This window comes from Cyprinus carpio, chromosome A19 (assembly GCF_018340385.1).
Source record: "Cyprinus carpio isolate SPL01 chromosome A19, ASM1834038v1, whole genome shotgun sequence".
In the NCBI taxonomy this organism is placed as follows: domain Eukaryota; kingdom Metazoa; phylum Chordata; class Actinopteri; order Cypriniformes; family Cyprinidae; genus Cyprinus; species Cyprinus carpio.
Window position 1 is genome coordinate 24,283,696 of NC_056590.1, and position 72,089 is coordinate 24,355,784.

General features: G+C 35.6%; 4 protein-coding genes, 1 non-coding gene and 2 pseudogenes across 7 annotated transcripts; 6 read left to right on the plus strand and 1 right to left on the minus strand.

Annotated features, from left to right (window-relative positions):
• The first annotated feature begins 476 nt into the window (after positions 1–476).
• LOC109111186 (shugoshin 1-like) lies at positions 477–7,207 on the plus strand. Of its 3 annotated transcripts, none has more exons than XM_042777159.1 (9): positions 477–903; positions 1,270–1,469; positions 1,702–1,757; positions 2,580–2,641; positions 2,729–3,601; positions 3,694–3,834; positions 6,191–6,355; positions 6,682–6,781; positions 6,889–7,207. In XM_042777159.1, exons 1-9 carry the CDS (start codon positions 756–758, stop codon positions 7,022–7,024), a joined length of 1,881 nt encoding a protein of 626 aa, XP_042633093.1. In that variant the 5' UTR covers positions 477–755; the 3' UTR covers positions 7,025–7,207. The 3 variants fall into 3 exon arrangements, with proteins under 3 accessions (XP_042633093.1, XP_042633091.1, XP_042633092.1); XM_042777157.1 differs by having other exon boundaries at positions 478–903; positions 6,616–6,781; XM_042777158.1 differs by having other exon boundaries at positions 478–903; positions 2,780–3,601; positions 6,616–6,781.
• A 1,058-nt stretch (positions 7,208–8,265) lies between these two features.
• On the minus strand, positions 8,266–10,830 carry LOC109110938 (60S ribosomal protein L14-like). Its single transcript, XM_042777160.1, has 6 exons — positions 10,756–10,830; positions 9,525–9,626; positions 9,283–9,377; positions 8,713–8,812; positions 8,473–8,526; positions 8,266–8,372 (listed from the first exon to the last, which is right to left on the minus strand). Exons 1-6 carry the CDS (start codon positions 10,756–10,758, stop codon positions 8,307–8,309), a joined length of 420 nt encoding a protein of 139 aa, XP_042633094.1. The 5' UTR covers positions 10,759–10,830; the 3' UTR covers positions 8,266–8,306.
• A 453-nt stretch (positions 10,831–11,283) lies between these two features.
• On the plus strand, positions 11,284–11,355 carry trnap-agg. Its single transcript has one exon. It is a non-coding gene; the product is annotated as a tRNA-Pro (tRNA).
• Positions 11,356–13,282: 1,927 nt separating this feature from the next.
• Positions 13,283–14,137, plus strand: LOC122148878 (annotated as a pseudogene).
• A 3,029-nt stretch (positions 14,138–17,166) lies between these two features.
• LOC122148857 lies at positions 17,167–24,574 on the plus strand (annotated as a pseudogene).
• Positions 24,575–27,000: 2,426 nt separating this feature from the next.
• Positions 27,001–28,946, plus strand: LOC109073156 (fucolectin-like). The gene is made up of 5 exons (XM_042777161.1): positions 27,001–27,137; positions 27,366–27,435; positions 27,635–27,914; positions 28,110–28,246; positions 28,347–28,946. Exons 1-5 carry the CDS (start codon positions 27,096–27,098, stop codon positions 28,349–28,351), a joined length of 534 nt encoding a protein of 177 aa, XP_042633095.1. The 5' UTR covers positions 27,001–27,095; the 3' UTR covers positions 28,352–28,946.
• Positions 28,947–62,994: 34,048 nt separating this feature from the next.
• Positions 62,995–65,307, plus strand: LOC109053209 (cholecystokinin-like). Its single transcript, XM_019070646.2, has 3 exons — positions 62,995–63,051; positions 63,586–63,836; positions 64,837–65,307. The coding sequence occupies exons 2-3, from the start codon at positions 63,587–63,589 to the stop codon at positions 64,965–64,967; spliced, it is 381 nt and encodes a 126-aa protein (XP_018926191.1). The 5' UTR covers positions 62,995–63,051; position 63,586; the 3' UTR covers positions 64,968–65,307.
• The last annotated feature ends 6,782 nt before the right edge of the window (positions 65,308–72,089 follow it).

The following is a 72,089-nucleotide window of genomic DNA, read 5'->3' on the forward strand; positions in this document are numbered from 1 at the left end:
AAAATTGTTTTATAATTGTTTTGACATGACATATATGAATGAATTGTGAAACTGAAATGTTTCATCTTGCCATGAATATAGCCACTGCTGCTGACATGGAGTTAAATCATAAATAAATAAATAAATAATTTGTTTGTTCGTTCATTCATTCATTTATTCATTAATCATTTCAGAGTCTCAGTATATTTTATTAGTTTAGTTTTAAACAGTATGATTTCGGTTTGTTGTTTGCCCATTTTTTTATTTTATTTTTTATTTTATTTTTTTGTAGCCTATATTGTATTTTCCACACATAATTAAAAATGAATCACCAATTTCCTTTCTAAACTCTTATTTCCATACGATAAAAAAAGTTAACCAGTTAAGCAAATTGTTAATTTTGTGTTAAAAATTTAGATGTAAAATTTAAGAAGTAGACTGCCTGCAGATGACATTTACAGAATGATGCCTGAACTACTCGCGGAAGTGACGTAAATCTTCGTTTGTTCCTCCAATCAGAGTTCGCAGCGCATGATTTCGAACGTCAACGTCCCCGACGGGAGATTCCAGAGAAGCGACTCAAACAAAATATAAAACTTACGCACTGTCCGCCCTAAAGTAGCTGCTCATTCATCTTATGATAGTTGCAAATAAGTGGGTAAGACGTACGCTGTGTTTTGGTGAAGCTCGGTGTAATATGGAGACAAACGTTAACCCTTAATCAGCTGATATACTTTACATTGGACGCTGTGTGACTGATCCTGCGCATCTCAACCATGGTTCGGGAGCGGGTGGTGCAGAAGAAGTCCTTCCAGCAGAGTCTGGACGACATCAAGGACAAAATGAAGGAAAAGAGAAACAAACGTCTCGCCAGCGCTTTAGCTGCCAGCCGCGGCCTGTCAAAACTGAAGAACAAAAACACAGGTGCGATTACATGAGGGTCTGGCTTTGTGTCGCGTTCCAGTGGCCGATATATTGGTATATTTGTGATTTTAGATGTACCTTTTTTATGTGTTTTTGTGTTTATAACTTAAAGCTTGATACCGTTAGTAGTGAATTGTGTCATTACGCACCCTCGCGTTGTTCCAAACCCATATGACTGGTTTCCTTCTGTGAAAAACATATTGTAATGTTATGGACTGACAGCCTCAGTCTCCATTCACTTTCATTGCATGTTTTTCCATTAACCTTAACATCTTATTTTGTGTTCCACAGAAGGTCATACAGGTTTGGAAGAAAATGAAGGGACTGTAAATCAAAACATTGTTTAATTTTTCCATCCTTCCACAGCTACAGTGAAGCCATTCGTGCTGAAGAGCGTACAGGTGAATAACAAAGCTCTTGCAGTTGCCCTGCAGACAGAGAGGGAGAAGGTACGGCAAGCACAAGGGGTCATCCTTCAGCTCAAGAAAGAACGGCAAGCTCTCATCTTTCACCTGCTGATGCTGAAAAGGACGCTTAAAGATCGGGGACCTGCTGAAAGTGCCCAGGTGAGAGGTGTACACAAGGTGTCATGCAGATGCTGAGTACTTATTTCGCATGGTGCTGATATGTAAAGTTTTCATGGATGGAGACATGGGATGAAGAAATGCAGTGCCGGATTTTGCATCCATGTACAGATTTTTCTTTGAATGGGTATTTGAACTGATGTGTATAAAGTTTGTATAGTTATTTCATTTATTCAAGGCTCTGCTGGTTTCATTTTCATGCTTGTTTTTGTAGGTTTCTTCTCCAGTTAAGACAAGTCCACCAAGTCCACCTCAGCCCATCAGTCCCAAGTAAGCAAGTGCAAATCTGTAGCTCTAAAGCTTTTAATAAAAAATATTCTAACATTTGGGGTCAGTAAGATTTTTTTATGTTTTTAAAAGAAGTCTGTTATGCTAACCAAGGCTTGATTTATTATTAAAAAACAGCAAAATTGTGAAATTTTATTACAATTAAAAATAATGCTTTTGCATTTTAATATATTATAAAATGTAATTTATTTCTGTGATGGCGAAGCTGTATTCTCAGAAGCCATTACTCCAGTCTTCAGAGTCTCGCGATCCTTCAAAAATCACTCTAATATGCTGTTCAAGAATCATTTCTAATTATCTGTTGAAAATAATTTTGCCGTTTAATATTTTTGTAGAAACCATATTTTTTAGGATTTGTTGATGAATAGAGATTTTGAAAAGACAGCATTTATTGGAAATAATTATTTTTATTAAACTATATATATATATATATATATATATATATATATATATATATATATATATATATATATATATATATATATATATATATATATATATATATGTACACACACGTATATATGTATGTAAAAATCTCACTGACCTTGTAATTGTAAGTGTTTGTGTCACACACACGTGTGTATATATATATATATATATATATATATATATATAATTTTATATGATTTGTCATTTCTCCCACCATTTGCCTTACCACACCACCCACTCTGTATACCACTCTGTTTATAAAAATATAAATAAATAAATGTATATTAGAGAACCAATTTTGATCAAAATACAGCTTTTTTTTCACGATTTGTTCAACTTACCGATGATAATATTGTCACTGTCATTGTGGCACAGACCAGTACATGTGGTTGAGACTATCCAGGATCATCACTCAGCGGAACCGCCTTTTACTGCAGGTACTGGACTGTATGTAGTTATCAACTGCTGAATACTACAAACACTCTGTATGTTTGTAGTTTTATTCGTTACTGCTTTGTTTGCAGAGGCTGTTTTGGGTTGTCGCAGTTACAGACAGGTTTCATTGCCCCCCACAGTAGGAACAAGGCAAAAGAGACACTCTGAGATTGAGAGGAGACGAAGCTCACGTTTTGTCTCTGGCACTGTCGAGAAATGTGACATATTGGATGTGAGAAGAGAAGAGACTATTGATAACAGACAAGAGGTGGGGCTAAACACACCGTTGGAGGAGGTGTGTAATGAACAGGAAGAGCTTAATGAGGATCAAGCTGGACAAAAAACAGGGCCGAACTGTAAGTTCAACCTAGAGATTTCTGAACTCCCAGCTGTTCAGCACTCGACGCCTGAGCCCCCCCAGCGGACCACCAGACAGCCCAAGAAGAAACCTACCCAAGCCGCTCCCCGCCCCAAACCAGAGCAGGGGCGCAAACCAGACCGAGCCCCGTTGAAGAAACCATGGGAAAACCCCAAACCCCGTGCTCGCTCCAAGAGCCGGGACCGATGTCGGAGTCGTGCAAGAGTGGCACTTCCACCTGCCGATCGCCTTAACTCCTCGCTGGGTGGCAATGACACCTTTGACTTTGACTGTGAAGAGGCCATCCATCTAACACCTTTCAGGGCAGGAACCAAAGCTGTGGAGAAACCATCACCTGATGCTCCGGATAAAGAGGACAAGGTCTTGCCCAGTCCTGTTGCCATGGAAACCAACAGCAGCCTCTCAGAAAATGAACAGGATGCAGATGATTCCCCTTATGTACCAAAGAGGAGATCCAAAAGAGCTCGTAGCCCACCACCCAGACGGGCTCGCTCTAAAAGGCGGTCTGTTCAAGAGGCCAGAGAAAACAGAGGAAAAGAAAATACTTCCCAAAAGCAGGACAATGTTGAAATACAGCACAGAGGTAAGTATACAATGATTTTTTTTTTTATATATGAAACTGTTACATTTTCTGTTGTCTAATTTAATTGTTTTAATCCATTTAATGTTCTACAGAAAAAAGTAGGCCTGAAACGAAAGAAATTGGCCTGCACCTCAGCGATGATCTCGACCCAGGCCTTCTGCTCCCATATTCACCAGTTTGTGTTCCTCCTGAAAGTCCTAGCCAATCAGAACCGAACCAAGAGATCTGCCTAGGTAACTTTGTGTGTGGAAACACTAAACCTTGTTTTTTTTTTTTATATATACATTTTTAATTGTAAATGGTATATAATGGTAAACTTATAAATCTAAAGATAAAAATTTAAAAAGAGAAAGCAGTAACTATAAAGAATTCTCATTTATTCAGTGAAGCATTTTTCAGGACTTCTACAGGTTTCAAAAAGGTCTCTCCTCTTGATTCTCCTTTCCACAAATTAAGGCTTTAAAAGGTCTTAAATCAGATCGGAAACTCCTAAATTTAGTCATGAATTAAATGTTGCATGCACTAAAAAAAAAAGTTATATATTCCTCAGTTTTTTTTGTCTTGTTTTCCGATGCAAGCATCTATGCAAATTGAAGATATCAAGTTTTTTTCTGAGAAACTGAATAAAATAAGTTTATGCTTAAACAAGAACAAATATCTGTCAATGTGGAATGAAAACTTGTTTTCCCTTTAAATTAACTTGATCTAGTTTTAATTCTAAACTCTTTATCTTATGTCATTTTGCCTCTCAAGTAAATGTATCTTGATTAGGGATGTAACGATTCGATTCACAATTTTTTTATAGCACTTGCATATTATTGCTCTTTTGTTGGTTTTGATTGCTTCTATTGTCCTCATTTGTAAGTCGCTTTTGATAAAGGCGTCTGCTAAATAACAAAATTTAAATGTAAATAACAAAACTAAATTGAAATTTTAAAACAAGCCCCAAATCAAATAAGTAACACAAATAAAAGAAATCTAAAAAGAAAAATAAGGTTTTGTCTGTGCTCTTTCCATTTTAAATTTGAGGCAACAACTGCATTTAAATCATGATCCAAACAAATATTTTGCATGCATGCAACATGAGCAGATTTTAATCTAAATTAGATTTTTTTTTTTTTTTTTTTTTTTTTTTTTTTTTTTTTTTGCTTCAAATTTCTTAATTTTACAATGTTTTGACTTCAGTTTTGTGAAACTATACTTAAAAATATCTGCATGAAACAGCGGATGAGCTGAAGGAGATGCAGATTCACTCACTGCCAGCAAGTGGCGCTTAAAGTGTTTCCTTGTTTCTGCTGTAAACGAAGCAGCGCTGCACTTATGAACTTTAATATGCATTTTACAGAGACATGATGAAAATAAAAAATACCATCTAAACTTTTCTAAAGACATTAAGTTCCCCTCAGACGTGCATTAATACAAACTCCTACCACTTATTGAATCGCAATGTTTAGCATCTCAACTGATTTGAATCGTCACATATTTGAATCGATTTTCAACCAGCTTGCAGTTTTTCGTTACATCCCTAATCTTGATTTAAGAATCTGTAGACAATTGAATTGCAATTGAAAACAAGACAAAAATACTGATGAAGAACATTTTTTGCATGTGATCAGAAGGCACAGTAAAAGTTATTTCCATATTCTAGTGGTTGAGAGCAAAAGTATTAATTGAAATCTTTTTTTGCAAAATGAATTAAAAACTAATGGAGATCTGTTCGTAATTGCATTTTCAAACTTTGAAGCATTGCTAATACAAGATATTTACATTTAGAGACCATATTGACTAGGGATGTAACGATTAACCGCAAACCGGTTAAAAATCAATTCAAATATGTGACGATTCAAATCGGTTGAGATGCCAAACAAATCGCGATACAATTGCAGTAGGAGTTTATATGAATGTATCTCTGAGGGGAACTGACTATCTTTAGAAAAGTTTACGTGGTATTTTCTTTTCATCTTGCCTCTGAACAATGCATATTAAAGTAGTGTTCATAAGCGCAGCGCTGCTTTGTTTACAGCAGTAACCCAGGAAACACTGTATCATTGCTGTTCATAAGCGCCACCTGCTGTCAGAGAGTGAATCTGTGTCTCATTCAGCTTGTCTGCTGTTTCGTTCAGATATGTAGTATAGTTTCACAAAACTAAAGTCAGACCATTTTGTTGTGCTTCAAATTTTTACTTCTAATTTAGATTAAAAACTCCATTTACATTTCATTTAGCAGATGCTTTTATCCAAAGCGACTTACAAATTAGGTGACTTACGTGACTTACAATATGATTACAGTATTTGTCTTCGATCTCATTTTGTTAAAAAAAAAAAAATCAAATCATGAAATCAAAATCGTGAATCGAATCGTGAGTTGAGTGTATGGTTACATCCCTAATATTGACATATTGTGGTCCATTCAAGGTGTTCCCTAAATTCTCTTTGTCTTACATTTATCTTTATGAACCCTGTTTTAACAATGAAAATATTTCTTTAAATTTTACTTGAATTTTCTTGACTTGGTCTTAAAAAGTATTAAATGTATCTTTATTAAATCTACAAAAACCCTGTTTTAACAATGGAAATATTTTCCCATAGCGCCACCTTCTGCTGTTTCAGTGGAGTCTCTGATCCCAATTACTCCTGGTGGAGAGGCAGAGCTTATGATGATTGACTGCCCAATATTTGAATTTCCAAAGCACCCTAGTAACTCATCCAACCAGGAAAATGAAATGTCTTTGGTGAATAGAGGCAGGAGAAAAGGTAAAATCCTTTACACTTGATTCTTGTTGCTTGTCTTTCTATTTGACTTCAGATTGTTACATCTGTTGATCTGGGCACATTACCACCAAATGTGCTGGAGGATCTCTTGTATCTTGTATCAGTCTCTTGTTTCTCACTGAATCTATGTGTATCTGTCTATAAGTATTCACTCACCATTGTCACATTTCTTGGGGTCACTTTTTCCAAGAGTGGTAGAAGGAAAATTAATGCCACACACGCATGCACTTGTGTTTCTGCAGGTGGGCTGGTTGTTCGCTCCTTTCTGGGCTTGGGTTTGAGTGATATGACAAATCTCTCCCCTGCAGCCTATCAGAAGCCCATGTCTGCTCAAAACAGCCCTCAAAGCTCCTCTCGTAAGCGCCGCTGTATGAGTACTGTCAACTACAAGGAGCCCTCAATCAACTCGTAAGTTCTTTGAAACTTTAAATAGTTTGAAGTGCCTGGTATTCTTCTTTTTAATATTCAAAAAGCTTATCGCATGATCTTTGTTTTCACTTTTTATTATTTTTTAGGAAACTTCGACGTGGTGACAAATTTACAGACACCCGTTTCCTACGTTCCCCGATCTTCAAACAGAAACCCACTTCCCGTCGAAGTTCACTTAAAAAGATGGAATTATATAATGAGTCCTTTGTGGGTTGTCTCTGAATAACTGATGTGACATATTAGGCTTTTGTAGCATGATTTCTGCCCAGCTTAATAGAATTACAGTGCTGTATGTCTTAACCTTTGCATTATTTTTTCCTTTAGATTTTTAACAGTTACATAATTGATTTTTAAATCTCATGATTTTAATTGTGAATATTAATAAAGTTTGCCTTTTAACTGTCAGAAGGATTGTTTTCATTTACAATTAGGAGCCCATTACACACACACACACAAATATAAATCATTTTTATTAGACTTACAACTAGAAGAATTTCAACAGATTAGTTTTCTTTTCAGAAAATGAGTTTAATTTCACTAAATTGTGTTAGTGTCAAGGTCATTTTGTGAGTTTCTAATGAGTTCCAAGATACTTAAGTCATAAAGTATAATAATTTTATATATAACGGTGACGTAGGCTATATAAAATATAGCAACTAAATAGCTGATTGTAGTCATGTCTGTTTAAGCTATGTGGTACCAACAAAGTAAAACAGCTGAAATTGTTTCTCGTGTGTCCAAATGCTTCACATTATGCTCAAGCTGAAGTTACAATTGTGATTAAGTTACTCTATATAGGCACGATCAAAAGAATTAAACTTTTGCAATGGAAGTATATAGCTGACATTAACTTGAATACTATAAAAATGCTGGTCTGATGAAAGTACTTAATTGTTTTAGCAATGCTTTATAATGAAGTATAATTGGTTAACATCAAGAAATCTTAATGTATTATTAGCAATGAACAGTTGTATTGCATTTTTGAATTATGAAAAGAACTTACATTAACCTAGACTGGATCGCTGTAAAAAAAAAAAAAATGTTAAGAATAATAACATTTAGATGTATAAGTAGCATTTACTGTTTGTCATGAACTAACAGTATTTCACTTATGAACTTTTATATTTACATTACCTTATTACTCAATGCACTGTGAACTAACATGAGCATCTATTATATTAGCATCAAGATTATTAATTGTATAAAAATACAGTTCATTGTTAGCTAATCCATTAAGTAATGTTAACAACTGAGACCTTAGTGTAAGGTATTCATTCCTAACTAACACATACATGTTACCATTATTCATGTTGCACAATCACATGTATTTTCCATTCCTGTCTTCACATGAAATCAAGAACTCATCAAAAATGTCCAAGTGTACACTAATTTTCCCTTTTTCCCACCAGCACAAACCCAGCTTCAAAATCATCCACAAAACAATGGACACAATACAACACACATTTACGAGTTTACAAATCAACCACATTTATTTAAGAATAGTTTATGCTTTCTTTTGTGATGCAGCTTTCTGCAGCTTCTTCAACTCATGCTTGATGATCTTGTTCCTCTGCGGAGAGAAAAAAAAAACAGGTTAATTTTGTAATCATATCTTCTGACACAGCAGCATCATTTACATTCTTTTTGTACTACAGTCCAACAAAACATACCATTTTCTTGGCCTTCATCACCTTGTAGCGATCAAAGTCAGACATTGTGGCTCTCTGTTAAGAGAAAATTAGCATGGTAAGGAAAAAAAAATTATGATGCATGCTACAAAAGTCCTAAGACACAACATCGAAATTGCTAGAGCAGGCTAAAAGATGCCTTTCTTTCACAACACCAACAATCTTCATCCAACTAACAACTGTGCACGAGTGCAAGAGATCTCAACCCGCTCAATTACATACCTTCTTTCTGGCCTCAATTTTCTTGGCCCAGCTGCTTTCTTCCCACTTCTTGTTGATCTCTGCCTTTTCCCAAGCGCGCCTCACGTACTTCTGACGGGCGCTGAAGCACACCAAAACAGATGATATGTGAAATGGGCACAAATTAACAAGGGTTCAGGCCAAACACACAACCAAAAGTGCCAAAAATGTGTCATTTAAAAAAAAAAACGTTCATCAAGTTAACAGATTGTTGAATGCAGAGGCATTGAAGTGATCTGAAGGCATTTTAAAACATAAATAGTAAAGTACAAATATATTTAAAGAGACTTTATACTAAAAGGCACCTCTAAGTGGAAAAAGTAATAAACCAAAGACAGCGCATTTCAATAAGTTTTAAAATAATTTCTGAAATTGGTGTAAAATGTTAGCACACAATGTATAGAAAACAAGAAATCAATTTTGACATTTGAAAGCAGAGCTAAATTTTGCAATACACAAGAACCACTGATAATCAAATACTACTACAATGAGACCAGCAAAATACATGTACTCCTAAAACATGAAGTAAACGCTACAGGCACATAAGCTCACCTGTGAGGTACTTTGATGACGTAGTCAGTGAGCTGCAAGCACTTGAAAGGCATCGCCTGTCTCTTCACGCCAGTGCATGGGCCATCTACCAGTGCCTACAGAGAATTTAAAACAACCTCAAGTTACAACTCTACAAATCTGCCACGAGTGATTTAACCATGACGTGCTTTCATGAAGCTTTTTAATGTGAAATGAAAGTTGTACTTTTCACATTATAAAGTATAGCAGTATTCAAAACTCACCCTGTTTTGGTCAATGACATCTACAATTGCCACCAGTTTGCCCTCGTGAGGACCGAAAGCAATGAAGGCAACGCGGCCGATCTCGACAAAGCGCTTAAACACCTGAAAATCAAAATACAGGAAACAAGAGAGGAGTAAACAAGCAAGCAAGTACAATTTTATATAGCACTTTTAAAGCTACAACGCACAAAGTGCTTTCTTTACACAATTTATGATAGAGCAAAAGAGATCAAACCCAAAAATACACAAACACATCACAAAATATGAAAAGCACATCTATACAGGTATGTTTTCAAGCGACATTTAAAAACAAACACACATTCAGATGATCTAATATCCACTGGCAAACTATTCCACAGTTTTGGAGCCCTCACTGGATCTAGTTCTTGGAACTGCAAGCAATTCATTTTCTCCCTGTTTCAGACGGTCTCAGAAGCTCAGCTAAATACCAAGCCGTTTAAAGCTTTACATGTCAATAAAAGAAACAGGTAGCCACAGTAAAGAAGAGAAAACAGGTGTAATATGATGAAATAACTTTGTTCGTGTCAATAATCTGGCTGCAGCAACTGCACACATTCTGATAAATTATGATTCACAGAAAACAAGGCATTACAATAGTCAAAACGGGAATAAATAAAAGTATGAATAAGCTTCTCTGTATCACTAAAAGAGTATTGATGCATTTTCAGTTCAAAGTTATCACAGAGACAAAACAGCAGAAGTAACGACTGGCATTACTTTGGGTGCATCCAATTATTTGTTTCCCGAACACATATCTGATTTAAAGTATATTTTAGCCAATTTCTCCCTTTCCAAAAGTCTCTCGCTTTATATCCACAGTACATCTGTCCTGATAAATGATCACACATGCCTCCAGAAGAATGAGACCGAATGCTGCACGTTATCCCCGTTTTAAAACTCATTCATTTTTGTGCTTTCGTAACTTTAGTATCATTTGGTGGTGATTAAATATTAAACACAAGCTTACAATCTGCTATATGCCTGTATCTGCGGTAACTCCGGCCTAACACACTCCACCACGTTGTTTCGAGACACGTCTGAAGTTCATTTTCTCACCGATAGCGCTAAAATGTTCACTTATACTACAGTCATATAATGTGTGGGCTCATTGTGTTATTAAAATACGTTTCCGACGTTTCCTCGGTCTGTAATGTTTCAAAAAACACCAGATTTGCTTGATTTTAGACTCCGCGCAAGTGAGTTCACTCACCATGATGGCAGACCGTGGTAGAAAAAGGACTAAAGCGCTTCCGCTCTGGAATGAAGAGCCTTCCGTTTGAGTACTGCGCATGCGCGGCGTCTGTAAACGGGTGGGGGGTAGTAGTTTATTTATTTATTTATTTATTTTTAAGTTTATCTAAATTGTTTAAGTAGTTATCTAAATTGTTTAAATATTTTGATACGAACTGTTCAAAAGAATCGAAATTTCCATATTTCATTATTTATAATATTGTCACGAACAAATCATACGAGTAAACACGGGCCTATTAATTTGGAAAATCCCGTGTACTTGTAAACAATGCACTGTATATTAACACAATTTGTTTTGTGCTTTGTGCCGGTCATAGCTGGAGGTGGTAGAAAAGCTTCCAGTGAACGCAGTTTAGTGTGTGACCGCTGGGTGGCAGTAACAAGCACCCGGTAGTCTAAGAGTCTCACAGTTACTCTTAAATACAGATTTTACTTTAAACGTGGCAGGTTTGCGCTGAAAGAAAATTGTTCCAGAGCTCAAATGGGAGGCTCGTTGGTCTAGGGGTATGATTCTCGCTTAGGGTGCGAGAGGTCCCGGGTTCAAATCCCGGACGAGCCCTTTCTTTTTCAGATGCTTCAAATGCTCATTGCTGTCACAACTTGGCAATTAAATAATAATTTATTAAAATTACCTTGTTAATTTATTAAATAATAAAATTTATGTTCTCAATAATACTTTTCTATATAGTAATGGAATTCATGTATTATTTGTTTCATGTTAGTTGGTTTTCAATGTAAAACATTCCATATAGGCCTATCTAAAAATAGAGTTAAAACAGTAATATTGTTAAATACTTTTAAATAACGGTTTTCAATTTTAATATACTTAAAAAATAGCCTATAATGTATTCCCCTTGGCCCTTGGGGATCTTCTTTGACCACTTCCCTATTTGCACTGCCTGTGTTTCAGTTCACATTCTCACAAAAATAATGTCAGCGATGACAATACAAGAGGAACCATGAGAACAGATCAACAGGAATTTGTACTTACGCAACGGAGGTAAGCTGTGCATGTATACCTCTCTATGTGTGTGTGTTTATGAAATAAAGAGATACAAGGCAAAAATGTTAGTTCATGCGAGTAGAACTTCTTTCCTTTATGCATTGAAAAAATCTATTTTATATTTCTTATATATTTTCTCATGATCTGCTTAACTTGCTTGTAGTTTGTATATATAAGAATATATATAAGAATATATAAGAATATATATATATACACACACACACTCACTGGCCACTTTATGAGGAACACCTTGCTAGTACCGGGTTGGACCCCCTTTTACCTTCAGAACTGCCTTAATATTTCATGGCATATTCAAGGTGTTGGAAACATTCGGCAGAGATTTTGGTCCATATTGACATGATAGCATCACGCAGTTGCTGCAGATTTGTCGGCTGCACATCCATGATGCGAATCTCCCGTTCCACCACATCCCAAAGCTGCTCTATTGGATTGAGATCTGGTGACTGTGGAGGCCATTTGAGTAAAGTGAACTCATTTTCATGTTCAAGAAACCAGTCTAAGATGATTTGAGCTTTGTGACATGGTGCATTATCCTGCTGGAAGTAGCCATCAGAAGATGGGTACACTGTAGTCATAAAGGGATGGACATGGTCAGCAACAATACTCAGGTAGGCTGTGCCATTTAAAATATGCTCAAATGGTACCAAGGGTCCCAAAGTGTGCCAAGAAAATATCCCCCACACCATTACACCACCACCAGTAGCCTGAACCGTTGAGACAAGGCAGGATGGATGCATCCTTTCATGTTCTTAACACCAAATTCTGACCCTACCATCTGAATGTCGCAGCAGAAATCAAGACTCATCAGACCAAGCAATGTTTTTCCAATCTTCTATTGTCCAATTTTGGTGAGCCTGTGTGAATTGTAGCTTCTGTTTCCTGTTCTTAGCTGACAGGAGTGGCACCCGGTGTGGTCTTCTGCAGCTGTAGCCCATCTGCTTCAAGGTTCACGTGTTGTGCGTTCAGAGATGGTATTCTGCATACCTTGGTTGTAACGAGTGGTTATTTGAGTTACTGCTGCCTTTCTATCATCTCTACCCACTCTGCCCATTCTCCTCTGACCTCTGACATCAACAAGGCATTTTCCTCCACACAACTGCCGCTCACTGGATATTTTCTCTTTTTCTGGCCATTCTCTGTAAACCCTAGAGATGGTTGTGTGTGAAAATCCCAGCAGTTTTTGAAATACTCAGAGCAGCCCGTCTGGCACCAACAACCATTCCACATTCAAAGTCACTTAAATCCCCTTTCTTCCCCATTCTGATGCTCGGTTTGAACTTCAGCAAGTCGTCTTCACATCTAGATACCTAAATGCATTGAGTTGCTGCCATGTGATTGGCTGATTAGCAATTTGTGTTACCAAGCAATTTAATAGGTGTACCTAATAAAGTGGCCAGTGAATGTGTGTATATATACATATATATAGACTCTTGGTTTTAATGAGAGAGAAAGTTCACCTGACCTCTCTGCTTCTGGAGTTCAACACGATCAGGCCTCACTGGTTCTACTACATGGTTTTGGGGGAGTGGGTCAGTGGGTAAAAAACCTACCTGCTCTTGCACAGGAAGGACGGGCCATGTGAATGCACAAACGGCCAGGTAAACCACCTGGCGGAATAGAAACTTTCTGACCTAACAGACAGAAAAAAAAGCAAACAAATTTGTCTTGTGATTGGGCAGCGGTGAGACAGCGTTTAAAAACATGACAGTCCCATGCTGGGTTTTGGACACAGCAGTCGACCAACCATCGGCAGAGATGCCAAGGATGCAGAGGAGTAGTTTGTTCAAGCGCTGGAGGACTGGAGAAAAGAGGAAGGGTTGGAACATATGATTGTTCTGGGCAATGATCTTGGAGGATATGTGTCTACCGCCTATGCCCTGAAATATCTTCACAGGTCTGTGTTTGTGTGTGTGTGTGTGTGTGTGTGTGTGTGTGTGTGTGTGTGTGTGTGTGTGTGTGTGTGTGTGTGTGTGTGTGTGTGTGTGTTTGTTTGAAATTACAATTAAATTTTAGCAATACTGTATCATTCAATGATGTTTTTAATGTCTGCTATAATGATATTTTGTACATAATTTTGTCACAGATTGAAACACTTGGTGTTGGTGGAGCCATGGGGTTTTACAGCAAGACCAAATGTCAAGGAGCGTTGGGTTCCCATCTGGATTAAAGTGTTTGGGGCAGCAATGAATCCATTTAACCCTCTTGGTCCGCTTAGGCTGGCAGGTCCGCTGGGTATGAAACAGTGTTATTATCATTAACTGAAACTAAAACTATTAAAAATCATTTTGAGTAAATAAAATAAAGCTTAAATAAAGTAAAATATAAATATTAAATGAAAAACTAAAACTTAAATAAAAATGAGAAATTTTGCTGTGGCAGCTAACTGAAAAATAAGTTGACAACCTAAAATTACTAAAATTAAAACTGACATTTAAAAAAGCTAAGTAAAAGTAATAAAAAGCTAAACTAATAAAAAAAAAATTAAAATCGAACACACCTTTAGTCTGTACAAGTATGAATTATGCTTATGTTTTGTTCCTTTAACAAGAAAAATGGAATGAAGTACACTGCGAGATACAAATTCACATTGTGAGAAATAAGGATGCAGTTAGGAGAAGTCGCAACTAAAGCGAGATGTAAGGTTATCACAAGAAATTTTATCCTGATTTGGAAATCTTCCGTAGTATGGCGACTGATCTTTCTTTACAAATTTATCTCTCTTTCAGGTCCTTTGTTGCTACAGCTCGAGTAGATTTTAAGCAGAAATATGCTTCTGTATTTGCTGAGTTCACGGTGTCTGATTACCATGTGAATGCACAAACGGCCAGGTAAACCACCCGGCAGAATAGAAACTTTCTAACCTAACAGACAGAAAAAAAGCCAACAAATTTGTCTTGTGATTGGGCAGCGGTGAGACAGCGTTTAAAAACATGACAGTCCCATACGCATGGCCTCAGCACCCATGATGGACTGGAGATGATCAGTCCCTGTCTTCCCATGACCTTCATCTAAGGATCACGTTCCAGAATCGATGGCCAATCAGGAAGAGACATTCAAGAAATGAGACCCAACTCACACACAGAAATCACAGTAAGTTTTATTTCAGTGATCACACTGTTTTCTCCTTTAAAACTCCTCACAATCACTTGTTTCTTTCTAATTCCTTCAAGGTCTCTACGTATTCGCGGACCAATCTGAGGACTTCAACCAGGCTGTGCTCAAGATATGCAATAACATCAGGCACATAATCAATGGGGAGGAATATAATCAATGAATGAGAGAGAGAAAAATAATCAATGAATGAGAGAGAGAGAGAGAGAGAGAGAGAGAGAGAGAGAGAGAGAGAGAGAGAAATGAACAAAAACATTGCATGATGGAGAGAGGTTATGAGCCCAAGTCATGTGTAAATAACAGGAGGATTAGATAAAAGTTTGAAATGAGAGACAGAGGAAGAGGAGGTGGAAAATATAAAGGAAAAAAAGATGAAACTTGCTCGATCATTCATCTCTTTCTGCAAGCGTGCTTTACAAAATAAACACATACGTAGACAAATATGTAGGCCACTCATGATGAATTTAATGCATCTGTTATATGACAATGACAAAGTGATTTATTTTATTTAGGAAAATCTTTAGTACTTCTGAATAATTCAATATATTAAGCAAGCAAATGTAAGAATTGTAAAATTAAACGGCTTTGCTTTTGTATGCTGCCCCCTGGTTGACTTTCAATCTGCAAGAACAAGATTATGTAAAATAAATCACAATATTTATTCAAATAGTTCACACAATAATTCAAACTCCATCACTCCGTCTCCTTTTACACTGAGATTCAGTCTTCATTTGCTTCATAGACATCCTAAATCTTGATGGTTTTACCCAGTGCACATATAAGGTCATGCTTACCTGAAGTTGTCAGTGTTGTAGTTGACTCTGCCAAAGAAATCACAACATTCAAATTTACACGCAAAAACTTTATGACACAAAAACTGAAGGAGCCATCTTGGAAGGATCTTTGAGTAAATGCAAACTGGTTGGATTTGAGGATGTTGTTGTGTATTGTATACATACTTGTTACTTGAAAATGTTATGGTGAACTAAATTCAATACTTTCCTGCAGCTCCGGGGCAGAACTTCAGCATTATGAGCTTTACCTCAGATGGATAAAGAAAATGTTGTTTTGCTGTTACTGCATGCATTTGCTGTCCATTTGAGTTATGCAAAAATATGTCAACATCGCTGTGTCCATTATTGTAAGAAATAATGTTGCAACAAATATTTTTCTTTAATGCATGGGAAATACAAGCTTAATAACTACAAACCAGCATTTAGTCCCAAACCCCTGTACCTTGTTACATGCAACCAGATAACCAAGCATTTTAAATTTGATTGTAATGTTTGTTGAATTTATGGTTTTCCTTAAATCTTGCAGCTATAGTCATCAGACTACAAACATACGGGTTATTTGAAAGATTGTTTATATGATACTGCTTGCAGATAAGAAAAAAAGTTACTACACTTATTTCCTTTAAAGTTCTTTGCTAAATTAAAAAAGGGAATTTGACATATTTTTTTGAAACAGAAGTTGGTGTTATTTACTTATCTATTAAGAACAGACATGAGAAATTTGAAATAGTTTATCTGATTTTGCAACACATCCTCCACAAACACTTACACATACATAAAAGGCAAAGAGCAAACCACATAAAGATCAATGCACTCATCCATGTTGATCTGGTTCAAACACATTTAAACTGAGGACAGACAGGTAAGGATCATGATGTACCTCTTTTCCCACAACCATCAGCAGAACGCACAAGTGAATATGTGACACTTCAAATCTGGAAATCAATCACTTGCAGGTTAAGCTGTTGTATTTTGCCTTGTGTCACAGAAAAAAGACACTGCACTGACTTTATGACATGTGATAACTTAAAAAATTAGACAAGACAGAAAACAATCATAGGCTCAGTCAATGTGTTGTATTATATCTTAGGTGAGGATGGGTGACCTTGTGATTTTGTTGCTCACACTTTTTCCTGGGCTGTGCATTGCTCATTTGACAGGTAAGTTTAGACTAATAAAAGCAGAACTGCCTGAATTAAAGAATCAGAGAAGTTCAGTAGCTATTGATTATGATGAAATCAATTTATTACAAATTATAGAATGAAATATAATTAGTGGTTATTGAAAACTTCTATGTATCTCTCTCTCTCTCTCTCTCTCTCTCTCTCTCTCTCTCTCTCTCTCTCTCTCTATATATATATATATATATATATATATATATATATATATATATACTTTAGCATATTTAAGTATATATATATATACTTATATACAGTTCAGGATGGATCTCTAGTTGGCTGCCATCCTGGTGTCCCACCTCGCTCTCCCATCTTATAAAAGCAGAAGACAGAATCCTGAAACATTAGTGTGCTGCATGTGTAAGGGTAACTCCTAAAAGGTTTCTAATCCCCATACAATCTATTCAACATCTCTATTGTATTTTCAGCAATCAAAGTGAAGTTACTCAAGGATATGTTCCCATATCTAATGGCAACTACATATGGACTCTTGGCTTTAATGAGAGAGAAAGCTCATCTGACCTCTCTGCTTCTGGGCTTCAACACCATCAGGTCTCACTGGTTCTACTACATGGTTTTGGGGGTGGAGTGGGTCTGTGGGTAAAAAACCTACCTGCTCTTGCACAGGAAGGACGGGCCTTCTTTGCACTGGACATGCTGGGTTTTGGACACAGCAGTCGACCAACCATCGGCAGAGATCCCAAGGATGCAGAGGAGTAGTTTGTTCAAGCGCTGGAGGACTGGAGAAAAGAGGAAGGGTTGGAACATATGATTGTTCTGGGCAATGATCTTGGAGGATATGTGTCTACTGCCTATGCCCTGAAATATCTTCACAGGTGTGTGTTAGTGTGTGTGTGTGTGTGTGTGTGTGTGTGTGTGTGTGTTTGAAATTATATTTACATTTTAGCAGTACTGTATCATTCAGTGATGCTTTTAATGTCTGCTATAATGATATTTTGTAAATAATTTTGTCACAGATTGAAACACTTGGTGTTGGTGGAGCCATGGGGTTTTACAGCAAGACCAAATGTCAAGGAGCGTTGGGCTCCCATCTGGATTAAAGTATTTGGGGCAGCAATGAATCCATTTAACCCTCTTGGTCCGCTTAGGCTGGCAGGTCCGCTGGGTATGAAACAGTGTTATTATCATTAACTGAAACTAAAACTATTAAAAATCATTTTGAGTAAATAAAATAAAGCTTAAATAAAGTAAAATCTAAATATTAAATGAAAAACTAAAACTTAAATAAAACTGAGAAATTTTGCTGTGGCAACTAACTGAAAAAAAGTAAGCTGACAACCTAAAATTATTAAATTAAAACTGACATTTAAAAAAGCTAAGTAAAAATATTAAAAAACTAAACTAATAAAAATGAAAAAGCACATAACAAGATTACTAACTGTTTTAAAATATTAATAAATAATATAAATAATACTGAAATAACACTGGTCTGAAAATTAAACACACCTGTAGTCTGTACAAGTATGAATTATGCTTATGTTTTGTTCCTTTGACAAGAAAATTGGAATGAATCACACTGCGAGATACAAATTCACATTGTGAGAAATAAGGATGCAGTTAGGAGAAGTCGCAACTAAAGCGAGATGTAAGGTTATCACAAAAAAATGTATCCTGATTTGGAAATCCTCCGTAGTATGGCGACTGATCTTTCTTTACAAATTTATCTCTCTTTCAGGTCCTTTGTTTTTGCGAGTAGATTTTAAGCAGAAATGTGATTACGTATTTGCCGAAGACACGGTGTCTGATTACCATGTGAATGCACAAACGGCCAGGTAAACCACCCGGCAGAATAGAAACTTTCTAACCTAACAGACTGATAAAAAAGCCAACAAATTTGTCTTGTGATTGGGCAGCGGTGAGACAGCGTTTAAAAACATGACAGTCCCATACGCATGGCCTCAGCACCCATGATGGACTGGAGATGATCAGTCCCTGTCTTCCCATGACCTTCATCTACGGATCACGTTCCAGAATCGATGGCCAATCATGAAGAGACATTCAAGAAATGAGACCTCACACACAGAAATCACAGTAAGTTTTATTTCAGTGATCACACTGTTTTCTCCTTTAAAACTCCTCACAATCACTTTTTTTCTTTCTAATTCCTTCAAGGTCTCTACGTATTTGCAGACCAATCTGAGGACTTCAACCAGGCTGTGCTTAAGATATGCAATAACATCAGGCACATAATCAGTGGGGAGGAATATAATCAATGAATGAGAGACAGAGAAAAATAATCAATGAATGAGAGAGAGAGAGAGAAATTAACAAAAACATTGCATGATGGAGAAAGGATATGAGCCCAAGTCATGTGTAAATAACAGGAGGATTAGATGAAGGTGTGAAATGAGAGACAGAGGAAGCAGAGGTGGAAAATAAAAAGGAAAAAATATGAAAACTAGCTCAATCATTTATCTCTTTCTGCAAGCGTGCTTTACAAAATTAATATATACGTAGACAAATATGTAGGCCATTCATGATGAATTTAATGCATCTGTTATATGACAATGACAAAGTGATTTATTTTATTTAAGAAAATCTTTAGTACTTCTGAATAATTCAGTATATTAAGCAAGCAAATGTAAGAATTGTAAAATTAAACGGCTTTGCTTTTGTATGCTGCCCCCTGGTTGACTTCCAATCCGCAAGAACAAGATTATGTAAAATAAATCACAATATTTATTCAAATAGTTCACACAATAATTCAAACTCCATCACTCCGTCTCCTTTCACACTGAGATTCAGTCTTCATTTGCTTCATAGACATCCTAAATCTTGATGTTTTTACCCAGTGCACATATAAGGTCATGCTTACCTGAAGTTGTCAGTGTTGTAGTTGACTCCTCTGCCAAAGAAATCACAACATTCAGATTTACACGCAAAAACTTTATGACACAAAAACTGAAGGAGCCATCTTGGAAGGATCTTTGAGTAAATGCAAACTGGTTGGATTTGAGGATGTTGTTGTGTATTGTATACATACTTGTTACTTGAAAATGTTATGGTGAACTAAATTCAATACTTTCCTGCAGCTCCGGGGTGGAACTTCAGCATTATGCGCTTTAGCTCAGATGGATAAAGAAAATGATTGTTTTGTTGTTACTGCATTTGCTGTCCACTTGAGTTATGTTTTATGTAAATTTAGATTGCACTTAGAGCAAAAATATGTCAACATCGCTGTGTCCATTATTGTAAGAAATAATGTTGCAACAAATATTTTTCTTTAATGCATGGGAAATACAAGCTTAATAACTACAAACCAGCATTTAGTCCCAAACCCCTGTACCTTGTTACATGCAACCAGATAACCCAGCTTTTTAAATTTGATTGTAATGTTTAATTTATGGTTTTCCTTAAATCTTGCAGCAATATTCATCAAACAGACTACAAACATACGGGTTATTTGAAAGATTCTTTATATGATACTGCTTGCAGATAAGAAAAAAAAGTTACTTCACTTATTTCCTTTAAAGTTCTTTGCTAAATTAAAAAAGGGAATTTGACAATTTTTTGAAACAGAAGTGGGTGTTATTTACTCATCTATTAAGAACAGACGTGAGAAATTTGAAATAGTTTATCTGATTTTGCAACACATCCTCCACAAACACTTACACATACATAAAAGGGCAAAGAGCAAACCATATAAAGCTCAATGCACTCATCCATTGTTGATCTGGTTCCAACACATCTACACTGAAGACAGACAGGTAAGGATCATGATGTCTCTCTTTTCCCACAACCATCAGCAGAACACACAAGTGAATATGTGACACTTCAAATCTGGAAATCAATCACTTGCAGGTTAAGCTGTTGTATTTTGCCTGGTGTCACAGCAAAAAGACACTGCACTGACTTTATGACATGTGATGACTTAAAAAATTAGACAAGACAGAAAACAATCATAGGCTCAGTCATTGTGTTGTATTATATCTTAGGTGAGGATGGGTGACCTTGTGATTTTGTTTCTCACACTTTTTCCTGGGCTGTGCATTGCTCATTTGACAGGTAAGTTTAGACTAATAGAAGTAAAAATGCCTGAATTTAAGAATTAGAGACGTTCAGTAGCTATTGATTGTAATGAAATCAATTTATTTCAAATTATAGACTGAAATATAATTAGTGGTTATTGAAAACTTCTATGTATCTCTCTCTCTCTCTCTCTCTCTCTCTCTCTCTCTCTCTCTCTACATATATATATTTTAGCATATTACAGTATATATATATATATATATATATATATATATATATATATATATATATATATATATATTATATATATTTATATTTATTTATGTTGAACAGGGAATCTTGCTGTTGGTGCTCCAGCTGTCCAGTCTTCCACATACGATTCTTTAGGAGCTGCTAAAAATGCTGTTGATGGCAATAGTGACTCAAATTACATGCGCGGGTCCTGCACTCACACTGCAGGGTACAATTCGTGGTGGAGAGTTGACTTGAGGAAACCACACAAGGTAACCAGGGTTAGAATCACTAATCGAGGAGACTGTTGTGCAGAGAGGATAGCTGGTGCTCAGATCCGTATCGGCAACAGCCTGGCATATAATGGCAACAGAAATCAGCTGTAAGTGTTGCCTTGCATTCTCGCTCTCTACTTACACAAATGTTTAGAAAATTAATAAAGAATAAATAAGATTAAATTACTTTTAATAAATTCTTTGAATACAATCTTGACTTTGTCAGAAAAGTATTTCATTTGCTACATGCCTTTTTGATTGCTATGTCACTCTCTATTTTTCTTTCTCTGTGTTTATCAGGGTTACAATTATTAGGTCCATCCCATCTGGAGGCACAAAAACATTTGATTTTAGTCCTGTTAAGGGGAGATATGTCAACATTTATCTACCTGGGGCCAATAAATACCTCACTCTGTGTGAAGTCCAGGTGTTTGAGGGTGAGATAAAAAGAGAGAGAAAGTGGTTTGTTTGTTTGTGCACATGTGTACTGTATGTGTCAATATTAAAAAAAAAAAGATATACTCAAATCAATACCAAAATAATAACATAAACATCAACTTACACCTCAGTCCACCCATCCCTGAAGCAAAATAAAAAGAAAAAAAAAGCTATATTCTAAGCTATACTAATATTCTAAGCTATACTTCTACTTTTTAACTGCATATTTTATCCTTAAGAGCTGTTTCAATGCAACTTAAAGTAAAAGTTTTTAAAATGCCTTGAGAAATTGTGCTGTAAGTGAAAAATGTTACACTATGTTGCATCACTAAACATGTTTTTACATGGGGCCGGTTGGATAAACTGCCTAGACTAGTCTTAAAAATGTTGTCATCTAATTTGTTTTCTTCTGGTTAAAACCTTTTATAGTCAATTGCAAAACAGTAGATTGAACCAATTTGAATCATAAAAGTAAAACTTATTAGCTCTTGGCTAACTGCTGGTTGGTCAAACTCGTTCTTAAGACTAAGACTAATACTTAATGGCTATGTTTATGCAACTGACCAATGGTTTTAAGTAACTGGTGATTAAGAATAACTGTTATCCTTTATACTTTTGTTAGTTGTTGCAGAATAATACCCTAAACACTCTTTATTTATCTTTGCCTTCTACATGAATAATAAAGAATGGCTAAAGCATTGTATGTTGTTTTTCATGTCTATGAGTCAAAACAGCCCATTTGGAAGTTTACAATGAAGACGAGGTATAGTGATTCATGTGAAATGTACTTATGTAGCCGATTTGTGAGATTGACAGTAGGGCTGCAACCAACGATAATTTTGACAATCGATTAGCTGGCTGATTATTTTTTTCGATTAATCTGATAAAAAGCGTCTTTTTTTAATTGACAAAACAGACTATTCCACATTCTGCCCAATGCTGTCCTTCAAACAAACGTGGCAACGGAACGCTATGAAAACATACTTTATGGTGAATACATCTCTGTGCTATACATTATATGTAAAAGAGTTAAAAAGCACAGTTTAAACAGACAAATGGACAAAGGACAGTTTAATTCCCTATAAAAATGGAAATGATGAAGATAGTAAAGAAAAACAAACTCAGTGTTAACAGATTAGTTACTATAATAAAATAGCCTACTTGAATTACATGTTGACTTTTAAACATAAATTTAACGTCCAATAACAGATATATCAGCAAAATTATTATTGTTTGCGCTGAATATAAATTGTCTCCCTCTTTACTGCGCTCTGTTTAACGCGCACGCGCTGTTCAGTGAAGTCTGAAGTTCAACGCACTGTCAGGATGAGAGTTACATATTATTAGGACCTTAAAGTTACATGTTAGTATTTTAAAAGTACATTTTAGTAACTAAAGTGTACATATTGAAAGTGTAACGCCCACAGCGACAGCTTTGTAGCTCTTTTTCTTAGTGTACATACCTTTCTAATATGTCACACACTTTTTTAAACATAATCATTTGTACTTAGCCAATTTAGAACATGTAGAAATAAAAAGCTCTAAATTATAATTAAATATTACGATTTCTTGTTATATCTATTGACAGTTTTTAAGTATTGATTCCAAAGCAGAAAAACCTAACAAGTAACTTTATGATAGTGCACTAAATTTATGATAGTGCAAAGACTGGCATATAAACACTTCATAAGGTTCTGATATATATATATATATATATATATATATATATTATATTATTTTTTTTTTTTTTTTTTTTTTTTTTTTCTCCAGTTTTATTTACTTGGTTATTATTTTTTATTTTGTTGTCAAGTTTAATAACGTGTTATGTGATTTATGCTTAAAATACCCATTGGTTGTTTCTGTTGTCAAAAACGGGGATATATTCAGCCTCTGAAAGGCACAACAGCTGATATGGCTTTGTTTGGAGAAAAATTTTTGCTGGCGAAATTGAACAGAACAGACAATACTGACAATATTGTGTCAAAAATATTAACTTATTAAAATGTTGTATAAAATCAATATCACGTCACGTTTTCACATTCAGAAAAAAAGCACTCTTGCTAAACTAGTCTATATCATATATGTAAATATAAGACAAAAACTGACTTTTTTTTTTACCCTCACATAGGTCTATTTAATTTTAGGGACATGTGCATTCCGATAGGCAACATCACACAGTCACGTCGTCGTCTTACAGCATTGCTGTTCGTGAAAAACTGAACCCTGGGGCAGTGCGTGTTAGGCTAAATGAGTTATGGTTAACATGCAAATTTCCCATAATTGGTTGCCCCAAGGATGCAGAGGAGCCGTTTGTTCAAGCGCTGCAGGACTGGAGAAAAGAGGAAGGGTTGGAACATATGATTGCTCTGGGCAATGATCTTGGAGGATATGTGTCTACCGCCTATGCCCTGAAATATCTTCACAGGTCTGTGTGTGTGTGTGTGTGTGTGTGTGTGTGTGTGTGTGCGTTTGGAATTATAATTACATTTTAGCAATACTGTATCATTCAATTATGTTTTTAATGTCTGCTATAATGATATTTTGTAAATAATTTTGTCACAGATTGAAACACTTGGTGTTGGTGGAGCCATGGGGTTTTACAGCAAGACCAAATGTCAAGGAGCGTTGGGTTCCCATCTGGATTAAAGTATTTGGGGCAGCAATAAATCCATTTAACCCTCTTGGTCCGCTTAGGCTGGCAGGTCCGCTGGGTATGAAACAGTGTTATTATCATTAACTGAAACAAAAACTATTAAAAGTCATTTTGAGTAAATAAAATAAAGCTTCAATAAAGTAAAATATAAATATTAAATGAAAAACTACAACTTACAACTGAGAAATTTTGCTGTGGCAACTAACTAAAAAAAAGTAAGTTGACAACCTAAAATTACTGAAATTAAAACTGACATTTAAAAAAGGTAAACTAATAAAAATGAAAAAGCACATAACAAGATTACTAACTGTTTTAAAATTAAATGAAAATATAAAAAATTCAATAAATAATATAAATAATACTGAAATAACACTGGTCTGAAAATTAAACACGCCTTTAGTCTGTACAAGTATGAATTATGTTTTTACATTTAAAAAGAAAAATGGAATGAAGTACACTGCGAGATACAAATTCACATTGTGAGAAATAAGGATGCAGTTAGGAGAAGTCGCAACTAAAGCGAGATGTAAGGTTATCACAAGAAATTTTATCCTGATTTGGAAATCTTCCGTAGTATGGGCGACCTGATCTTTCTTTACAAATTTATCTCTCTTTCAGGTCCTTTGTTGCTACAGCTCGAGTAGATTTTAAGCAGAAATATGCTTCTGTATTTGCTGAGTTCACGGTGTCTGATTACCATGTGAATGCACAAACGGGCCAGGTAAACCACCCGGCAGAATAGAAACTTTCTAACCTAACAGACAGAGAAAAAAAAAAACAAAAAAGCCAACAAATTTGTCTTGTGATTGGGGGCAGCGGTGAGACAGCGTTTTTTAAAAACATGACAGTCCCATACGCATGGCCTCAGCACCCATGATGGACTGGAGATGATCAGTCCCCTGTCTTCCCATGACCTTCATCTACGGATCACGTTCCAGAATCGATGGCCAATCATGAAGAGACATTCAAGAAATGAGACCCAGCTCACACACAGAAATCACAGTAAGTTTTATTTCAGTGATCACATTGTTTTCCCCTTTAAAACTCCTCACAATCACTTTTTTCTTTCTAATTCCTTCAAGGTCTCTACGTATTCGCGGACCAATCTGAGGACTTCAACCAGGCTGTGCTTAAGATATGCAATAACATCAGGCACATAATCAATGGGGAGGAATATAATCAATGAATGAGAGAGAGAAAAATAATCAATGAAAGAGAGAGAGAGAGAGAGAAATGAACAAAAACATTGCATGATGGAGAAAGGATATGAGCCCAAGTCATGTGTAAATAACAGGAGGATTAGATGAAGGTGTGAAATGAGAGACAGAGGAAGAGGAGGTGGAAAATATAAGGGAAAAAATATGAAAACTATCTCAATCATTTATCTCTTTCTGCAAGCGTGCTTTACAAAATTAATATATACGTAGACAAATATTGTAGGCCACTCATGATGAACTTAATGCATCTGTTATATGACAATGACAAAGTGATTTATTTTATTTAAGAAAATCTTTAGTACTTCTGAATAATTCAGTATATTAAGCAAGCAAATGTAAGAATTGTAAAATTAAACGGCTTTGCTTTTGTATGCTGCCCCCTGGTTGACTTCCAATCCACAAGAACAAGATTATGTAAAATAAATTACAATATTTATTCAAATAGTTCACACAATAATTCAAACTCCATCACTCCGTCTCCTTTTACACTGAGATTCAGTCTTCATTTGCTTCACAGACATCCTAAATCTTGATGTTTTTACCCAGTGGACGTATAAGGTCATGCTTACCTGAAGTTGTCAGTGTTGTAGTTGACTCCTCTGCCAAAGAAATCACAACATTCAGATTTACACGCAAAAACTTTATGACACAAAAACTGAAGGAGCCATCTTGGAAGGATCTTTGAGTAAATGCAAACTGGTTGGATTTGAGGATGTTGTTGTGTATTGTATACATACTTGTTACTTGAAAATGTTATGGTGAACTAAATTCAATTCTTTCCTGCAGCTCCGGGGTAGAACTTCAGCATTATGAGCTTTAGCTCAGAAGGATAAAGAAAATGATTGTTTTGCTGTTACTGCATTTGCTGTCCACTTGAGTTATGCAAAAATATGTCAACATCGCTGTGTCCATTATTGTAAGAAATAATGTTGCAACGAATATTTTCCTTTAATGCATGGGAAATACAAGCTTAATAACTACAAACCAGCATTTAGTCCCAAACCCCTGTACCTTGTTACATGCAACCAGATAACCCAACTTTTTAAATTTGATTGTAATGTTTAATTTATGGTTTTCCTTAAATCTTGCAGCAATATTCATCAAACAGACTACAAACATACGGGTTATTTGAAAGATTGTTTATATGACACTGCTTGCAGATAAGAAAAAAGGTTACTTCACTTATTTCCTTTAAAGTTCCTTGCTAAATTAAAAAAGGGAATTTGACAATTTTTTGAAACAGAAGTGGGCATTATTTACTTATCTATAAAGAACAGACCTGAGAAATTTGAAATAGTTTATCTGATTTTGCAACACATCCTCCACAAACACTTACACATACATAAAAGGGCATTGAGCAAACCACATAAAGATCATTGCACTCATCCATGTTGATCTGGTTCAAACACATCTACACTGAAGACAGACAGGTAAGGATCATGACGTCTCTCTTTTCCCACAACCATCAGCAGAACGCACAAGTGAATATGTGACACTTCAAATCTGGAAATCAATCACTTGCAGGTTAAGCTGTTGTATTTTGCCTGGTGTCACAGAAAAAGGAAATTGCACTGACTTTATGACATGTGATGACTTAAAAAATTAGACAAGACAGAAAACAATCCTTGGCTCAGTCAATGTGTTGTATTATATCTTAGGTGAGGATGGGTGACCTTGTGATTTTGTTGCTCACACTTTTTCCTGGGCTGTGCATTGCTCATTTGACAGGTAAGTTTACACTAATAAAAGTAAAAATGCCTGAATTTAAGAATTAGGGACGTTGAGTAGCTATTGATTATGATGAAATTAATTTATTTCAAATTATAGACTGAAATTTAATTAGTGGTTATCTCTCTCTCTCTACATATATGTACTTCAGCATATTAAAGTAAATATATATATATATGCATATATTTATGTTGAACAGAGAATCTTGCTGTTGGAGCTCCAGCTGTCCAGTCTTCTACATACAATTATTTAGGAGCTGCTAAAAATGCTGTTGATGGCAATAGTGACTCAAATTACATGCGCGGGTCCTGCACTCACACTGCAGGGGACAATCCGTGGTGGAGAGTTGACTTGAGGAAACCACACAAGGTAACCAGGGTTATTATCACTAATCGAGGAGACTGTTGTGCAGAGAGGATAGCTGGTGCTCAGATCCGTATCGGCAACAGCCTGGCATATAATGGCAACAGAAATTGGCTGTAAGTGTTGTCTTGCATTCTCGCTCTCTACTTACACAAATGTTTAGAAAATTAATAAAGAATAAATAAGACCAAATTACTTTTAATAAATTCTTTGAATACAATCTTGACTTTGTCAGAAAAGTATTTCATTTGCTACATGCCTTTTTGATTGCAGTGTCACTCTCTATTTCTCTTTCTCTGTGTGTGTATCAGGGTTACAACTATTAGGGCCATCCCATCTGGAGGCACACAAACATTTGATTTTAGTCCTGTTAAGGGGAGATATGTCAACATTTATCTACCTGGGACCAATAAATACCTCACTCTGTGTGAAGTCCAGGTGTTTGAGGGTGAGATAAAAAGAGAGAGAAAGTGGTTTGTTTGTTTGTGCACATGTGTACTGTATGTGTCAATATTAATGATGCCTTGATGTTCTGATTTCATTGGCAGATTAAGTGCAGCAAGATGAAGTTACACCTCAGTCCACCCATCCCTGAAGCAAAATAAAAAGAAAAAAAAAAGCTATATTCTAAGCTATACTAATATTCTAAGCTATACTTCTACTTTTTAACTGCATATTTTATCCTTAAGAGCTGTTTCAATGCAACTTAAAGAAAAAGTTTTTAAAATGCCTTGAGAAATTGTGCTGTAAGTGAAAAATGTTACACTATGTTGCATCACTAAACATGTTTTTACATGGGGCCGGTTGGATAAACTGCCTAGACTAGTCTTAAAAAATTTGTCATCTAATTAGTTTTCTTCTGGTCAAAACCTTTTATAGTCAATTGCAAAACAGTAGATTGGCCAAATTTGAATCATAAAAGTAAAACTTATTAGCTCTTGGCTAACTGCTGGTTGGTCAAACTCGTTCTTAAGACTAAGACTAAGTCTTAATGGCTATGTTTATGCAACTGACCAATGGTTTTAAGTAACTGGTGATTTAGAATAACTGTTATCCTTTATACTTTTGTTAGTTGTTGCAGAATAATACCCTAAACACTCTTTATTTATCTTTGCTTTCTACATAAATAATAAAGAATGGCTAAAGCATTGTATGTTGTTTTTCATGTCTATGAGTCAAAACAGCCCATTTGGAAGTTTACAATGAAGACGAGGTATAGTGATTTGTCTGAAATGTACTTATGTAGCCGATTTGTGAGATTGACAGTAGGGCTGCAACTAACGATAATTTTGACAATCGATTAGCTGGCTGATTATTTTTCATGTCCTTCAAACAAACGTGGCAACTGAATGCTATGAAAACATACTTTATGGTGAATACATCTCTGTGCTATACATTATGTGTAAAAGAGTTAAAAAGTACAGTTTAAACAGACAAATGGACAAAGGACAGTTTAATTCCCTATAAAAATGGAAATGGTGAAGATAGTAAAGAAAAACAAACTCAGTGTTAACAGATTAGTTACTATAATAAAATAGCCTACTTGAATTACATGTTGACTTTTAAACCTAAATTTAACGTCGAATAACAGATATATCAGCAAAATTAATATTATTTGCGCTGAATAAAAATTGTCTCCCTCTTTACTGCGTTCTGTTTAACGCGCACGCGCTGTTCAGTGAAGTCTGAAGTTCAACGCACTCTCAGGATGAGAGTTACATATTATTAGTACCTTAAAGTTACATGTTAGTATTTTAAAAGTACATTTTAGTAACTAAAGTGTACATATTGAAAGTGTAACGCCCACAGCGACAGCTTTGTAGCTCTTTTTCTTAGTGTACCTTTCTAATATGTCGCACACTTTTTTAAACATAATCATTTGTACTTAGCCTGTTTAGAACATGTAGAAATAAAAAGCTCTAAATTATAATTAAATATTACAATTTCTTGTTATATCTATTGACAGTTTGTAAGTATTGATTCCAAAGCAGAAAAACCTAACAAGTAACTTTATGATAGTGCACTAAATTTATGATAGTGCATAGACTGGCATATGAACACTTCATAAGGTTCTGTTTTTTTTTTCTTCTTCTTCTTCTCCAGTTTTATTTACTTGGTTATTATTTTTTATTTTGTTGTCAAGTTTAATAACGTGTTATGTGATTTATGCTTAAAATACCCATTGGTTGTTTCTGTTGTCAAAAACGGGGATATATTCAGCCTCTGAAAGGCACAACAGCTGTGCTATGGCTTTGTTTGGAGAAACATTTTTTTATTGGCGAAATTGAGCAGAACAGACAATACTGACAATATTGTGTCAAAAATATTAACTTATTAAAATGTTGTATAAAATCAATATCACGTCACGTTTTCACATTCAGAAAAAAAACTAGCCTATATGTAAAACTAGCCTATATCATATATGTAAATATAAGACAAAAAATGGCTTCTTTTTTTTTTTACCCTCACATAGGTCTATTTAATTTTAGGGACATGTGCATTCCAATAGGCAACATCACACAGTCACGTCGTCGTCTTGCAGCATTGCTGTTCGTGAAAAACTGAACCCTGGGGCAGGGCGTGTTAAATGGGTTGTTTAACGTGCTATTTTCCCATAATTGGTTGCCCCAAATTAACGTAATCGACATTCCTAATTTATTGTCATGTGTCTTATACAGCAAACATGGAATATAGACAGTTGTAAAATAATAGCTAACTTGTGTTTTGATCTACTGCAGTCCAGTGCAAGATGGAACGGTCTCTGAGAATATATTTAGGATGCTACAACTTTTAGCAATGTTTGTGTATTTCACTGTTTAAGTGAAACAATACCGCTTGTACAGAAAAATAAACGTTGCAGTTATTTTCTTCAACTGAAACATGTTCAGTTTAGTTTAGAACTCATTTGATGAAAAAGAAGTGTTATTTGCCAACTTGCTTAACAGAAGTGAGTAATCTGAAATAGTTTATCTGATTTTGCAACACATCCTCTAAATGTACAAACACTTACAGAACACAGAAGATACCAGAAGATAGATAGATATGAAGTCACCGTGTTCAGACTTCGGTATGTTACATATGACACTGAAGCTTCAAAGCGCGTATGGAATAAGCAGTGCAATTTCTTACGAAGCTCTGTGCCGGTGTTCTGAAATATTTAGTGTCTCCGTGGCACTGGGCGGAGCTTACATGAATATTCATGAGTTTCCTGTTCGGAGTTAAATCGCCACCAAAAATATTAGTGCTCTTCGGATCACAGAAAATGTTTTCGGTAACAATTTCATTTTAGCTTCGATCTACTTTAAGCGTTTTTTAAACCTGTTCATTTAGATTGTTCATTCAATTTGTAGATTGTGTCCTTATGTTTGGTTTAATAATTACAGCAGCTGATTTGCCAAAGTGTCGTGAGGAGCATAGGCTATGTGCTCTGTCTAACTAATGAGCCAATAAGTATTTTAAGTAATTTTGGTTGTGTACTAATGTTTTACTTTGAGAGTCTGTAAAACTGTTGATAACTGGTATGCATCTTTGGTGCCATAAAAAAGTTTACGTTCTGTGTCATTGTTTGTTTAGTTGGTAGCCTATACATAACTTCAACCAGACTTTAATATTAAATAACTGTTACTATTAATGTCATTCTTTTTAATTAATTTATTAATGGTGAAATTAGAACCATGCTATAATTTCAGAATGTTTTAGTCCTATCACTCTTAAGAAAAATGCTTTGAAAATGCTATATAGGACCTTAATGGCTTAATGGTGTTAATGATAGTTTCTCATTAATATTAGTATATTAATATAATTAACATTAGTATTATTTGTGTGTGTGTGTGTGTGTGTGTGTGTGTGTGTGTATATATATATATATATATATATATATAAAAAAAAATAACATATATCGATTCTATATATTTATTAAAAGCGTCAATTTTATCATGGTGAATAAGCCGAGGGTGATGATTGCTTCACGACCAATTTGAAAGTTCTTTGCGACTCCCACTGGGGGAGAAATGCGACAATCGTATCCAAATATCGGAGACGGTGGACAGGCGGCGATGGTGGCTTGCAGTGTGAACGTAGCCAAAAGTGTAAAGTATTTCATATGTACAGTACCATTCAAAAGGTTGGAGTCGAAAAGATTTTTGTAAATGTCTTAAATCATATCATCACCATTATGTATTATTACTAGTTTTACGTGGTCTGTCATGTCTGTTTCTGTCAGTATATCAGCACGTCTTATCCATTGACATGATAAATAAAACCATTATAGGGAGAATTGGAGTCACTCTGATCTTCAGGTACCACAGGACACGTGATTGGAATAAGGTGGGTGTGTGTTGTGTTTGTGGAAGAGTTCTGTACAGCAGTGAACCTTTGACTGACTGCTGTGTGTACTCTGTCTTGCATGTGCACAGGGAAAGAAGCTGGTCAGTGTGATGTTCAGACTGCACATTCAGTTCATCACTCTGAAAAGGCTTATGAGGAATGAACACACTTGTGTATGTGTTTCTGTTCCTTCAGATGATGGCTGGTTTGTGAGCTACAGCATGTGGCCTTGTGAGCACGCTGACACTGAAAATTGAAAACATGTCCTGACACTCTTAGCTGGGAAGACATCACACAGAGACAGCTTTGAGATTCTTACCAGCTTTCTCCGGAATCTGACAACCAATAAGCAGGGTTTTACTCTGCAGTGGTGTGTGAAAGAGAGACTGTTTCTGCCATGAAGTCTCAGTCAAATTGAAATGACGCTGGCCTTTGAGATGTCCATCATCTTTAATAATACCAAATTACTGGCCCCTGCTGGAGCCTCCCAGCCACTTCTCACTACACTCAGACGACGGTAAGTGTGTATAATAAACAAAGGAGACATCTATACAAAAAAGTTTTCTAGTCCAAACAATCATTCTTTTTAGCTTACAAGCACATTAATATCGTTTGGTCATGATTTTAGGCATGCCGATGTTGAGGATGTAACGGAGAGCGTGTACTTGGTGGGCAGTTGTCAGCTTCTCTTTACGGCTCTCATACTAAACCCCAAATTGAGCATCCACTACACAGCTGTCAACAAAAGCCAAGAACAACTGTTTCAGCGGGACCTGGTTGTTGCAAAACAAGCAGTGGGTATGAGAGATTTGGGCAAGCTAGCATACACACGTGCGTGTGAACAGTCCCAAAAGTTACAAACATCTCGGTCAAATCAAAGGTTAATTTATATGTAAACTGAGACTTCTTGAAACTGTTTTCTTCTTGAAACTGCACAATTTTTTTGTGACGTTTGTTTTTTTATATATATATCTATATATATATATATATATATATATATATATAACCTGGATATATTATATTTTTTTTTTTTTTTTTTTTTTTTTTTGGAGCAGGACTAAAACATTATCGAAGGACAATACTTTTAAGTTTTGAGTTGTAAAATAAAAAGAGGTTTTGAAATATTTAGTTTCACGTTCTTAACAATTTCAACTTAAAGTTCTAGTCGGTGTCAATTACTCTCATAATAAATAATAATGTTCAAATATATGTTGGCTTTCTCAAGCCCAACAAAGACCAAGAAGAGAAACAACCAATTTAGTATGTAACAAAACTAATAAAATTATAAGGCATGAAAAATAGGGATTTTATTTGCCCTAAACCCTGTTAATATTTGTCAGTAAGGTGCGTTCACTGATTCTACCTTCTCTCTTTTCTATATCATACTTTTCATATGAACTCAGTTAGCTACACATGCTTACATTCATAAAATTTAAACGTTATTTCTAATTTATTTAATAAATGTAACTTTATTAATTTTCACAATTATTTATTAATGTCACACACACACCTAGTGCCCTTTGACTTTGAACAGTTCCATGATAATATGTCTGTAACATTTACCACTCTCATCTTTTGTCTATTATTGATTTTTATTTCCACTTCACTTTTATCCAAAGAGACGGAACTATTTGCACTGTATTATGGGACAATATGGACAATATTCATACAATACTATAACCTAGAAATAATTTAAAGGGGTCATTTGCAAGTCACATCAGCACAAATTATGTGCCCAGCAACATCTGATTCAAATATTATGTTAATTAACAGTGAGTGGTGGTTTCAGACATTAGCCACAGTGTCGCACTCGTACTGACTCTTATTCTGCCTGAAAGAATGAAAAGGCCGTGCTGGAGGCGGAGCTATTCGACCAATCAAAAGAAACAATCCATTCACCCCCACAAACAAGAACGAAATAAATAATCAATAAACAAAACTATTAAAAAACAAAAAAAAAATTAGAAATTGAACCAAAATCTAATTTTCCGTTTGTTAAACTAAACGGAAAAACGAATAAACGAGACATTTTTCCATTTCTTATATTTCATTCAAAATAGGAAATGAAGTGATCAAAACTTACACGGACCACGGACCTTCTGCAATGTGTACATTTCAGTTTGTTAAATAATTACAAATAAATGTAAAATGAATACCAATCTGCAGTCAGCATTTTTTCATTTTTTTATTTTGTCCACATTTTTCAAGGGAGACAACACAATGTTTTTGTTTTTTAAGTGCCATTTCCATGCATGTCTGTCTTTAAAAAAAAAATGAGAACACGTTGCTGGATGTATGACACTTTGTCTGACCCCTATATTAAGTCATGGCCCATGGAAGTCTGTGTGGACAAGTTGTTGTTTTCTTTTCGCTGTCGACACTGCTTTGGTAAAATGGGCCTTAAATATTTCTAGACAATAAATAGACTTTAACAACCACTGTCTTCTGGTGATCCGGCGGGACTGTCAGTTGGCACACTTCTTGGGTGCAGAAGATTCTGGAAATGGGCAGTTTCTGTGCCCACAAGGTGTAGGCAGATGGGACTTTTAGCAATTTGGTACACAGAGGACTGCCCCTCAGGTGTCGCAGTGATTCCGGAAGGGCTGATTGTTGTGGTTGACTTTGGAAAGTTCTGATTGGCCAGTAAATCTTTATTACTTTGTCTTTTTATTACTTGTTTCTCTTTATTGATAAAACAAGTAGCTACAGTTTATGGGGGTAAATTGTCATAATTGATGAACCAAATTCAGAAGATATCCCTCAGTGAGGTCTACTTCAGATTAATCTTAATTTCTTTTTAGAAGCTGTCTGATAGTTGCTTGGCATGAAAAGTGTAAAACCTGATGCCTTGTCTCTCTACAGGTCAGATTAAAGCATGGTCTCTTGACCTCTCTGTAAACTCTTACCTTTCTCCTCAGGGATTACTTGTGCTGTATGACTTTGTCTACTCAGCATTTCAATTACCTCATCAGACACAGAAATGACTGTAGTCCCTAGAAGAACAAGCCATGAATATTACAAAGAAAACCTCATTGTTTTTTGCTGCCTCAGCAAGTTTTAACAATGCAAAAACAATGGACTTTGGGATGTTGCTGACAGCAAATGCCTTTTATACTCTTTTATTTCGTTGTGTGTTTTGAGTAAAACTAGTTTCTAGTTTTGAGTAAAAAAAAGTTCTGCGCTGCTAGTGCTCTTGGTTAGCCACAATCACAGACAGTCAGAAACAAAGAAAAAAGAGACCAAAACACAAACAACCTAAGATTTTAATGAGTATATTATTTACTCATGTAATTAATCAGATAATGGTCCTGTATTATTTAAATACAGAGGCAGTTATATATTCTCAATATATCAACTTAATATTTCTGTGGTGCCTAAGGCACAGTTATGTAAGTGTCTAGGTAGGTCAAGTTAGCATTTAGAGATAAAAAAAAAAAATTAAATTAAGTTTTGTCTATGCAGTACACTTTCATTTTGATAAATATATAAGTCTAGGAGCTAGAACAATTGGGTTTTGAAGTTTATGTTTTTATTATTTTAGTTTTTTTACTATTATTATTTATTTATTTTCTTCCATAACAGACGTCTATGTAATGTAAGAGTGACTAACTCAGACACCAAAAGAGTTTGCTGTGTTTAGATCGGTGCTGGTGGCACTTTCAGCCTGTGTATGTTTGTGTGAAGCTGGAATGCTGGTGTCTTATGCCTCTTATCTAAATAAGCAAGTGGAGACTATAATGTCACTTATAGCTCTCGCCGTCTCTGTTGGACTGTAAACAGTTCATATGCAGTTTTTCTGTGATTTACATTTAAACAAAAAAATTACAATAAAATGAACTTAATTGATTTTCATTTAATGCTTTAGTGATTGGCCTTACAAAAATAAAATTCATTTTAATTCTCAGATGCTCTTATGTGTCCAAAGTAGATGCACGTGAACTGATTTTTAGCAAGCATTGGACCAATGGAATAATGAGTGTTAGCACATGTTAAAGTGTCCTCTGCTGGTGAGTATGCAGTCTTATGCTTTTATGTATTGACTTGTAGTTAAAAATGTAGTAATATTCCAGATTAAATACAGGTTGTAATGAAATACAGCCACGCCTCAGTTTTTAAAGAAACTATAAAGATAAAATGAAAGGGAGTTCATACTATTTTGGCTAAATTGATTTTTTCCTTTACATATTTCACACAATCCTGTACATATGACTGAAAGAGGAACATGTGAGTATATCTGCAAAAGAAATCTTTTAAGAATGTTTGTGCTCTTATGTGATCTTTATAGTTGCACAAATGCAATTATATAAAAGGTGACCACAATGGGGTACTGTTCATGAACAAAAGAGGAAACATGAGATGGCAAGGGTGAATTAAAAAAAAAAAAAATGCTTGCAAGATGTCTTCAGTTAACTGGTCATTTTATCTTGATGAAATACATGCCATCCTAATTCAATGGTTTCAGCTTTGAAAAGGTTCTGTGTATGACCTCTAAACCACCCAATTCTTATCCAGTTCATTTCATTTAATTTGACTTGTTTTATTTACCCTGCTGCCGCACCAAAACTCTGGTCTGTGGCATTCTAATATAAATATCCCAAAACACACACACACACACACACACACACACACACACACACACACACACACACACACACACACACACACACACACACACACACACACACACACACACACACACACACACACACACACACACACACACACACACACACACACACACTAATGATTTGCATAATAATGGTGACTTGTGATATGTATCTAGTAGACACACCCTTGGTGTGTAAAAACCTCTTGATCTGAAATAACATAGAAAATCTATTAATGTTAGTTTAGTTGGACAACTTGAAGTGTTTATTTCAGGCAGAATAGCACGAAGAATCTGAAAGTATTGTGTTTTCTATCTTTGTTTCATAGGTATGGTAGAGTTCCAGCTTCTGATGATCACCGTGGCTGGGATGGTATTCATATCTGTGGGACCTTGTATGGCCTATCGGATCACAGGTAAACAATGGCTAAGTGTTTTGTTTTGACATTCATCTGTTTAGTTTGATCATACATCCTCTCTCTTCCTGGGCATGTTCTGGCTTTGAGTTATAAATTATCTAAAATGGCAAAGCTTTGGCTTTGTTTTCCAGTTGTTTTCATACTTTATAAAGGTAATGACTGAAAAATAGTTTGATCAATAGCATGCAGGCATTGTACATAATCAATCAATCATGGAGTGCGAAGAATGGATCTACAGAGAACAGTCAAAGCAATAGAAATATGCATATATATATAATGTAGGAAGATTGTATAAAGTCATTAGCAAAACAAAGCCAAAACTCAGACAATTTAGACAATTTAGAAATTTAAATGATTACTAAATTCAAAATCCTAAATGCAAAAATGTTATACATTATACTATATCTGGTGTGACTAAGGCTTGCTTGTTGATGTTTATTTAACATTGCAAGTGATTAAAGACAGGGCTTAGGTTAAATCAGGATTAGGCCATAGTTCAATTAGGACATTTGGGTATCTTTTATAAATGTGCCTTAGAAAAAACATTATTGGTGTGCATCTTGAGACAAATCAATGGCACTGCAGATATGCAGTTTCTTTCAGGTAATACAGCTCAGATGTTTATTTTAGACTGGGACTAGGTTTAAGCCTTGTCTGTGAAACCAGGGTCAAGATTGTATGTTCAAATCCTACAATGGATAATGCATGAGTTACCATCATTTGTATCATAACCTCAGGTTAAGGATAAGAATGACAGAGAATAAAGCCTATAACTGCATGTAAAAAAAAAAAAAAATTGTCATGTCATCTAAGTCAGCATTTCAGTTGGGCAAAAAATTACAACATCAGACAGAGGTGCAGATAAGAGATCATTTTGGCAAACAAATGGTTCTGAGACTTTTTTGCTGCTGCTGAATCTATGGCATCATGGCAAAATCATATTTTCACTGAGCTCTGAATGTGATTATGCAGTCTGTATTGACATGGAAAGCAAAAAAAAAAGAAAAGAAAAAACTGCATACCATGAAAAAACATGAAACATCATTTTAAGAACAAACATAGACAAGACCAGTGTATTCCAATTCAAAAACAAAAAACTCTTGTGAACTGGGTCTTTTTAGTGATTTAAAATCATACAGGGAAGCCAGTGGGCCTGTCTTAACACCCACACTTGGGGTCTTGAACACTTAAGAGCATGTGCACGCAACAGAATGTGCGGGAAGTTTCCAAGTCTGAGAAATGCCAAAGCTCAGTTGTCTTAATGTACTAAAACCACACTATCGCTAATACCACTTCAAAGCGGTATTTAAAGCTAAGCATATGTCATCCTTCATGTTCAGGAACTCAGGCGCCCAGTGCAAGGTTTATTTAATTAGATAAAATTACATGTAATTTGGTAGTATAACATAAAGTGTTGCAATTTGTATATATTTTGTAAAACATTGCAACTGTTTCTTTTTTTATCACTTAATTAGAATTATAGAAGACTTTTAGTTTTAACAATTATTAGTTCTATTTCTGTTACATAGGGACTACTAACATACATTCAGAAGTTTGTTTTAAAGTGCAAAGTAGTCGAAATCAAAATGTTAATAAAGCTCTTTAAAAAAAATAAGCTTTACTTTGATATATTAGGTAACTACAACTTCCAAATACAGGAAATAAATCAAAACTAAAAAAACCAACAATTTCAAATTAATCAAATGTGCAGGAAAACCAACCAAAAATATACTCTTATAAAACCAATGCTTTTTAGTGATTTAAAAACCAACAGGGCTGATTCACAACCACATGAATCTTGTGAGACAGTTCTTTTTAGTGAATCAAAAATATTCAGGGCAACCAGCCCAATTTATGAACAATGTCTCTTATGATGTCACTAACGAGCCTTTTATTTTTAGTGATCGAAAACATACTGATAACTTTAATGAGGCAGACTATTTTAAAGAACAGTTACAAACAGAAAAAAACACTGTCCTGTGTATTTTACAGAGAGAAAAATTATTGGATATGCAAGCAAGCAAAGATGGCATTATAAGTAAAATCTTTCCAAATTAATCAGAATCATATCAGGAAATTTGTTTTGATATTGTTCCCTGCACTTTTGTGACTTAGCTGAAGACAAATGTATTTATTTTATGACCAAATTATGTAGAAATCTGTACTAAACCAAAAAGGTTCACATACATTTCCTGCAGCTGACTCCGAATAGAGAGTTTCTTGTAGTTTTCCATATATGTTATCCATTTATTTTCCATTAATATTCTCTGTTGTGCTGACATTTACAGGAAATGTTGCTTTGAAAGGTGTGACCCACTAGTCCGTTGACTTGTTGAACAGAAACACGGCTTTCAAAGCTGTCGATGGAAACCGAGCAGCAAATTTAGCAAATAATTCCTGCACTTACATAATTGCAAAAAGTAACCCCTGGTGGAGAGTAACCCTGCAACAGCCGTACAAAATTGTCAAGGTTTCCATCACCAACAGGGGCGACTGTTGTGCTGATAGGATCAGTGGAGCAGAGATTCGTGTTGGGAACAGCCTTGTCAATGATGTCAACTAGAATCAGCTGTGAGAGACCTTGTTAAGCTGTTGCTATTGGTTAAATCATGCTAAAAATAAATCCAGAATGTGAGATCAGTCATTTGTATATTCCTTTAGGGTTGCAAGTGTGTATTCCATGCTGCTTGGGAAAACACAGAAATTCAGGTTCAGCCCCGTGGAGGGACAGTATGTTAATGTGCTCCTACCAGGAGTGGACCGCATTCTGACATTATGTGAAGTAGAGATGTAATGCAGGCTCTGAAGTTAAAATGGTTAAAAATATGACGTTTTTGTGAGTAAGTTTTACAGCACTGTCTATAACTTTTCATACTTTATTACATCTCAGACATGGTAGCATTAATACAGTCTGACCAGATCAACGTGGCACCAAATGGACGAGCCACCCAGTCCAGCGTGAATCGAGGTTCTACGGCATGCCCGAGTCTTGCAAAAAATGCCATTGATGGGAATCGCCAATATGACCTATTGAAAGGCTCTTGCACTCAAACAGACACTCAAAGTAATCCCTGGTGGAGAGTGGATCTTATGAAGACATATACTATTGCATCAGTGGCTCTTACCAACCGCGGTGACTGCTGTTCTGAGCAACTGAACGGAGTGGTTATTCACATTGGAGATTCACTAGAGTCTGAGGGCCGTACAAACCCGGTGTAAGGAGTGCTATTATTTGCATAAAGACTTAGCTAAAGCATTTGTATTATTTAAGCAATATTACATGAGCAAGTGTGCTCAGATAAACACCATGTGATATTGCTTTAGTACAACTATTAAAGAATTTTATATTGTAAAACTTAAAGAATACTCCACCCCAAAATGAAAATTTTGTCATTAATCACTTACACCCATGTCGTTCCAAATCCTTGTGGCGCAGATGACTCAGAAGAGCATACACAGCATATGGTGATATGGAGAGACACAGAGGAGACCGTTGACAAAGGAATTGTTGAATAAAGTCATTATTTTTGTTTTCTTCACTTACAAAAAGTGTTCCCGTCGCTTCATATAACCCAGATTGCACGTCTGATGGGAGATGAAGTATTCTGACGATGACTTTCATACCTTTTACGGACCTTGACACTGTTATTTACTTGGCAGTCTATGAGACAGACACAGGTCTCCAAGTTTTCATCCAAAATATCTTAAATTGTGTTCCAAAGACGAACGGAGCTTTTACAGGTTTGGAACGACATGGGGGTAAGTGATTAATGACAAAATATTCATTTTGGGGTGGAGTATCCCTTTAATATTGAGTTACTTTCATTTTAGACAAATCACCTGTTTTAATCTATTTAATGGCTCCAGGGACGATAACTAAATCTGAAGTTATTCGTTCTGTCTAGAAATCGTTCTAAACTTTAAAGAAAATTGTGGAATCCACACCATAACTACAGCAATAACAGTACAAAGAAAGGATATCATTGGAATCACTTTTAGAACAATTTCTTTTTTTCCAGCTGATGAATAATAAAATCATTAACAGCCAGCCAGAATCCACCTGAATTGGGGCTTGTGCATTTCAAGCAGCAGACGTCAAAACTCTTAATGTTAGAACTCCTGTCCTCGATGTGAACAGCCCTTAATGGCGTTCCATTTGCCAAATTAGTATTCTGAACCAACTGGCTGAACAATTCAATGACTCTAAGGGTCGAACAGGGTTTTTCGCTTTTGAAGAGCACTGTGAGAGTGGACTCCACATGAAGGGTCATTCCAATTAAAGTGACTTAACCCCTTTATAAAATGTGACCTTGGACCACAAAACCAGACATACAGGTAATTTTTTTCAAATTTTAGATTTTTACATCATCAGAAAGCTAAATAAATAAGATTTCCATTGATGTATGGTTTGTTAGGATAGGACAATATTTGGCCGAGATACAACTATTTGAAAGTCTGGAATCTGAATCTGCAATAAATCTAAATATTGAGAAAATCACCTTTAATGTTGTCCAAATGAAATTCTTAGCAATGCATAAATAAAAACAAAAATTAATTATATATATATTTATTATAATAAATACAAAAAATATCCACAAAAAACATTATCTACACAAAATACAAAAAAAAATTTTGCAATAAAAGAAAAAACAATAATTTTGACCCATACAATGTTTTTTTGGGCTATTGCTAAAAATATACCCCAGTGACTTAAGACTGGTTTTGTGGTCCAGGGTCACAAATGTCCTTCAAAAAGGCCATTAATGAATGGTCACTTCAAGGAAGTAATTTGAGCAGTTTACTAGATTCAGTTATAGACGCTGAATTTTTTAGTTGTTAATTTTTTTGTGATCCAGTCAGTGTATTACACACATTTTTATCACATCTTAATATGTAGTTTAAATAAGAAATTTGCTTTTAGAAAATTAGGTTGTCTTTTGAACAGATATTTGCATAGGAAACAAAACCATTGTTTTAAAAGTAACATGAAAATGTCTTACTTTACTTCCAGTTAAATATATAAGCTAATATGAATGTTATGATATTTATATCAGCTTGTCTGAATAAAAATTGTTCATACCAACCACTTGATGTCACTATTGCTTTAAATTCACTTGAAGGAAATATTAAGCAACTTCTTGAGAGTGGAAAATATGCAATTACAATAATACTATGCAAAGACTGCTGCTTGATTCTTTCACCCTGAACTGAGTTTCTGTTGATCCCAAACCAAAAGCTAACATGACAGACATCACTAAATCAAAAGTGACCATTTCTTGTAAGATCAGTATTGATTCAATAGCTCTGCAAGATATGTGTTCAAAACTGTGCTGACGTTTGGGATCATTCATTGTTATTTTGTAAACAGGAATCAGCCTGTTTCTTTTCCGCAGTGAATTGAGAATGACAACTTTTCATCACAATAATTGAATTTGGAGCAGCTGTATGCTTTGAAACAAGGTTGTCCTTCTGGGAGACCATCTGTGCTTAATCTTTCAAAGCACTTGGATAGATTTTTTTGCAAGCTATTTGTCAATATACAGTTGTATGGACAAAATACTGTTGTGGAAAAGGATAAAATGTGAATCTGATTAGTTTAATATCACTGACAAAAAGGACATATCTGAAAAGCACAGCTCTACAGTTTTGATAATTATTTTAGCAGTTTTGGCATTCCAATGCATTGTCAAAGATGACAAATTGTCATTTGTGCCAGTCAAGAACATGAAAATTGTATACTATATAAAATATGCTAATATTAAATACACATTTTCAGACTCACATTGACAGATGGAATAGACGTTACACTCTAGTCAAGGTTACAAAGGTTGAAATATGTAAAAAGGAATAATTAGATGTGATAAAGCTTTGTGATAAGAATATGGCATTAGAAAAATCCTGTCCTGTCTGTCAAAGCTGTTATACTGCACTACTGGGACTGGATTACTTTGTCTAGAAAATATAAAACCTTCTGATTTTTCAAATTTTACATTAAGAAAGATTTTTTTAAGCTGCAAAAAACGATTATTGGAGTATGTTTTACAACAAAATATCCAGAGTATCCAATCACATTATTGTCAGATGTAGAATCTGAGTGGACAACATCTGTGCAGTGCAGGTTTTTGTTTTTTCCCACAAGAGAAAGACTTTAACTTTTAAATATGAACATCTGCTAAAAGTAATTTTGTCACCGTTTACAAGTACATTAGCAATTGCTGTCAAATCTGAAAGACATAGACTAAAACACACAAAAAATCTCATTCTAATGAGAACCTACCATCAGAGGTCAACAGGAGCATACTAACCAGCCAAACCTTTACTTTGGATAAATGAAATGACACACAAATGCAATCAAACAAACTAGCAGGGCTTTCTGACCCTCAGTGTAAGAAAATAAATCATTCAAGTAGCAAAGACAGGAAGCATATTGATTAGGCAGGAGCTCCAGATGTGTAATTCGGCAAAATACTGAAAGAGTAATTGAGTCTCTCTTCTTCATGGCATTATCTGACTGGGTCAATTTGCACTCTGCCTGATCAGGTCAGCGCTCAGGGTGGATGAGACTCCTGCTGTGCCTTCCACACTGGTACTGAGACCAGCTCAAGTGTGCATAATGTTTAGAGGACCACAGGCTATAAATTGCATCTGACTTAACAAGTTGTTGGAGAGCTGTCTGCATAACCCTTACATGACAGCAAAATTGCAGCCGTAGCAGTTTTAAAAAAAAAAGTACAAATCTTGCTTCTTGCTTGAACAAGGTTTTGCTGGAGATTCAAATAGAAAGTCTACAATATTATTACTTAACTTCATTATAAATTAATGGCTTCAACAGTTTGCCCTTATATACATCTAAAAAAAATGGCTTTGTTAAGAATAACACTCTCTCAGAAAGAAAGAAGGCATCTTGTCTTCTGTTTCTTGGAACATATACTGTACATACACAACTTCCAGCTTCACCACCCTTGTTCTAGATTTAAATAAGACGTAAGGGCACATGGATAACTTCCATCCAATATAGGTGACAATTAGCATACAGTTTGGATTAGTTTTGATAATAATGATAATGTCAGCTGATGCAAGCTTGACTAATGGACCAGCCAAAGCTAGCACTATATGCTTGATTGCTTTATAAATGTAACAACAGTAATAATTTAATGCACAATGCACTCACAGTGGCCATTTCACTTATGACATGGATATTTAACATGGATAAATATGCTGTTTTCTGATTTGATTTTGTCACGGTTTTGGCTCTTTTGGGTTGTTTAACTTTTGTAAATGTCAAGTTCTTCAAATGCTCCTTTAGGGAGCTTCAAATTTAACTGCTGGCAGAGGAATGACATAAGAATTCTCACAGGTACTGAGGTAAGCAGTTCTATGCAGTTCTATACAATTGACCAATTACCGTATTGGTAATTGATTAGTAACAACACTTTGATATTTTGGGTACGTTTGACATTTTTGCTGTTTTCTGAATAGTTTTGAGTTTCATAACTATTTTCCAGTAACTAAAAAACTACTACTAATAATTTTTCTTTAATTTAATATTCTCTGTATTTACTTTATTTAATGGCATTTTAAATGGCTATTTAATGGCAAGATCACACTGTGGCCACTTACCCAGCATGCTCTGTTATTGGAGCATGTTGTTACAAAATCAAAATGTGAGCGTGTTGATTGAATGAGTCTTTTTTTGTGTCATTTTTGCATTTTTTCTCCCATGTCAACCAAATATTCCAACAAATATTAATTAGGCATTTGCTGCACATCATATTTTCAAAGAATGTATTGGACAAATCCAGGGACAAAGACATCAAATATTTACAAAGAGTGACATTAAAAATGTATAAGCTTAAACAACCATATGTCTCTCTTGTACTCCTCAGTGTGAACTCCTCTCAAGAATATTTTTTTTAGATTTATTATAGATTTACGATGTGGACAGTATTAGCTGTTTTCTCTCCTGTGCCTTCACAGAAATCAGTGCTGATTTACATCAAACTCTGTCAGAATCCTTTGAAATACTGCAGCAATATGCTACGACTTCAGCTATGCAAGACACCAGTATAATCAACAGTTTGCTGGAAAGAGAGGAAAGTTTTTGGCCTCTAATGCAAAATGAAAATTCATTGAATATAATAGCAATCAACAAATTGAAAAACAGCAATTGAATAGCAGCAATCACAAGAATATCAAACAGAATTATAAACACAATTCCTTACAGATGCAACATCCACATTTCCTATAATCGTTCCACTGTCCTAATTAGGTAACAATGGAGCTGTATGTCAAGGGGTGATGTCTGTAATATTTGAAATGCAAATACTGGCCTCCCTCAGGCTTCTACAGAAGTTCTGAATGAAGACCCTAATTAAAGCCTGAGGGACACATGGCAAAACCAACCCTCTCCCTATGACACGTCAGACATGAGAATGATGAATAAATTACCATGAGAAGATGAAAAAAGGGTTCATTTCTCAAAGGTTGAGAAATTGGCACTTATTGTTTGGGGCCAAATAACTGAAAGACTAAAGTCTTTTGATATAGCAGGACACATTTCAAGAATTGGATTTGTTTTTCATTCTAATTTGGAATTTTGGGCAGTTTGAGGTGACCTAATGACAGGTTTTCCCACTCTGGTAGCCTTTAGAATATTAATGGTGACTGAGTGTTAATAGACATGTTAATGGGCCAAACGCAGAGCCACACCCTCACATAGATTATATGTTCACTCTTCTTACCAAGCTCTCTTCCATTTCCTCTTGTCCGCTCTTGTTAAGTGATGTTTAAATGGTGAGAAAGAGGGCTGAGAGGTCCACAGTATGAATGTGAGAGCTGATGTCTCAAAAGCCCGTAGTAATTAGCCTTTTTCTACACTGATATCAATAATTCGCTGAGAAGACTGTCAGTCAGCCTCCTACAGGCTAATATTCCGATATTCACCAAAGAAATAACCATTATTAATGTTTCAAAGTTTACTCTTCAACTTTTCAAGGCATTACCCTGTGAAGTCTTTGCTCTTGTGGGCTCATTTCTATAGCTGCCCTGAGATGAAGTTTCACAAGTGGAACGCACACGGACTATACTTAGATCTCTTTGTTTATACAGTAAAAAGTCAAATCTTTTAGCAAAGATGAATGACCTCTTTGTGTGGCAGCGGACTATACTTAGATCTCTTTGTTTATACAGTAAAAAGTCAAATCTTTTAGCAAAGATGAATGACAGAATGTAGACAAAACCACTTTTCGAAATTTTGGATCAAACTAATAAATTTTAGACATCCATCCATCATCTAGCCCTCTTTCTTTCCTTCAATCCTTCCATCATGCATCTATCTATAGAAGTGCCAAGAGCTCAGTGTATATTGTAGATTTTGTAAAGAATACTAAACATGATGTAATACATAACGTGATGTAATCATCATCATACTGCTAAATTCAAACTGGCCAGAGAGAAAATCACGCAGCACTTGTTGTAGGCATATATCATAATTGTAGAAGTGGTTCAACTATTTAAGTTTTTGTTTCAGTCATTTACACATAAGTGCCAGTAAAAAAAGTGTGTTAAAATACACTCTGATAAAAAATATAACCTTTCATACATAATTTAACAATGTGTTTTATTCATGTCAAATATACATTGTGTAAACTATACATTTTACCCTATTATTCTCACAGGTGACTAGTCATTCATTTTTCTGTTTTACAGGAGAAGTGGATGAATTTTTATGTAAATCTGTCCTTGACTGTATTGATGCATAAACAAACATGACCCATGGCCCATTCTGACTAATGTGATCATTATACAGCTATTTAAAAGACTAAATATACTAACTTACACATATTTGAGAATAACTATCTATGAACAAATTTATGAAAATTTTTAATGAAATAAAAATTAAACAAAACCAATACATCAGTCTTACAGCGCCATTGTGACTGTGAAGTGACATGCTCGATGTGTCGTCATGGAAATATCAGCATGTACATTTTTGCTGCTTCGTTATTTTTTTTATTTTTATTTTTATTTTTTATGTTTAAAATAAGCAGTTTAACTGCAGCTTCCACTATGACAATTAGAAGCTATTGTTGCAAAATTCCAATTTCTTGCTAAACAAAAATTTCTGAATTAATAGTCCTTATTACAATCATACAACATTCAGAAAAGTGCATGACATAGGAACCTAAAAAAAAAGCACGTGAACATATGAACATAATGCATTTAGCTCACTTGACATGCTGGTCAACCAGCAGCATTACACAATTTAACATTTTATTTATTGAGCAATAAGCAGTTTTTAATAGTTGTTTTTTTCTTGTAGCAACAAAGTTTGCAAAAAAAAAAAAATAATATATATATATAAACGGATATATATAATATTCCCTGGAATAACCAGTGTAACAGCTAGCCCCAGTCATATATGTCTCAGTGATTATTACAAATAACTGTTCACTGCTGTATAATTAAGAATTTGTTTTAATTTTTCCAAGTAACTTTAATCTTATAAACAGAACAACCATGTGCTTATATCTGTTTCTAATACTATAAAATGTCACCATGTCCTCATGCACGACTTGTTCATGCATTTCTTCCTGTTTCCTGTGTGCTTAATGATTATTCAGCTAATCCACCCTCTGTGTATTACAGGTGAATAATGATTAAAAACTATTTCACTTGTTGACTTTACCTGATAGGGCTGAGCCTTTATGCCAGTGTGACAACAACATCTTGAACCCACGATCGATACTGTTCTAAGACAAAATCTCCGGCGGTTCAGCCACCGAGCCAAATCAGAATCTACACGCACTCCGCATCTTATAACTTAATATGAGTCTGTCTGGCACTGCTTATTGATTAGTCCATTTCTATATTTGCTTTTCTGATCATTAATCTAATTTGTTTGTATAGAAAGGGTGGACAGGAGATGGTGGTGATGGAAAAGAGGACATTCCACTGAAAATGCTGAGAGATGGAAAGGGAATTTCAGATGCTTCAGGCATGGCTTAATTAAATACGTGTTGTGAGGGTACAGGTGCACATTAAGAAGGCAAGAGACAAGCCATCTGCTGCTACTGCAAGACATGCCAGGGATGAAATATTCATAAGTACACAAACACACACACACATACAAACACTCATGTACTTTAATATGGGCAGACACTGGCTGACAGTCTCACATGCACTTACACATTTGTATAAGCACAGCAGAGTGTATATATGTATTGCATATGTAAGTCACTTGCACACACTCACAATTCACTTTACAAAGCCTCAAACCAATTGGAGTCTTGGGAAAAGTGTGTTTGACTTGTTTATGCACTTCAGTAAAAGTCCCTGCTGTGACCAGAGCTTTATCTCATTTACATTTTAGTCTACAGCCGAGAATATCTGCCTCATTTTAGCCTCTTTCAATTACACAATACAGTTGTGACATCAATAAGCTGAACCCCTCATTCACAGGTGACTGAACCTGAATCTACAACTGAAAGAAATTCAGAGTGAAAATTTTGATCAAATCTGAACTTGTATAAGGCTGGAAAACAAGCATAACCTTACTGGTTATGTCCTACCTGAATATCGGTTAAATATTTGACTGACAGAGCTAGATTTGTCTAAATACTATTATATGCATCCTGTCCAGAAATCTTAAAAGAATGTCTACACGGCTTGTTTTAGAATTTATATCATAATCTAGAACTAATCCTGAAGGATCCTAATGGGATTCTTCTTCGCGTTATATTTCAACAGAACACCAAACACATATATATATAAAATAAACTTTTAGAAGACACAGTTTGATACTTTCATTACTATTGGAACATGAAAAAGAATTTCCCTCCTACTCTGATTCCAGTGTCCAGTAGCAAAACATTATTATTAATATAATAAAGGTAAAGTTTTGATATCACACAATGTTAAATATGACTATCATGTAGGAATTTCAAAGTTTCAAATTTTGATAAAAATCCCATCACGAATCCTTAACACATTGCAATTTTTTTTAAGTTGTTGCTCCAATAAAAGCAATACAGAAACATCCGGAAGACTTCATGTGCCTTGTGACCAACTGAATACATAATTAGCCATTAAATAAACACAATTCCCCAAGGTATAACACACTTCCCAATCAACTTCTGTCCTAACCACAAACTTCCACCTTGATGAGAGCACCATTAGAGGATCAAGTCAAAATGCTGCTGAGGAAAGTACCTTATGTAATTAGAGACTGAGAGCAATCTGAAAACAGAGGGATTCAACTATATTATGCCCCGTACATTTTTTTTTTTTTTTTTTTTTTTTGTAGCTGTAGATAAAGATTATTAGAGTGTTTTACAAGAAAATCTCAGTCATTCTACTTCAAAATGTAATGTTTAACTCTATGTGTTACCTGCCGATTCTTTTGTTTTGTTTCAATTGGAATTATTTACGAACTATACTAGCAATTTCTGTGTGAAAATTGTTTCTAAAATTCAATTCTATTTAGGGTTTTTTATGTAATTTGCATTTGCTAGCGTGAAGTGCTGTGTACATAGCATTCTTTTTTCTTTGAGCTGATTTGATATTTGTTACAGTATCTTGATGCACATTATCCACTGAAGATGCCATCTCTCACATCCTGCACTCTTCTCTCACGCACATTGACGGGAACAATGTAAGGCTGCTATTTATCGACTTTAGCTCAGCTTTCAATACTATAGTCCCTTCAAGCTTGCTTCTAAACTCATAGACTGGATTCAAGACTTCCTCACTGGCAGACCTCAAGTGGCGAAAGTAGGCCAGTTCATCTCCAGCTCCATCACCCTGAGCGTAGGAGCCCCACAGGGCTGTGTCCTGAGTCCCCTGCTCTACTCTCTCTATACACATGACTGCGTGTCTTCCCACAGCTCCACATCTATAATCAAATTTGCTGATGATACTGTGGTTCTGGGCCTCATTTCCAACAATAATGAGATCGCATACCTGGACGAGGTAGAGAAACTTACATTATGGTGCCAGGACAATTGTCTCTCTGAATGTGAGCAAAACTAAAGAGCTGATTGATGACTTCAGGAAGAGACAGCAGCAGCCCTATACTCCTCTTAAGATCAGTGGGACCCCTGTGGAGAGCAGCTTCAAGTACCTTGGTGTAAACATCTCAGAGGAACTGACTTGGACTACTCACATTCAAACACAGGTTAATAAAGCCAGGCAAAGACTGTAGCATCTGCGACAGCTGAGAAAATTCAGGGTCTCACCAGCAATCCTGAAAACTTTCTATTCAGGGGCCATAGAAAGTGTATTGACTCATTATATCTCAGTGCGGTATGGGAACAGCTCCAATCAAGACTGCAAAGCCCTGCAGAGAGTTTGGCGCTTAGCTGAGCGCATCTCAGGGTCTGCTCTCCCCTCTCTGCAGGACATCTACCTCAAACGCTGCAAAAGCAGAGCTGTAAAAATCATTAAGGACACAAATCACCCTGGTAGCTCTCTTTTCATTTTGCTGCCATCTGGTAAGCGCTTCTGTAGCCTGATAGCAAAAACTGAGAGACTTAGGAGGAGTTTCTTCCCCCAGGCCATCAGGCTCCTTAACTCAAAATCAGCCTTTTAACATCCACTTGTCTCCACTTAATATTCACTTAATCAGTAATATATTCATCATTCTCTACCTCACATTGACATAGTGTCACAACCTGTTTGTGTAGTACTCCTGAAAAGAAGTATAATAAACACGAATAAAGAAAAATGAAAAAGACAGCACAGCAGTGATGGCGTATTTACTCTGAATTAATAATAAAAGCATATGCATATAACAAAAGCTCAGCATATACAGTAGTATCAACACATGTATCACTCTTTCCCAGTAATGACTGAATGTAAAAAAAATGAGTGACTTCAAAAACTTCCATTACAATAGAAGGAATAAGAAAATACAAATCAACAGGTTAACAAACCTTCTATCCGTTTCACATGTTGTAGTCTCAAAAAAAGCATGTGTCATTTACAACTGACACGGTGACACTCAAATCACATGCTTTTTCTAGAAACAGGATGAGGTATTCAGAATGTACACATGAGCACCAAACGATATATAACATCTTAATTAATATTTACCCTTAACGATTAAATTACAGAATTAAATTAATGATACATGAATACAGCTGGGATATTAACCACATGTTAATTGCTAAACGCTGTTCAATGACTCTGATGTACTTCATACAATAAGTACACATTAAAGATCAAGATAAACATAATGCATAGGTCATAAGTCTGAAACAACACCATGAACTTTGATGCACACAAATAACATCTACATACTAACCATGTATTACATATAGTGGCTACCACGCAAATCGCGAGGCACCCATGCTAACCATGTGCTCAGGCCTTCTAAACTCATGACGTATAGTAAACCGAACTGCTTTCAACATACATAAATCATCAGTATCGCATTAGTGTTTATGTTTAAATAGAAGTCTATTTTGTGCATCTTATTTCGCGATTACCTGAAAAGAAATACAATAAACACGAATAAAGAAAAATGAAAAAGAGAGCGCAGCAGTGATGGCTTCAATGATGGCGTATTTAGTCTGAATGAAGCACATCACTGGCACGCCACCTACTGAAGCGTGCGATGACATCATGACGCAGGTATGCCAAGCGAAAATAATTCAATAAATGCACATAACATCTTTTAAGCACAAATAAGAATTTAAACACCATTTAGCAATATTAGAAAAATAACAATTTTATAAAATGGATTCAAGGAAAATGTACCACATAAACATAACTTGTATTCAATATATCACATTTGCACATTCGCCTCTTGCACATTCCTGTGTATCTTAATATTTAAGACTACAGTATAATGCACATATGCACATTTGCCTCTTGTACAATCCTGTGTATCTTATTATTTAAGACTACAGTATATTTTTTAATGCACATTGTTAAATTCTATATTTAATTCTACAGTATACACCTTTTTTATATTTTATTCTTATATTTTTATTGTTTACTTCTATTTTATCTTCATACCTATATTTATGTATATTTTCATCTGTGTTGCATTCTTTAATAATTGCACTGTCCATGGAGCGGACCTGACTCATATAATTGTGTATGTGACGGAAAAAAAAAATCTTGAATCTTGAATTATGCTGTGCAGCATTTACCTGAACCATCAAAATGATCTACAAAAGTATTTTTGTGCTTTTGTTTTTGATCTAAGAACTGCTCGACACTTATCCAGAAATATCATAGGAAGTTATAATGAACAGACATGTGTCTGGGGGGATTTGAAAATTAGATTTTGAATGTGACTCATACCAACAACAGGAAGAGATTGTATTTTTATTTACTTGTTCCAGGCAGAACAGAATATGACATGTTTCCATCATTTCAGAGCAGGCTTGGATTTCCAATATCAGACAGCATGTATGTTACTGGTTTCAGTAAGGGTGTCTGAAACACTCAAATTTGTCTTCAAAGTTGTCCTTGTTTATAACATATTCCCTTGATTGTTTTTTTAGTTAAGGTGTGCATGCACACAGATGGTGACTTTGAAGATGGTGCATGGGTGTAGAGCTCTTTACACTCTGTTTATAATTATAAGTTTGTTGCTGAGAGATTTATGCTTTGGTGTGACAGCAGCTGGCAGATTCCCAAAGTCTGACCAATAAAACTTACAAATAGTCTCTGTAAAATATGTGAAACATTTGGGATGGCATACTGTCTGCAAGCTCTTGCAACAAACCTCATACTCATTTAGATATGAATATAGAATTGACTTACATTGGTAATTTTAGTTTATTCAACATTGATTTCAGCTTCTTTACCTTAATACTGAATCTTCAGCATCACGGCAAAATAAAAGAAACAAATTATGCAAACGTTGTGAATTCACATTCTCTTTCTTGCTTGTTAAAAAAAATAACATTTAAAAGACTGTGTACCATGAAATAATTGCAAGAAACAAACATCTTTGAGTTGTTTTCACAGTCTGCACAAGTAAACAAACAATGCTACCAGAGTAGTGCAAATCATAAAAACAAGATGCTTAACAGTTCTTTTTAGTGAATCAAAAACTGATTCCCAAATGCAAAGATGCATTACTTGTGTTCTTGGAAACCAAACATGCTTACCCTTACCAGTCTGTTTGCCTTCAGCACTTTCTAGGATAAAAACAAACGTGAACTCATGAAATAAAGACAATTATGTATTGATAAATATCATACAATTATTTATCATACATAACTGTCATACATTAGCAACAGGAGCAGTGTTTTCAGTCATCTCGAACAATCAATTAATACACTTCCCTATGCACAGGAAAGCCGTGTGTGATAATGGCAGTCATTCGTTATCTATTAAGCACTGGCCTTGATAAAGCACACTACTCAAACACCAAGGGGCCAATTATCCTGAACAAGGGCCTATCACTTGTGTCAATACTGTATAATCGGTTTTGACATTGACATTTGTTTTGCTAGGTTGCCATTAATAATTGAAGCCTTTTACAGAAGAAGATTATGAACTATGGAATGAGAGAGACAAGAGGTGGAAAAGCAGGAGGTTTTATTTTATGAGATCAAGTCTATGGATGAAGAGAAAGATGTGAGTATATAGCAGTAATTCCCTGTAGGGTGTATAGAAATTAAAAAAGAAATATACTTATACAAGTTTATCAGAGCCATTGGGTCCTTGGACAAATGGAAAATCAGACAAAGCTGGTTAGGGCAGCTGTGGCCTAATGGTTAGAGATTTGGACTTGTAACCCGAAGGTCGCAGGTTTGAGTCTCGGTGCTGGCAGGAGTTGTAGGTGGGAGAGAGTGAATGAACAGCGCTCTCTTCCACCCACAATACCCATGGCTGAAGTGCTCTTGAGCAAGGCACTGAACCCCCAGTTGCTCCCCGGGCGCTGGATCTATACCTGTCCGCTGCTCCGGGTGTGTGTTCACAGTGTGTTCACTTCTCACTGCTGTGTGTGTGCACTTGGATGGGTTAAATGCAGAGCACCAATTCAGAGTATGGGTAACCATACTTGGCAAATGTCACGACTTTCACTTTCACATATTTTTTGGAGGACAGTTTCAGAGCACTTCAAAACACTCCATGTTTGTTAATTTCTACATTCCTTGATAGAGTTGCAATTTCCCACAAACACTTGCAAGGTTTTTAGATATTAATTGACTGTCGTGTCATAGATGCACATTGTTCTAATGTCAACTTCATTTATTCACTGAAGACTGAAATACAGTGAAACTCCATGAACAATCTGTCCATTAATTCAGAAAACATCCTAATTTCATCTGTCTTGCTTTCTCTTTTGATTTCCCACCAGGAGCACCATCATTACCGCAATTTTAGAATTATTATTATTATTAATTTTTTTTTTTGCCAACAATAATCATGGTACATTGTTTTATTCTGTAATAATTTCTTTTTTGGAAGTTGAATTCAGAATACATTTGGCTTAAAATGACCATGACGTTTCCTACCAACCCCCCTTTTTTAAAAGGAATATCAGATGTCTCAAGGAGCCAATATTCATTAATAATTCAGCATATGCCTGTTGTATCTTCCTTGTGTTGTGTATCGGATTCACTCTCCCCTAAGACAGCCCCTGGAACGAAGCCATTAACAATATGACATTCACACCAGTGATGGGGGTTTCCTTGAATCAATACATCATAGAGAACATATGTCTTTCAGGGTATTTATAAAGCTAAATATATATATTTTCAATGAAGCTGCGAGACTTTGATCAACTGATCACTGCAGAAATTGTAGAAGCAATTGAATCTGTAAACTCTTTCAACTATATTATGCCTTTTTATGCATTTTTTTACTTTTGTCAAGAAGTTTATGAACTGCTCTTACTAAGAGTCTCAGCATTATTGAGTCATTTATGTGGCAATTAAAGTCCCAGAGGGGGTGAAACTGTGGAGCAAGAGTTATTTATCGATTAAGAGTCTCACTAATTGATACTTATAAATAGAAGGATTCATCTCCAGTGAGACTGGATCCAGTGCACTTTGAGTATAGGCTGAACTTCCTCACATGGCCCAAATCTACAGAGGATTTCCTGCCTTGAATCACAGATACAAATCTAAGAAATTCAAAATGTTCAAAATATGGATGATAATTAACAAGAGGAAACCCGTTTTTAGATTACATTACTCTTCTTTACATGAAGATTTGGTAAAAACAATGCAATGCCTTGTATACCTGTTTTGTTTACAATCAATGACTTTGATAACCTTGTGTTTTGCTCTTGAGATCTCCGTTAACTGCTTGTGGACAGATATTGGCATGAGAATGAGTCATGATTTGATCCACTTCACATCCTCCTCTGGAGTTTTCACTCAAGCGTTCCCTTTGTGTATACAGGCGCATCCCTTCATTATTATATCAAAAGCCTGATTAATTGAAAGCCCTTTGGAAACTCTAACACAATTGGCTGTCATTTCTTTTATTAAAAACAAGCATCAGCCTCTGATTGTTGCCCAAATCCTACGCAAGCCCTTTCGCTGCCTGTCAGGTCAAACTTATTCAAGTTGGGGGGTAATTCATCATAATGTGATTTGGGATTCAACCTAATCACTGATGGTAATGGGAAAAGTACAGCTGAGGCATTATAGTTGATGTAGTATCCTGAAATTGCACATACTATTACATGGATCCCCTGTCAGGAACTTCTATAGACAATTGATGCTGGTATGTGGTTGGCAGGATTAAACACATGATTGATTGACACAAGAGCAAGAAGCATTTTTATTTTTATTAATTATTTTTTTATTATTATTATTAAATTGCTGCTGTTTTTTTGTGTGCATTCATTACCCAAATTCATAGCTATTTATTGGGTCTCTAGATTTTTTACAAATAGTTATATATAGACTGTTGTCTAGATAATGGTAGTAGTTTTAGCACTATTAATAGGGTTTTAAACCCTATTACGACTTAATTTCCTGGGGCATCTCATTTGTAATTTGTATGCTGCATGTACATTTGGGATACCGCAGGGTTCCATTTTAGGCCCTGTTTTGTTCTCCCTCTATTTTCTTCCTTTAGCCAAGATCTTTCGGAAGTATCATACAATTTTTATGCAGATGATATACAGCTATATCTTTCAATGAAAACAAATGAGAACATATTTCTCCAGTCTCTGGTTGATTGTGTGAGTGAAGTTAAAATTTGGATGGCAGATAATTTTTTACAGATAAATGATTCTAAAACTGAAGTATTGGTTTTTGGACGGTCTAATTGTTCTGCTAACCTTTCCAAAACCCTGTGTTCTATAACTAAAACCCTAGGTACCTGTGCTTGGAATTTGGGTGTTATTTTTGACCTGGCTCTCAAATTTGATAGCAAATAAATTCAGTTGTTAAATCAGCACTGTTTAAGATGATTGCTAAAATAAAATCTTTTATTTCATTTAATGATCTGGAAACTGTTGTTCAAACATTTATTTAAACAAAATTGGATTATTGTAATTCACTGTATTAAGGGATCACTCAATCTTATTTATCTCACCTTCAGATGGTCCAAAATGCTGGAGGCAGAATTTTGACAGGGACCAGAAAGAGAGAAAGTATCATTTCAGTTTTGATTAGTTTACACTGCCTTCCTATTGAGTTTAGAATTCAGTTTAAGGTACTGCTATTTGTGTACAAATCCATAATAAGTTTGGCACCATCTTACTTGTCCGACCTTCTCTCATTCCATGAGACTAATAGGCCTCTACGGTCATCAAATACTTTATTGTTGTCGGTACCTATGACGTGCTTGAAACTCAAGGGAGATTGTACATTTTCAGTGGCAGCACCTAGGCTGTAGAATAATTTACCATAGATTTTATTTTTGTTATAAATTTGTGATTGTTTTATATTGTTGTTTTTTTCTGTATTTTATATATATATATATATATATATATATATAATATATATATATATATATATATATATATATATATATATGTATATATATAATATTTTTTTTTTTTTTTTTTTTTTTTTTTTTTTTTTTTTTTTTTGTGCAACACTTTGGTCAACTGTCATTGTTAAATGTTCTATATAAATCAATAAAACTAAACTAAACTTATAGTGACTATAGAAATCCCTTTCATTAGCCAGAGGCTTCAATCAACACCTTTTAAAGATGACTTAACACATCTTAACACCTCCTAGGATAATGGTTTTAATTAGATTCAGCCAGCACCCTAACAATATATATAAAATATACAGGCTTAGGGATAAAGAGGAAAAAAAATCTTTAAATAAATATTCAAACATTGCAGAGAAGGGAAACCTGTAATGTATTTTGTTTGGATGGTGGAGCTCAGCATTATTAAATATTCATAGATTGATAGATTGGGATACTTTATGAATCCCCTAGGGCAAACTCATGCAACCTCTCAGTTGGCTAGGAAAACAAAGAGTTATTGTCATTGCAGAGATTTTGTCATTGTACTCAACTCAAAGAAACTAGCACAAATTATGAATTTAACCATGGGGAGTTCATAAAAAAAGTCTATAGTAAGCCAGAGAAGTTCAAACTGCCTTTACAAGCTTTGACATGGCCAGTCATCTAAAGGCTAGAATAAGTATATGATGGGAGCAAAAGCTTGTAATTGTATTTAATTCTTTGTTAAAATTTGCCTATTAATATTAACTCCGATTAGTGAAGATAATATAAAATTATGTCCTTCAGAATCACAGTATCAATACTCTGCTTTCCAAAAATACAACAGATATACGCAAGCAGCCTCTCAGGGACCCAATTTGATAATTGTCAATCTATCCTCTCGTTAACTTGCTCTTTGCAATGCTGACAGGAGGAGGACAGGTGCCTCTTTCAGCACAACCCAGCTGGCTCTTCAGTCCTAATTCATCCTGCTTCCAAGTATTATTGGCCAAGCTAGATGTAAACCACACAATAAAACATTGCAAAATAGGATGCAATTTCTTATACGGCACCCAACACAAAGATAATTACAGTGGCGTCATTGTAATGCTGGGGCATTTCCCAGTGGACCAAATTGGTGATTGGAGACAAAAGTGAACTAAATTAGTTTGTTCCCCTTATCAATGCATATTTCATTATCACAAGCATGTGCTTTGACAATTTAAAAGTTAAAGATGAATTCACCATGCATCATTACAATCAATGAATCTGTAGGGTCCATAAACAGAAAGGTTCTATATTTTTTCTTATTTAGATCTCAGTGGGATTGTAAAGGTGACAGAGCGTTGCACTTAAAAACATACATTTGTTTAGTTGTGAATTATTTAGTGTTTACCAAAGGACGCTGTATATAGTTTATCACTGTGACATCTGGCAGTGTGTGTGTGTGTGTGTGTTTTATTGTCACATTGAACTGTTGTTCTCTTTATGCCTTGATCCTTCAGCTATTTGAGAGTTGCTGTAGATGAAATGGTTAAATGTGACACTAGTTTAGGTCAAGGGCTCAATTTCCAGAGATCACGGAAACAAATGCAATGTACATTTTCAAAGACTTTATATATACAAAAACAGTGCACTCATATTCTTATAAATGGGGAAAAGTGCAACACACAATATGGTGGAATAGTGCCGCCTTATAAATAAAAGAGATCGCTAAATACCGACAAAGACTATAGAATACCCAAGACATGTTACTCTTATAGTTTTGAATGGGGAAAAATGCAACGCTTAATATGGGCACTCAATAGAGCCCTACACGGGCCTCAAATTTAGGCCCTAGCCCGGCCCTGGCCTGAAACGCTCAGAGCCTAGTCCGGCCCGTGTCCAAAAGCTTATCAGAATTACTGGCCCGAGCCGAACCCGAGCCCGTATTTTTTTCCCTTCTCCCACTACAGCTTATACTACTGTTTCAGCTATTAAAAATAGTTCAGTTTTGTATATAATGGCAAAGTGATTATATTTCGTTTCGATTTTTTTATTACGTTAATTTTGAAAAATGTTTGGAGCATTTTTTGTTCATTAAATGTAATTTTTTGTTTTTAAAGTAATGACCAAGCGGCCAGCGGCAGACAGTGAGCTGATCATAGCCTGTTTGATCAATTTAGCCTTCTCAAATCATCACGACTTGCCTAAAAGAAAATCTATAGATATACTAAAACAGCTCAAGCATATAACAATGTTTAAATGTTAAACCCAGATGAATGTGCACTATATCCAATAGTTTCCCCATTCAAAGTGATAGGAGCTGCACTTGCATGCCCGAAAGGTGTTTCAAAGATGGCCGCCAGGTGACATGACTTGACTACGATCACTAATTGGTAAAGTCATTGCTTCACTGCTGCTGTTGGAAGCTCTGGTTACCATAGAAACACCCAGTGTTCTGCACTTAGGACTGCACATGCGCATTGGCTGGTCTAGCCTGAATAGCAAGCATTTTTAACACAATTTAAGCATAAGAAACAACATTTATGAGAAAGATATTGTCAGATTTCATTGGTGACTTCAAATATGACATTTAATCTTAAGTTTGGGGAACAGCTTTGGAGAATTTGATGTTTCCCCATTCAAAGAGATGACTGAAATAACTGCCCTATATGCGTTTCAAAGATGTCAGCAGATGATTTCCATTTAAAAGGACTTTAAAAAGGACTTTCAAATAACAGACTTTTTGTTTATAAATGCCTCCACAGTCCTTTGTGTTCACTTAAAAAATTTAAGAGCCCATTAAATGGCTTGAGGAGCACAGTTTTCACATTTCCTGTATTAATGTATACAATGTTGAAAAAGGGTGATTGGAAGGGATATGAAAGGGCTTGTCATAAACTAAAGCCAAAACCCTTTACATATCACAGCCATTGACATTATTTGCTACTTGCTAATGCAAGTTAGAAATAGATGGTATGAGGTAGGGACTTTGCGTATTTGATTAGACATTTCTGAATGAGAGTGCTAGAGTCATCAATATTTTTGGTGCATTTCCACTGAAAGAAAAGAATGTAGATGTTTAATCTGCTACATGTTCATTTTGTTAACTACGCTAACATATGTAGGCTATGTCTACAAAACTTTTTGATTTCATAGGTGTTGCATAAGACATAATACTTTTCGATTTTGCTTGGTCTTCTCCCTTTCCAGCTAACATCTGAAAGTAACATGAAAATTTTACTTGGTCTTTTCTGGTCTGAAATGTGGTAATTAAGTGTCAGTATGTAATTACAGACAGTGAGAGGGTCAGCAGCAATGAGAGAAACAGCTTTAAATTACTCATTCATGTGTGCAGTGGAAAGTTTAGCCATCTTGTAAGAAGCATAGATTTACATAGATCATCCTCAATTACTCTGGAATGATCTTTGGTAATGGCGCTGGTTTCATTTCTTTCCAGAAGAATGTGAGGTAAGCACAATTACATCTGCCGTTTAACCTCCTAGCCCTCGATTTAGAGTTGACCCTGTCATGACAGACACTGATCAGAATAAAACACGATAAACATCAGTTAATGTGACAGGCGGAATTTCTGCATGGACTGCAGTAATTGTTGCAAACGAGCCCGTTGGAGAGAGACTGAAGTAATGATTTGCACAGCGCTTGGTTTGACATGAAATGGCAAAACTTTTGGCAAGGTTTTATTTGTTGTTGTTGTTTTTTTGACATTCTGATCTATTTTTTAACTTTAGGTTGTTTTTTCAAATATGTGTCTTATTTCAATTTAAAATACTTTATTTGTCCCCAAGGGGCAATTCACCAGGTCACGTAGAATAACAAGCAATATACATAAAAAAAAAAAAAAAAAAAACATTGTACACTGAAACGAAAAGAAAATGCTCACCAATTTAAATTTAAATGTCATTTATTCCTGTGTTGGCAAAGCTAATTATCTTTCAGTCTTCAGTGTCACATGATCCTTCAGAAATCATTCTAAAATGCTGACTTGGTGCTCAAGAAACATTTCTTATTAACAACAACAATAATATTAGCATATAATGTGTGATTAGATCATTTCTGACTTTATTAAAAGACCTGTCCATTAAATAATTTTAGCCTTTTTGCCATTTCTATTAGGAGAAGAATAAAATTAGAACAGGAAATGAAGGGGAAAGAGACGTGAATGGAAAATGTTGCAAGCCAGATTCAAACTTTAACCACACCTCTGATCTGTAATAAATCCTCTTGAGCCTTGACTCTATTATGTAAGGTGATGGAAGTGGGAAATGACTCTGGGCTAAAAGTCAGTAGTCTTGATGAACTTTGCAATAACAATCTCCTCATCAAACACGGGTTGTGAGTGGATCTAATGTGTGATCATCCTTTACACCTGGAGTTAAGAAGTCAAGCAAATTGAAGTGCAGGTTGCCTTCACATTACGATGGGCTGCAATCACACAAACACCTCCCACACGCCAGCCAATCAATTCTCATGCTTCACAGCACCTCCCACGCAAGTGTTCCTACACCATCCACGCAAATGTTTCACCCTGATAACCATGAGAGGAAGAGAGGAATGGAGAGAGGGAGAAAGAATGAGAGAGAGGTGGACAGACAGAGATGTATTTATTTACATCTGTTTTCTGTGAAAACAAATAAAAGTACCCAATGAGTACTTAAATTCTCACCTTATAAATGCTTTAAAAAATGTTGGATATGAAAACACAAAAGCTACAAAAAGGATGGGATAGACAGCCAAGATTAGAATAAGAAGGATGACAGACGAGATGTATTGTGGATAACCTGTTTTTTTTATTTATTTTTATTTTTTTTCCCGTATGTTCACTTTTCTGTAATGTGGGGCTATCAAGATCCAAAACTGCAACAACAACAACAAAAAAAAACCCATCTCCAAAATAACTATACATTTGTGGTGTTAGTTTTAGGTCATTTTGAAAGTAATATGGTGCAACATGAGAGTAGGTAAATGATAACTGTTTTCATTTTTGGGTGAACTATCCCTCGAAGTTCACGCAGGAAACACTGTTAGAGCTCCACAGATCAACTCTGATAACTCTGTCTTCCCATTACTATGCAAATGACAGGGATCAATTGTTATTGATCATGCAGGTTATCTCAAAATGAATCTGTTTGATTTTTTTTGTCCAACACCACAGTCTCCGTTCTGGCCTCAAGGGTTTATTAAAGCAGTGTGACAGCAGAAGATGAAGAAGGAAAACAGCAAACTTAAAAGAAAATTTTGTGTGTGTGTGTGTGTGTGTGTGTGTGTGTGTGTGTGTGTGTTTGCACCATACTCAGTGTCTGTCAGACACTACAAATACACACACATATACATACATATATAAAAATATTAACTGGAAAGCTGTAAGTTACATAAAGAGTTACATAAAGTCTGTCAGACACTACTATGGCCCACACCTGGACATCCGGAGAGTACAGGTGGGGCTGGTGCCATGATGGTGTCCACTTACAAGGACTAATATGCAGTATTTCTAACACATAGGAATGGCATACAAATTGCATGTTTGGATGACCACCACATAGCCAGATATGGGTTTAATTAGCCTCCTGTTCCCCTTGAAACTTGACCCTCAGCTGATACACACTCACACTAATGACAATATAAAACAGACTCCCTCACTGTCTTTGTCTGTGTAATTGAGTTTGGATTAAATCACCAAATAAATAAAGAATGAAAAAAAAAAAAAATTTAAATAAAAAAAATGTAGTAATTTAAATTAAAAAAGCAATTTTTCCAATTTTGTAGAACAATTCTGTAATTATAAGAAAAAGCAGATGCAAAAATAGCATGAAGTACATTATCTATATGCTTAAACACTTTCCACGTGCGTGCATGTCTGTGTAAGTGTGTGAGTGAATGCATGTGTGTGTGTGTGTGTGTGCGTGTGTGTGCGTGTGTGTGCACGTCACAGCTGGGTATATAAGTGCCTCTCTCCCTCCTTCCTTAGAATACCCACTTTCATTCTCCTTCAAGCTCACAGAACAGAATAAGGTAAGAGATCCTATCTATCTATCTATCTATCTATCTATCTATCTATCTATCTATCTATCTATCTATCTATCTATCTATCTATCTATCTATCTATCTATCCTTTAACCTCTCAAGAATTTAACATGCTGTGAATATTTTTGTATGAAATTTACACAGAAATGTCAAACATTAAAGTAAAAGATGATAATTGTAAACAGTGCTTGATAACTTTCCCGTCTTTCTAAAAAATTATTTACTTTAATACTTTTTATCTAGACTTAAAACTGTCTTTCATCCTTTACACTGAGTTGACAAAAAGTCTGAAAACAGTAGCTAATTTGTTACATCAAATAACTATTTTCTTAAATTAAATCGTATGGAAGTTAAAACAAAAAATATGCACATATATTCAATATTAAAAAATTATAATACAATTTAAAAAGAAAAAGCATAAAATTGTTTGGCAGCAAGATAAGAATTAAAGAGTCTTATTACAAGGATTTCTTTTAACATGCTCGTTTCTCTCTCTGTTCCTTCTCTCTTTCACATTTGCAGGATGAACAGCGGGGTGTGCATGTGTGTGATCCTGGCTGCGCTTTCTGCCTCCTGTTTGGGTCTGCCCCGCTCCTCTTCCCCTGGTACTGATGACAGCCCTCTCCCCTCGCAGCTGGACACCAGTTTAAGTGGGCACCACCGGGTCATCCGCTCCACCAGCCTCACCCTCAAACAGCAGCCAGAAGGCAACACAGACCCAGACACCCGTGCCAACCTCAGCGAACTGCTGGCCAAACTTATCTCCAAAAAAGGTGAGAGACACTTCAGCAATCAAACACATGATGAAGAACCATCCTCAGTGACAGAAAGACCACAATTGTCAACGTTTTGCTTTAAAAATTGCTTAATTTTTTCGATATGTGCTAAGGCTAAATTGCAATTGGCTTCTTTTTTTGATACACATAAACACACAAATACTCAAAAAAAAAAAAAAAGATTGTGCTACACACATTTAGAGCAAGTTCATTTTTAGGAGAACAACAACAGGAAGGTAAAATAACAAACAAGCAGGTAAAATGATTACATGAAACTATAGGTTTCCAAAGAATGAAAGGAAAACCTGTCACGCACTATACAGTAGCTCCAGTTTGGCATTGCTGGGCATTGACAAACACAAACACAGCCGAGTGAAGCATGTTTATGCCTGAGGTGTACGTGGAGTGGATATTTTTGCGTCAGGTGTGCACCATTAAATTGCATAACTGCTCATTAGGGTGTATCCTATTCAAAGGGGATCTAACCTTTATCATTCCTAATCGCAGGAACAGGGAATTGCACCTTTGAACATTCAAGCTCAGTGTGCCTGTAATGTGTGTTTGTGTATGTGGATCATAGTTTGCCATCTAGAAAAAGGTTTTATGTAAGAGATGTTAGAAGTGTCTAACAGAGATTATTAACAGACAAATTATTTATACTGTAAGTGTTTGAATGGAACTAAAACCATACACTCTAAAAAATGCTGGGTTAAATACAACCCAGCGCTGGGTGAAATATGGACAGACCCAGCGGTTGAGTGAAATGTTTAACCCAACCTTCTAGGTAGTAACCCAACTACTGGGTCAAAACAACCCAATAGCTGCATGGGTCTGTCCATATTTTACCAAGCGCTGGGTTATATTTAACCCAGCATTTTTTAGAGTGTAGATATAAAATCCACTTTTTTCTACTTCTATAAATTTTCATCATGTCACTACTGGTTATATATTTAAGATGTTAAGAGATTTTGCATTCATTTCTTTCTTTCTCTCATAGGCTCTGTTCGTCGTAACTCCTCCATGAACAACAGAGCAAACAGCATTAACCACCGGATAAAAGATCGGGATTACGTGGGCTGGATGGATTTTGGCCGCCGGAGTGCTGAAGAATATGAATATTCATCATAAAATCCATATATATCACCTGGTTACTCATCTACAAATAAAGAGTATATTTATTACTACTATTGCTATTATTATTCAAATGTACATTTGTTAAGAAACCAGTATAATGCAATATTAATAATATAATAATAATTATTAATAATATGCCTAATTAATAATATGCCTAATTTAGCAAAAAAAGACAAAAAAGTCTCAAAGTATTGTTGATGTTTTTCAGTCTTGTCATTTTATTTGATTTTATTTGTCACATATGCAGTGCTTTTTGCATAAAGAGAACCATTAAGCTGATGTGCTTGTCAGATTCTTGAAACCACAGTTTTCAATAAATCAGGTCAGCATTCAACTTTGGCCTTAAATCCTACAGACTCCGGCAGTTTGTCCATCAAAACAACTTACAACCACAAGAACTCACTTTTAATGGAAGGAAGTGCTGGACAAACAGCTTAAGTATTTGTGGCTCAAAGTGCAGAGTCATAAAGCCTCTTTGCTTGAAAAGAAAGTAAAAATCGATAAATGAGTAAATTAATTAATGGAAGAAATGCATTAAAGGAACATTAAGAGGAAAGAATGGAAAAATTTCTGGTTATAAAAGACCATTATTAAGATGCTACTAAGACTGAGACAAAGAAAGTGGAAAGAGATAGAAAAAAGAGAGAGTAGGTTTTTATACTTCAAAGCATGCTCAAGGGAACTTACTGAGCTTGATAAAATGTCCAAGGGTAAAGATTTCTGTTTCACAGGCAAACAGAGACGTCAATAGACTGGAAGATCCACAGATGCAACAGACCTCTCTATACATTAACAGACCAACCATCAAGCTGCTGTGGATCTGTGATACGTCTTCAGACTGGTCAGCCGCCACACACACGTCACTGTCTACTACAATTAGGCAATATTTATATGCATGAGAGCTGGATAGAAATGTCATATTCAAAATATCACCCTTTTCCTCCACTGACCATTAATAACGGCGAAATGCTACTTAGCTTAATCAAATACTGGCCAATAAGAACAAATGTTAATCGCATCAAACCCTCAATTGTAGATCTAATTCAACATCAAAGACATATTACATCACATTAGGCCACCAGTGGATTGGACCTCAGCTTGTCATTATCTAGTCAAATGGGAATAAAGTTATTGGAGTCAGGACTGTAGCTGGGCAGGAACATTGAACACTGGGGACAGGTAGAACTAGAGGTAGAACTTTTTCATTTGGCCCATTGGTTACATTCTTGTCCCTGTGTTAGCTTAACTTCTTGCCCTCATTTAAAATGATGAGCAATTGCATGTGCTATTTTGTGTCTGATTGGATGACGCAAATGGACGAACCAAAACATGGCTTCTTATTTGTGACCAGAGATTAATTTTCCCTGATGGAAATCTCAAGATATAATTGAGGATTTTTACTTTTCTAAAAAATCTCAGTGATTTATCAGACATTAATGGATTTGCCCCCAAGCCAATGGAAAATTCAATGCAATGCATAAAACAGTACCATTACCACCATAGACATTGAGGGGGACAAGTTCCCCAACCCAGCCCCCTCCCCCCACCATTGATTACAAATGGTCAAACTGCCACCCCCCCCCCCATATTTGAATTTCTTGCACTGATTTGCTGCACTCCATTACATATAATGTAAACGTAAATATAAATAACTTACTATGGATACAATGGTGTTATCTGCAATGTCGTAATGTGAACATAAATATAAACTTTAATACAGTGTTACCTGAACTGTGGCAATGCAAACATGTAAATATAAATGACTTTGATACCTCCATTATGGTAATGGAAACATATAAATATAACATGTATATAAAAGTAACTTTGATAAAGTGATAAACATTTCCTGGACAACATTGTTGTGTATATACAAAAAAAAAAAAAAAAAAAACTATTTTTGCTATGGACAACAAGCAGACAGATGGGTCAAGCCTGTAACTAACAAGTGGCAGATGTGGCGGTGATGGGGCATCTTGATGGTGAGTAATGTTGCAGGTTATTTCTGCTGCTATGATAACACTCCCAGCAGAACTTTTCCAAAGGCAGAATCCACCAATGAATCCTCACTTAACATCTTGATTGTGGTAACCAAAGTCAAGTCACGTCAAGTCTGCTTTATTGTCAATTCTTCACATGTACAGTACATACATACAGAGAATTGAAATTGCATTACTCTCAGACCCATGGTGCATACAGATAACACTAACAGTAGAGCCTAAAAATACAGATAGATACAGATCAAATATAAAATATACTATACAAATAAGGGCATGTAAAAAAAATAATAAAAATAAAAATCAAGTTAAATAAAGCAACGCAAGGCACAGTGCAGATAGACAAAGGGGGTGCAGTGCTGACAAAGTCCTAATACAGCTCAGCCACTTAAACAACAATCAATTTATGCATTTCTTTTGTGATATATATATAATATATCTATATATATATAGATTTTTTTTATTATGGTGACTTATATATCTCAACATTCTTCAAATTAAAAACACATTCAAAACATTTGAACTTGCTTATTTAAAAAAAAAAATGAAATAAATAAATATCGATGGCCACTAGATGGCTGTAGTAGGACTACTCACTGGCTGCATAGGGTGAAATCTAAACCAGTGTTGTAACAAACTGAACCACTTAAGTTTTAGATTTGATCTCAAATTAAAATTGTAGAATTAAAAAAAATAATAATAACATTTATGTTATCAAATTTCAATAACTCAAAAAAATAAAATGGTACCAAACAGGTAAAGATTAACAATAAACCTAGCAAGTAGCATGTCCCAGACATGTTTCCTTCGGAAGCATCAACAAATCTTGCAGTAGGTTTTGCACAGTGGCTGATTGGCACATTTAAAAAAAATTGCTCAGTTATTGGCTCATTCAATATTGTTTGTGTATGTGTGAGTGGCTGTTTTTTATTTGAAAAATTGACAAAATTAAAAAAGAAATCTGTTATAGGCTCATTCAATGCCTCTGAATTATAGTCTCACCCATTAATTTCCTATGGCTGCCCACTTTTGCCCACTTGTTTGCACACTTAACATTGTTGAATCAAGTCCAACTTTTTTTTGTGTGTTCAGGTGGCAAACTTAGGAAAAGTAACCATGTTTTTTGCAGCTCAGTTTAAGGAAACACAAATTTGTCCAAGGCCTAGGGATAAAAGGTTTTGATAATTCACTGAAATTTACCATTGTTCTAGGTTTGTGCCAGCTCTGTTTTTTTTTTTTTTTTTTTTGTTTTTTTTTAGTACAGTTATGAACAGAATGATCTTTACAGATGCCAATCTGTGAATGTTATGCTGTCTGGTACAATAGTTCAGCATTATTGCGGTCACACAGTGCTGTCTGAGCATCACAAGAAAAACTGCTGTGGGACGGTAACTCAGGGAGGGGGTCCTTTAACACCCTGTGAAGATAATTAAAATATAACAAAAGTCTATATTAATATTGTTTGATATTTAAATATTGTATTTATATAGTAGTTGTGGCCTGATGCTTAGAAAGTCGGACTTGTAACATGAAGGTTGTGGGTTCAAGTCTCAGGTCAGGCAGGAATTGTTGGTGGGGGGAGTAAATAACCAGTGCTCTCTTCCACCTTCAACAGAGGTGAGACCCTTGAGCAAAGCACTAAACCCCCAACTGCTCCCCAGGCACCGCAGCACATGGCTGCCCACTGCTCCGGGTGTGTGTTCACGGTGTGTGTGTGTGTGTTCACTACCGTGTGAGTGCACTTGGCTGGCTGAGGCAAACGCAGAAGTGATTGAGCATAGAGTCATCAGTTTAACCTAAGATTAAAATTTAAAAAAAACAACAAAATAAGGAAGTAACAAACAAATAAATAAAAATTACTCCTCTTTTACACAATAGAAATTTTAAATGACCCACAGCTATATCCAGTGATACAAATTACTCAAACTTTTTTCCCAAGTATGACCATTTTGAGACAGACAGACAGACAGACAGATAGATAGACAGATAGATAGACAGATAGATAGATAGATAGATAGCTAGATAGCTAGATAGATAGATAGATAGATAGATAGATAGATAGATAGATAGATTCAACTTTGTTTTGAGAGTAGGATATTTCCCCGACACCTGGAACCAAAGCCTAATTACACCAATCTTTAAACAAGGAGACAAATATGAGCCAAACAATTACAGAGGCATATGTGTCAATAGCAACCTGGGGAAAATATTCTGCTTGATTATTAATATAAGATTGCAAAACTTTCTCAAAACCCACAAAATCCTGGACAAAAGTCAAATTGGATTTCCCAAACATTTGCCCAAACACAGAACGTCGGACCACATCTACACCCTTCACTCAATCATTGATAGACATGTATACCAAAATAAATCCAAAATCTTCGCTTGCTTTATTGACTTTGAGAAGGCTTTCGATTCGATCTGGCACGAAGGACTCTTCCTAAAACTACTGGAAAATGGGATTGGAGGGAAAACATTTGATTTGATAAGCACCATGTATAAAAACAATACATGTGCTGTAAAAATAGGAAATAAACGAACAGAATTTTTCTCCCAACAACGAGGAGTCAGACGAGGTTGCCCATTGAGCCCACTCTATTTAACATATATACAAACGAATTAACTGCCCCCGGCCAGACCCATACTGAAAAAAACAAAACCTGACGGAATCATTAGTTAAATGTCTCCTCTTTGCAGATGATTTAGTCATTCTGACAAAAACAAAAGAGGGACTACAGCAGCTCCTCGATGTCGTAGAGACATTCAGTCAAACGTGGGCTCTCAAAATTAACCTCGCAAAAACTAAAATAATGATTTTTCAAAATAGATACATCTTAAGAGCAGGAAACCAAGTCCTCCAACACACCAACGAATACACATATCTGCGATTAAAACTGCGTACAACAGGGAACTTTAATCTGGCTGTGAATGAACTGAAGGCAAAAGCAGTGAGAGTCTTCTACATGATTAAAAATACTATTCGACATGAAATTCCAATTCAAACCTGGCTAAAAATCCTAAAAAAAATCCCAATTGTTCTGTATGGCAGCGAGATATGGGGACCTCTGCATACACAAATTTGTAAAAACATCCTAAAAGTAAACAGAGAAACACCAAACAACTCGTGCAAAGCTGAATTAGGACAATACCCCTTATTGATCAGTATCCAAAAAAGAGCTGTGAAGTTCTACCAGCACCTGAAGTGCAGCGACCCGAGCTCATACCAGGCTGAAGCTCTTTTACTGTCTATGGGCTGAAGCCCTGCGGTGTCAGGAGCAGAACCGGCACCGGAGCGCACTCTCACAGCTGATGCTCAAACTACAGCCAGACCAGCACAGCACTACCTGGCCAAACTAAATTATAAAATTACAAAAACAAAATTACATCACCTATTGGAAAGATGCTACTAAATCACAAAAGAAGATGGAACTCTATTTAAACCTGAAAAGAGATTATAAACCAGCAGAATACCTGAACTGTGTGAAAGAGCATAAATTGAGAAAGACCCTAACCAGATATAGACTGAGTGATCACCGTCTGGCTGTAGAGAGAGGACGGCACAGCCAGAGATGGCAGCCGAGAGAGCAGAGACTGTGTTCACTGTGCTCTCAGAGAGAGCTGGAGACAGAAGAACACTTCCTCATACACTGTGATCACTATCACAGCATTAGATCACACTATCTCACTAGATTCCACCAACTAGAACCAAATTTTATGGCATTACCAAATTCAGATAAATTTAATCATATTTTGGGAGAAAACTCTACCTCAATTACAACAAGCAGCAAAGTGTAACTGTGCGTTCACACCAGACGCTACTTGCGCGAATAAATCGCGCTATTCGCGCGTAGTTGGACGCTTGAACATTTTGAGTTCATTCGCTTCATTCGCGCGTGAAATTAACTAACAGACGCGAATTCGCGTCATGGGAGGGGCTTCTGCCAGTTGAGTTCACGCAGCATTGTGATTTCAACCACCATTTTTATTCGGATAGTTTTCAAAATATTATTGTTATCGTGTCATGAAAGTTAGTTTTAAAAGTATTTCATGCGAGAATGTATTGTTTTTAAACTCCCAATATGCGGTATTTATAAAAACAGCGTCCATTTACCAAATGTGCTCAACTGGGCTAGTCCTTCTGACATTTCCATCAGCCTCAGATCACTGATCATGTATCCGCCTAGAGCAGTCTCAACTCGGCTAGTCCTTCTGACATTTGCCGCTGGCTCTGATGTCTCTTTACTGGTTCAAGATAAATATAATTCACTTTCTTCCAAGCAAGATCCTTTTATTCCTGTTTCTGTAGAAGTATGAAGAAGAAGATATAGCTCCGGGTATCCACATACAGCGATGATGACTTTGTCCTCCATTGTTGTTTCGGATTTTCCCTCCGCTCGCTATAGACTCGTAATCACGCACTACTAGAGCAAGCTCCTGATTGGTTAACGCGGCGCGGAAATTTCGCCAAAGTTCAGATTTTTCAACTAGCGCGTTTCGCGCGAATCGCGAGTTTCGCGCGTCAAACGCCCGAAACGCTCAATTCGCGCCGCGTCATTCGCGCCGCCTCATTCGCCCGAAACGCGCCGCAGGTTGTCTATTCGCGTCTTTGCATTGACTTAACATTGAAATCACTCGCGCCAGACGCTCATTTCGCGTCTGGTGTGAACGCACCATGACACAGCCTGCCACAAACTACGAAAGTCAGCAAGAGGACAAAACTAAAGTCTGAATATTGATACAAATATACAAAAGTGTGTTTTTATTTTGTTTTCATTTTATTTATTATTTATTTTGATATATAAACGTATTCATTAATTTGTTTACTTATTGATTTTTTTGATTATTTGTTCATTGCCTATGTAATGGCCAATGCTTTGGCAATACTGTACAAGTCATGCAAATAAAGCTCATTTGAATTTGAATTTGAATTTGAGAGAGAGAGAGAGCGAGATGGCAATTGTGTGTGAGAGTCTCTTTACAAACAATAAAGCTGTGAGTTTATACATTTCGAAAACGACTCGTTAACGAGAAATATAAATGTAGCGATTCAGTATCGAAGCTATTTATTAATAGATGTCGCGGGACAGCGCTGACAACATGTTTCTGTGCACCTGTGGTTTCG

Coding starts and splice junctions, on each gene's coding strand:
- LOC109111186 (XM_042777157.1), top strand. CDS start 756: ATGGTTCGGGAGCGGGTGGTGCAGAAGAAGTCCTTCCAGCAGAGTCTG. Junction 3,602..3,693: donor TGTTGAAATACAGCACAGAG/GTAAGTATACAA, acceptor AATGTTCTACAG/AAAAAAGTAGGCCTGAAACG. Junction 6,782..6,888: donor AAGGAGCCCTCAATCAACTC/GTAAGTTCTTTG, acceptor ATTATTTTTTAG/GAAACTTCGACGTGGTGACA.
- LOC109110938 (XM_042777160.1), bottom strand. Junction 8,813..9,282: donor GTCATCAAAGTACCTCACAG/GTGAGCTTATGT, acceptor GGTGTGCTTCAG/CGCCCGTCAGAAGTACGTGA. Junction 8,527..8,712: donor AAATTGAGGCCAGAAAGAAG/GTATGTAATTGA, acceptor TTCTCTTAACAG/AGAGCCACAATGTCTGACTT.
- LOC109073156 (XM_042777161.1), top strand. CDS start 27,096: ATGTTGATCTGGTTCAAACACATCTACACTGAAGACAGACAG. Junction 27,138..27,365: donor TCTACACTGAAGACAGACAG/GTAAGGATCATG, acceptor ATTATATCTTAG/GTGAGGATGGGTGACCTTGT. Junction 27,915..28,109: donor AATGGCAACAGAAATTGGCT/GTAAGTGTTGTC, acceptor TGTGTGTATCAG/GGTTACAACTATTAGGGCCA.
- LOC109053209 (XM_019070646.2), top strand. CDS start 63,587: ATGAACAGCGGGGTGTGCATGTGTGTGATCCTGGCTGCGCTTTCTGCC. Junction 63,837..64,836: donor CAAACTTATCTCCAAAAAAG/GTGAGAGACACT, acceptor TTTCTCTCATAG/GCTCTGTTCGTCGTAACTCC.